This window comes from Lontra canadensis, unplaced genomic scaffold, assembly GCF_010015895.1.
Source record: "Lontra canadensis isolate GAN:19392208 unplaced genomic scaffold, GSC_riverotter_1.0 scaffold83, whole genome shotgun sequence".
Lineage (NCBI taxonomy): Eukaryota > Metazoa > Chordata > Mammalia > Carnivora > Mustelidae > Lontra > Lontra canadensis.
The window spans coordinates 2297823-2369911 of NW_022631077.1; the positions used below are offsets into that span (position 1 = coordinate 2297823).

At 39.1% G+C, this 72089-nt stretch overlaps 1 protein-coding gene and 1 long non-coding RNA gene across 2 annotated transcripts; one reads left to right on the forward strand and one right to left on the reverse strand.

The window, feature by feature from the left end:
• Positions 1 to 5364: 5364 nt before the first annotated feature.
• On the reverse strand, positions 5365 to 11061 carry LOC116882354. The gene is made up of 3 exons (XR_004385634.1): positions 10990 to 11061; positions 5570 to 5658; positions 5365 to 5482 (listed from the first exon to the last, which is right to left on the reverse strand). It is a non-coding gene; the product is annotated as an uncharacterized LOC116882354 (long non-coding RNA).
• Positions 11062 to 40005: 28944 nt separating this feature from the next.
• On the forward strand, positions 40006 to 52220 carry LOC116882340 (60S ribosomal protein L11-like). Its single transcript, XM_032882654.1, is given in 2 exon segments — positions 40006 to 40050; positions 51756 to 52220. Coding segments are annotated over 2 exon segments (465 nt in total). The 3' UTR covers positions 52176 to 52220.
• The last annotated feature ends 19869 nt before the right edge of the window (positions 52221 to 72089 follow it).

Genomic DNA, 72089 nt, shown 5'->3' on the forward strand with positions numbered 1-72089 from the left:
TCCACTTCCTGGGAGGAAGGCTGAGGATGTGATTGCTGCAGGAGGGCATCGAACTCACATGGAGCATCTTTGTGAGATACCCCTGGCCAGGACACAGTAAGAGGAGATGGCAAGGAGAACAGAATTCTAGACTTCAGTTTCCTTTCATTTAATTGGAGAGAATTTATTTTATTTCTTGGACTTGAATTTCTCTCTGGAAATTTAATAATTGGAGGTACCTATGGGTATTGTATGTAGTAAACCCCCCAAATTTAGAGTGTTTTGTGAAGCCCTTTATTTCTTAAGCTCCAGAATTTCATAGGAAGTGGCCTAAGCTTCCCCATCATTGGATATGCATGGATGGTGTGTGAAATTTCAAGGTTCAGTAATTTTGTTTGTTCTCTCCTCTTCGCACTCACTCTTTTATGAGGGTAGAGAAGTGATTAAGGAGATCAGTGATGTCCTGGCCTACATGTTCCACCCTTATTCATTTATTTGTTTGTTTGTTTGTTTGTTTGTTTGAGATACCAAGGCCACATATAGTATCCATCCCTCATCTTCCAATGGCGAGTCGATCCTTAATCCTTTACCTGTTATACCTGAAAATGTTGGGCAGGTCCCAGGTAGCTTGGATGCATTTAATTTGGAGTGGGAGAGAGGAAAAAGGCCTCTAGAGCTCTTTAATCTGGTTCCCATGAGAAACTCTTGCTTTGGGGATTATTAGGAAAAGAATTTCAGCTTAAATTGATGGTGAAAATAAGAGCCCTAAACCCGGAGTCATGTAGCCTAGTGTTCATTCTGGATTCTCATGAATTTTCTACAACTCATTTCATTTTCTTAGACCTACCATACCCTTCATGTTGCTTTTGTAGACTCAAACTTGTATCAGACCGTTCTGGTTTCCTTTAACGTTGCAACCAAGAATTATTTACTGAGAGCCTGTTAAAGGCCAAGCACTGCATTGGACACTAAGGAAATTGTTGTCACAATTGCTGATTGAATACAATGTCCATCCCCACTTGGGTAGAACATTCTAGTGATAGTGTCAGACATTAGCAAATCGTTAACAAAAACTATAATTATAATTTCAAGAATGCCTTCTTTCTTTGCTGTTTTAATTTATTTTGAATATGTGTGTACTTTATCTTTCAAGGAAATGCAGTTGTTTTTTTTAAAGATTTATTTATTTATTTGAGAGAGACAGAGACAACGAAAGCATAAGCAGGGGGAGTGTTAGAGGAAGAAGCAGGCTCCCTGCTGAGCTGGGAGCCAAGTGAAGGGCTTGATCCCAGGACCCGGAGATCATGACTTGAGCCAAAGGCAGACACTAAGCCATCTGAGCAACCCAGGTGCCCTGGAAATGTAGTTTTAAAAGTCAGCATCCATAAGTTGAGTAACACAAACCTGTAACTGTAAATAACTGTAAACCTAAGTTGCTCATGACCTACTCTTTAGTACAGTTAGTTTAAGCTCTTGGAAAGAAAAAAAAATGGATTAAGCTACTAAGAGAAGGCCTGTGAAGTTTAAAAATTTGTATTATAATCCATGTGTTTAGGCATCAATGGATGAACCCAGCACGTTTATTTGCTAGAAGAGAAACTTCAAGAATGCATTCAAATTTCCATGTCAGTGCATGTCACTGTTGAGAAGCAACGTAGACTGAATATAGTTGATCTGGTGTTTGTTGGCTTTACCATGTGAAACAGAATTGTTCGGTCAGCATTCCTACAATGATGCCAGTCAATTTTGTCTTTAAAAAAAAAATCAACCTTTGGCATCTGTATTATTGCAATGTTCTTGTCCTATTTAGCAAATGTACAGAAAATAGATGTGACTGATTTTTTCCAAGCTTGCAATTCAAAGTTGTTATTTTTGTCCAAAAACTTAGGAATTTGGGGAAAAAACTGTTTCTTCTTTAGTACCCATGAGAGTTTATTTTCCTTACTCTTCTACAGTTCCAAAATCTTGGGAAATTTTGTTTTCTTAAGGGTTTCCTTTCATTTTTAGCTTCTTGGTAGCTGGATTTTAAAGAAAATTCCTTATGGATAATGCATGAAATTTTTTTTATTAAAAGTCATGTTAAATAAGTAAAACTTATTCTCACTTAAACTTTACAATAAGAGAAAAGCAACCAACAAAAGTGTAAGGTAACTGTGAGTATGATAGTAATCAAAGAAAATTATTTTAGGTGCTTTTTTGATATCCCTGGGGCTCCTGCTTAGGAAGAATACCAAGGGGGCCAGATAAATCCCAGCATATTGCTGTATCTTATGGTGAATGTGATCAACCAAGAACTCATGGGTTTGTGTCCAGTAACTCGATAGATTGAGAAAAAAAGATATATATCGTTTCGTCAACAGAGAGTATACTTAAATTTCATATATCCAAAATGGACTCAACAGTGTGTTTATGTCATTGTGCTATTGTGTCAAAAGAAGTGTAACCCTAATAACTGTAGAATGCCTAAATGACCCAGTCTTTGCAGAAAGATTTTTAAAGGCACACAATTTAAGAGTCATAGTTGATTTTAAAATAATCACATTTTAGACTTTTGTCTTACAAAGATGCTAAAACAGCTCTAGTTCATAATCGTCAAAAATATCTATCAAAATCCCTCATGCTCAACACTCAGGCCTCTTGGTTGCCCTAAATTCATAAGAGCTTCTTTCCTGACCCAGTTTTTCCTCTTTCTTCCTGACCTAGCTTCTCCCTTGACCCAGCTCCTCCCCTTTCTACATTCCTGACCCAGTTTCTCCCCTTCTCTCCTGACCCAGATTCTCTCCTAACCCAGCTTCTCCCCTTTCTTCTCTTCTGACCCAGCTTCTCTCCTGAGCCAGCTTCTCTGCTTTCTTTTCTCCTTGACCTACCTTCTCCCCTGACCCACCTTCTCCCCTTTCTTCTTTCCTGACCCAGTTTCTCCCCTTTTCTCCTGACCCAGCTTTTCTCCTGACCCAGCTTCCCTTTCTTCTCTCCTTGACCCAGCTTCTCCCCTTTCTTCCCTCGCATTACCATTAGTGTATGTATCATCTTAACCTCTTCCAAAGAGAAGAATGTTCTTCTTCTCTAGCAAAAAATCAAACACAGAAATAACCCAGTTGGAGAATCATCTTCATGGGCAGGATTTCAGGAGGAAGGCTGTGAGCATCACTCTGAGTCACACTGACTGTTACAGAGTGTCACCTAAGAGTCCTTCCTGGCCCTGCCATTCTATTCTCCCATCCAATGAGTAGCTGTTGAGCCACTGACCACATTTCAGGGATTAATGCACACCTTGGGCTGAAACGATGAGCAAAAGAGAGAGCATTTCTTTCCTGTGTTATTGTTTCTATTGCTGCTGTAGAAAATAACCATATACTCAGTGACTCAAAACAACACACATTTATTATCTTCAGTTCTATTGGTTAGAGGTTCAAAATGGACCTCACTGTACTGAAATGAAGGTGTATGCAAGGGTACATTCTTTTTTGGCAGCTCCAGGGGAATCCGTTTCCTTGCCTTTCCAGGTTCTAGAGGCTGCCCACATTCCTTGGCTCATGGCTCCCTTGCTGCATCTTCAAAGCCAACAATGGTGCACGTCTCTGGTCATCACTCCATAGTCACAACTCTCTCTGACTTTCTTCTGCCTCCCCTTCTACTTTTAAGGCCTCTTGTGATTGCACTGGACCCACCTTGATAATCCAGAATCATCTCTCTACCTTCAAATTAACTGATGTTCCACCTTAATTCTATCTGCAACCCCAAAACTAATCACGTACTCATGGTTTTGAGGGTTAAGATATGGAGGTTACTATATTGGAGGTTATTATACATGGAAGTTATTATATTGCCCACCAGTGAAATAGGCTGTTCAGGTTTGCAGAGAATCTAAACCAGTAATTAGGCAATCAACACACAGTGGGCTTAGTACTGATGGGGAAAGTCTAGGAATGCCTAGAAGGGTCACCCAGCAGGGATTTCCAGGTTGGAGAAGCTTTTCCAGAGAAAGTACTAATGAAGCTGAGGTTGGGGAGAGAAGTGGGCATAATCAATGGATGTTGTGGTTCTAGGGGTAGGAAGAACATTCCACGGAGAAGGAATACCAACCACATACCCACAGAATGCAGAGAGGGAAGACAGAGCATCCCCCAAGTTGGAGATTAAAAGAAGTTCCTTATGTCTGGGGCAAGGACTCAGGATGGGGTAGGAGCCTGGGCCTGTGAGTTCCGAAAAGCAAGAAAGGACCAGATCATAAAGAGATGTGTTGGCCTTGCTAGGTGGGAAGTGGGGTGAGGCCCCACCCTTCTCGGAATGCATACCCACTTCAGGGTTTCAACCAAAGGTTGGTTGGCATTGCATTGACATTTGAAAAACACCATTCTGGCAGCTGTGTTTAAAATAAGTTAGAGGAAGGTCAGGCAGGACATCTTATTAGTGACCTAACTGGGTAAAAGTAAAAGATCATCCATTAATTAGGATAACAGACTAACCATTTCATGTCAAGTTAACTCCAAAGAAAAACAGTGTTAAGCAAGAGACCTGAAAGTGTCAGATGCACTCAGATCTAAGTGATGCTGATTATTGAAAGAAAGCGTCTGTGAAGAAATGGGGAGGATGACTATTTGGAAAATGAAAACTATGAGAAAAATATTTTTTAAAAAGTACCTATTAGCCACAGGGTGCTTAGGCGGCACAGTCAGTTAAGCGACCAACTTTTGGTTTCAGCTTAGGTCATGGTCTCAGGGTCATTAGATTGAGCCCCACGTCTGGCTCCATACTCAGCATGGAGTTTGCTGAAGATTCTTTCCCTCTGCCCCTCTCCCACTCCATGTGCAAGCTCTTTCTTTCTCTCTAGAATAATTAAATCCTTCTTTTTTTAAAGTACCTATTGGCCATATTAGAAACTTATCTCAAATTGCACCTGATTGTTGCAAACATATGCAAATTGTCTTTTAGTCAGCAATTGGTGTTAATGAACTAAGGGCATCAATGGTTCATCCTGTGGTCCTATTGTCCTGTGGGAGGTGGAGGATGGGGGATTGCTCTGTGATATGACACTATACCGCACAGCATAGATAAATTGTACATTGGAATTAATCTACAAATTTATCACTTAACTTTTAAATGCTTTTGGTGACTTATATTTTTATCTCTGTTGTAATTTCTCGCAGACACTTGGCACTTCTTTCTCATCAGTAAGATCTGACCAGTAAGTCTTTTCAAATTAAATAGACAGCAAAGTGTCACATATTCCCCCTGGATTCTAGTTCTCATTTCTTTGACAATTTGTTCTGTATTTACGATAAAATAAAGGAAAATGTTCTAATTTAAACCTTTCAAGATTTATGAGAAGCATACTGTCTGCTTGGAGAAGTTGAAATCCAGAGAGTTGGAAAATCAGATGGATTGAAGAGAGTTTTTTATACCTCTTATTTGTACTTTCCAAACTACCTGAAGTTGCCAGCTTGGGTAGAACATCTCGTAACAGGCTTCCTGGTGAGAGTTTTGACACTTCCACTTCTGGTTCCTATTGGAAATACCACAAAATAAGCCTTCTGTGCAGCATTTCAGTAGTTCTCATGCCAATTCAGGAATTACAGAAAGAGAAACTTACCCTCAAACTTCAGAACTTTAAAAGGCTGTAGTTTGAAATTAGTGGTCAAGCTCTAATGGCGCTCCAAAATCCCGGATTTGAAGATAAGTCTAGCAAGAAAGAAAGCTTTTAGTTGAAAGTAACAGCAAACTGGATAAACACAGGCTTACACAGGAGACATCTGCTATTTACTTAAAATCAAAATCAGGAGGGTAAATCTTCCAGAGCTGGGCCAGCCACTCCGCAACATTGAAGTTAATCACTATTTCCTATCAGCTTCAACATCTCAAGATTTTTCTGGGACTGACCATGAATTTGTTGTTCAATTCAGAACACTTTTGAGTATGAAAAGGGCATTATCAAAAATTATACTGGGCCAGCAGGATTCACCTGAGATTGTCTCAGGCAAATGAGTACGTATAGTTACACAATTTTTTTTTCTCATGCTGTTGCCTCATTGTCTCAAAATGGCTGTCACAGTTCCAAATACTATTCCTATCACCACAGACAAGGGCAAGAAGCAAGGTGAAGAGAACATGATAGCAAGCTGACTTTCCAGGACTGCCCCTTTATCAGAAAGAAACTGTTTTCTCAGAAGCCCTCATAAGATATCTATCTACATCTCATTGCCACCATTAGCTGCAAGAAAAGCTGAGAACTTGTGTTAGCCAAATAGAATCAGTCATGATAAGTTTGGAATACTAAGAGCTTAACACCTGGGGCAGGGCCCAACAAACAAAAATGGGGCTGTTAACAGGGAATAAGGGAGATGATATGGTCCATGACTAACTGGGAAGGCCTCAGCCAATGTCAACTTCCACCCTTTTAAAACAGGGAAATTGTTACGACGTTGGTATTTGAACATAACTTTATGTCAGAGTTTCTAGATTACACAAATATTCAGGTTCTCCTGTACAGCTTTGTATACGTCAAGTTTATATTTTCTACCCTCCCTTGCATTTAGATATGTCCATATGGCTGAATTCTGATATAATCTGTGCCATTTTGGGGGAAGCCTCAAAAAACCCTCTAAGGGCAATTCTCCCTCTCTCTTTCCATTCACTAACAGGAGGGAGACAACTCTGGGAAGGATCATAGAGGAAGGTGAAGCCTTGGGGCAGAAGAGCTTGGGTTTCGTAATGATGATACATGATGAGCAGGGCTCTTTCCACTGAAGGGGCAGTGACATGCTAAATCACAAAAATACTGAGGTGGACTGTTAACATTGGTTGGTCTGTCCCAGAGAATACTGTCCATTTTTGCAATATTTCTTATCAGCTGGATTAATTCACTTGCCTGACTCAGGTGGGAAAAACCACTCCACTCTAACATCCTTAGGTGGTAGCACAGAGCTTGGCACAGAGTAGGTCCTCATTACACGGGTATAAATGATTAAAAGGAAAACCCTACCAGAGAACCAAATGGGCTCTTCCATCTGGTATCTCCAAATGCAAACCGAAAATAGAGGAAACAGTCTTCACATCCTATTCTGTGTCTGCAGATAAAGGAAGTTCTTGATAATAAAACACAAAATCATTTTTCACTTTTGTTTTTCAAAATCAGTGTCTCCCTCACTAACTGTCCCTCATGACCAGGCTGGTCCTCATAGGCAAATCAACGTGGCTTTTCTTCACTGGCCATCACCGGCCACTCGAAGGGGCTGCTAGTATCCATCCTGTCTTCACTGTCAAGTTAAAACACATGTGAGACTGGAAGCTGCCATGGGTGAGAGGCATCTAATCTATGTCTGTCATCAGTCATGTTGTGACCTCTCTAAGCGAAGAGCTACATACTCTCTCAAGTCCTTTCCTGTGGGTTCCTTCTTGTGGCCCCAAAGGAAGCAGGGTCACAGATCTGGCTGGGAGCACAGGGCAGGGAGGGGGGTGAGGTAGGGGTGTGGTGTGACCCTGACTCCGCTGACAACCACTGTGAGGACTTCAGTGGCCAGGGGCTTATTTGGGAGCCACTACCAGGGACTGCTTCTCATTGTAGGAATTTTATTGAGCTCTTTCTTGTGATCTTTTGTTAAGCCAGTTATTAAACAACAATGAACAGTAGTAATAGTAATAATAATAATAAGTAAAATTATGAAATTGGCTTTGGAATAAATTATGTACTATAAAGTACCTTTTTATGTGCCTCACTTGGCCTGTGTCACTGAAAGCAAATTCAGGGTGACAAGCAGTAACAAGCGTGCATGTGTCAAAGTTAACAGCATCGGGCTGGGGTCAGAACGTCAACTTTAACCTTCACCAGCCAGGAGGCTTTGGACCCAAGTTTGTCCTCTTATTTTCCATATCTTAAAACATCACGGACAATAAACAAGGTTTTAGGGTTTTGTTGGGAAGAGAACATAAGATAAGAGCTTGGCTGGTAATACCTGTCATACACTGCAGACACAGCGCTGTGGGAACCCGGGCAGTCAGATGTCATTCCTCTCCATGAGGATGCTCTTCCTGAGCCACTGAGCACCTGGGTGCAGAGCCGGAGGAGTGTGTGTGGGCGGGGGGCATTTAGGCCTCCACATTCCGTGCTAACTTTATGCTCCTAGCAGAGAGACTTATGTTTCCCTACTGCATCCTGGCTGTATGTTAGATTCTCTGGGGTCAAGTGCCACTCACGAAGGTGCTATTTCATTGTACTGAGTAGCACTTACAAGGCCGGCCTATCTTTAACATAGTGCCGTGATGCTGAACCCTTGGCAAAGGGCACAGAGACAGGAGGCAACTGTGGTGCTTTCTCCTTTTCTTAAAAGATCTTAAAAATGAATGGCAATATCAAAAGATGGAGTTCTAACCACCAGGCACAAGTCCAAGTTACCCCTGGTGCATGATATTTCCAGTGCTGTAAGAGCCAAAGCTGAGACTCCGAGGCAGAAACCAAGTAGTTACGGGCTATGGAACCTGGGGCCCCGCATCTCCTGGTGCTCAGGGCTCATCCTGAGCGCGAGGGCAGGTGCACCATAAACTACACCAGCAGTGCCTTGTGAAGCCTCTTTTCCATAGTACCCTGCAAGCAGTTGGGGATGCCCTGGATGCCCTTAAATCTGGACATGGATCTGTCTCTTAGCATTGCTGATCACCGCGCAGCAGCTGCGTGAACATTACCTCTACCCAAGTGGCAAGAATCTTTTGAAAAATCTGCACCAGCGCCAATGCTTGAAAAAGAAAGCACCCAAGGCTTCTCATTCGCAGTGGCTCTAGCAAAATGGGTGTCCTAAAGACAGCATGCACCTCTATCCAGGATCTGAAAAGCCATCACAGAGGATTTCCTAGAAGTACTGAGTGTTGGTTGACTTTGTGTTCCATGGCATACAGCCCCCCATCCCTTCCCCTGCCTTCAACTCTAGCTAGCCATTTTCCTAAATCTGCAGCCCAGGGACTTGGGTTGTCCCATTGCAAAATTCAGGCAGAAAATGCCAGAGGCTGAGTTGACATAAGCTTGGCCCACTAAGAAAATTAATAATGAATTTATGTGATCAAGTAATTAAATAAATAGAAGTTACATTGAAAGCCTGTTAGATTTTCCAGTCCAGTTATTGCATTCAAAGTTAAAATTATCAGATTCAAGGTGAGACATCTTACTATTTTTAACTGGTGATATTTAGCTTCCTCTCCAATCAAAAACCTCAATTATAAGCTGTTTTAACATATAACATGTGTGGGGCCTCTCTGTTCCACCAGAAGCAAATGTATGAGGCATTTTTCTTTCTTCTTCTTCTTCTTCTTCTTCTTCTTCTTCTTCTTCTTCTTCTTCTTCTTCTAGTGAATAGGGAGCCACACTGTGCTTTGCATGTTATTTTATTTTGTTCTTTAGGATTTAGTAGATATGGGGATGTATTATTATCTCATTTAATTCTCATAATAGCCTACTGTTTACTAGCCCCATCTTTCAAAGGAGGAACTTGAGGCCCAAAGAAGTTAAGTAACTTGCCCAAGGTCACACAGTAAGCTCAGAGCTGTGATTTTCCTGCAGGAATCTGGCTCCAGGGTGTGTAAGTTCCAACCACAGCTGCCCTTTGCAGTAAACCCTGCAGGAACCCTCACCACTGCCTCAGAAAGGATATGTTTCTTCCTTGCCCTTCTCGTTTCCTTCAGCATCTGAGGGCCAGAGACTGCTTTTGATAAATGTTGGCTGAGTAAATAAAGGTAGCAGTATTATTATTTTAAGTTTACAAGAAAAAATGGCAGCTCTGAGAAGCTAAGTAAGGCAGAGCAGAACCACTCAGGATTCAAAGTCGAGTCTGTCTGCTCTTAAAAACCATGGCATTGGCCATTCTCACAGTGCACTTAATCGCTCTGTACCTTCACTATGGAATTCTTATAAAGTGCATTATAATTTATGTACTTGTGAGCCATTCTCCTCAATTCCTCCGAGAACTTTTTCTAGGGGGAGGGTGGGGAGATGCGGTTGGCCAGCAGAGTCATTTTGCTCTTGGCATTCTGGTACCCCAGATTTGCAACAGAGAGCACTGGCAGAGGTCTGTTAAAGATGTTGTAATATAAATGAGAGCACAATGAGTGACTTAAACAACAATGCTTTTGGGCGCCAGGTTGGCTCAGTTGTTAAGCAATTGCCTTTGGCTCAAATCTTGATCCTGGAGTTCTGGGATCCAGTCTCCTATTTGGGGTCCAGCTCCGTGGGGACTCTGCTTCTCCCTCTGACCTTCCCCCTCCTCATGCTTTCTCTAGTGCGTGTGCACTCTCTCTCTCAAATAAATAAGTAAAATCTTAAAAAAAAAAAAAAAAAAAAGTTAAAAAAAACCACAATGCCTTTCAAACATTTTCTTTGCTTTTTTACAAAGGGCTACAGTCAGCGATGAGGTCATTTTTATTCTATCACTTGAACTTTTGCTTGAGAAAAACATTAACAAGCATCTCCTTCCAGAAATCTTGCAATTTGTTTAGTCATGGGGACCCTGCGGCCATCTGCTATTCAGCTGCCCGAGTTGTTTATTCATACTTTTGCCCATTCATCTGTTTCATGTTTCCTTTTGTCCATTTCTCACTTAAGATAAACAGAAACCTGTCAGCGTGTGACGAAAGCCAAGCCCCAGACTGTGTGTAATGAGAATACGCTATTTGTCAGGGGAGGGAGGAGCAGAAGGGGAAGGAAGAAAACCCACTTGCTGGTTCTTAAAAGTCAGAAGATCATTTTAAATTTCTCATTATGTCTTCCTCTTGTAGCTGACCTTCGCCATGCCCTTTGGATTACAAAAAAAGGAGGAGTGTGACATGGAGTCGTTCCAGCCATGCAGAACTTGCAACACAATTACTCCTTTTCTTATCATTTAAGGAATTTCTGGTTATTTCACCTGGGCAGAAAGTCTGCTTTTCCATCTCAGACAACATGTTTGTAGAAATGCACAGGTTTTGCAAGAAAAGAGATACCATTCTCTTAGAAACTCAGAAATGCAAGGGAAGATATTATTAATTCCTCACCTTCCATTTCTCATCACTTTGAATCGATCCCTTCCAATTATGTGTCATAAGTGACAGAATGCCCGAACCAAACCGGCTTACCCAAAATGAAATTAATTATCCCTCATACCTGCAAAGTCCCAAGGTGGGACTGATCTCACAAAAGACTTGAGCAGGACTTACATGAAATTGCTAGGGCCTGATTTCTTCTGTCATTCATCCCTGTGCCCTGTGTTGTGCAGGGAGTGGGTGTGGGTCTCCTTGTCCTGTACTTCATACAGTGGCCAAGTGGAGATGTGAGTTTCAGTGACACGTTCCCAGGGACATACTGCAAAGGAAAAGTATTTACCCTTTTCGGTTCCAGAAACTTCAGCAGATATCTCCTCATCATTCACTGACTTTGATGGTGACATACCCATTCTCCAACCCACCACTGAGGCCAGGGGAATCCAAGGCACTGACTGGCCAGGATGCAATCCTTGACAACTCTGAACCTTGGGTCGGAGGATGGAGAGGTGAGTTTACCCTACTGGATCTCTGTAGGAGATTCCCAGAGATAATCTGTAGCTACTGACCCCAGAAGGGCAAACAGACAACAAACAAAAGATCCAGATGGTTAACTTAGTAATGGTACCTGCATACTATGGGAAATTACTCAGTCATAGATTTTTTAATATGATAACATGAAAATCAAATAAGATGCATCTGATGACCTAATTATGTAAGAATCAATACATTTCAATATTAATGTAAACAATTACTAATATTAAACATATTAATATCTTAATATAAAATAACTGGAGGAGATGTGATAGGGAGTTAGTTACCTTGTGGTATCCACTCTCTCCTTTGCTCTTCTTCCTTGGGAAAAACAAAACAAAAAACAAAAACGGAAACAAGCAGAGAGAACACTGTATTTATTTTCACACATGCTTGAGAACTTGGAAAGAGAGAAACATCAGTTAAGAGGACTGTAACAAACCAGCTAAAGGAGAAGCCATTTACTCATCTCTACCAGATATGACCACTAAGGAATACAGCCTAGTTTCTAGAACTCATCTTTTAAGAGAAACTAAGAATGAGATTTTTATGTGGATTCTCCTACTTTTTATACTAATGGCTACTGACTCGGTCAGGCTGTAAAGAAAGCCATTCCTCTGTTAGGACTTCTAGCTCCTTTGACCATAAGAGTAACAGGCTGAATATGCAAAAAGATAAAAGGAAATACCTACCTCTATACCAATATCTACTTTACAATGAGAGGATTGATCAATGTAGTTAGACCTACTCTACACAAACTACAAAGAAAAGAGATGCTATTAATATCATCTTAAAGTCATTATCCTCTATTGAACCTTACTTCACACAACCTCTAGGAAGATAGTCTAAGATACTTACAACTTTCTCTAAAATCAGTCAAATTCCCTCCCAGTGAGTTCCTTCTTGGGCCTCAAACAGGATCAAATCAGTACCTAAACCACTGGGATGATTTTCAAATGTCTTTATGGGGGCCACATAGGGGATATTGATTTCTTAAGTTAAAATGTAGCCCCCTCAGCTCAATTCCCGGGACCTATGTTAATCCCCTAGTTCAACAAGTGTGGTTGGAGTTGAAATTGCTATATTTTCCAGAGCTCCAGATGTATGAGAAGAACAACTCAGAGATTCTAGCAGAATGGAAAGCCCACCTATCTGTTTTGGGCAGTCTATCAAGTGGGCCATCTTAGTCTTAAGGAACTTTCTTCATGCAATTGTTTAAAATTATGAAGTCATTAGTTACCTGATAAAGTTCCATACTTTCACTGAAGTTCCAGGTCTAGACTGAAATGTGCTATAGCTTTTGGGACTAGTGGGTATGGCTGGTGCCTTGAAACAGTTTGTACAGCTAATAAGGAGTGTCTCATATTACACAGGTGGCTGGGCTCAGGTGGACAGAGATTCATTTTGTGTTACATGCCTGCACAGCTCTGGATCCTCAAGCATGAGATGAAGTGTGGGTACCTCCCCTCAGGAGGTCCATAATATGGCAGCACCTCAGAAAGTAATATTCCTTCTTCTCAGCAAACATCCCAACTATCAGCTGGCCCAGCGTCCCTCCTATGAAACCACCTTCTCCCAGAAGCTAGGAGATCCACTGAGAAGAAAGACCCAGACCACTGGAGCTTCAGTAGGCTCCCTGATATTTTGGGAATTCTGACAGAGTTCTAGAAAGAGTTCCCATTTTAACATTTACGTGAGGAGGACAGATGGCTAGAGAATATCATTCTTCAGAGTTGGGCACCTAGGAAGACTCTACTTCTTTGCTGTCAGTGAGCTAGCTTGTGGGAGAAATAAGCTCAGATCTGTTGGCCCTCAGAAAACAAAAGGCTTGTGACTGAATGTATTCACCTTGTTTATTTGGTCATTTTTTTCACGGTCCATTTATCTAACAAATATCCGTGGAGCAGCCATGTGTGCCTCTGGAAATCCTCTCCACTGCTTTAAAGGAGGTTCTTCTGTTTTGCTTCTCTTGCCCTTTTCTGTCCCTTCTTGTACTTCCTCTTTACCTTGCCTTATTTGTCACTTCAGTGTTGGGGTGGCCTCTGTTGTAGCTACATAACTCCCTTTTAATGATATTTATAATTTAATTTTATATTTATATAAAATTATATATATAATTTAATTTTATAATTAATTAAAAATTTAATGATATTTATAATTTCTATTTTATTTAGTGTCCATGTCTCATTTCTTTTATTGCAATGAATATTCTTGGAGGTCAGTGCCTATGTGCTTCATTCTTTTTTTTCTATTTTTCTTTTTCTTTTTTTTCTTAATTATTTTTATTAAAATATAATGTGTTATTTGCCCCAGGGGTGCAGGTCTGTGAAATCGTCAGGCTTACACATTTCACAGCACTCATCATATCATGTACCCTCCCCAATGTCCATAACCCAGCCACCCTATTCCTAACCACCCCCCCAGCAACTCTGTTTGTTTTATGAGATTAAGAGTCTCTTATGGTTTGTCTCCTTCCCGATCCCATCTTGTTTCATTTTTTTCCTTCCCTACCCCCTAGGCCCCCCCACCCTGACTCTCAAATTCCTCATATCAGGGAGATCATATGATAATTGTCTTTCTCTGATTGATTTATTTTGCTCAGCATAATACCCTCTATGCAGCCATCAAAAGAAATGAAATCTGGGCATCTGGGTGGCTCAGTGGGTTAAGCCGCTGCCTTCGGCTCAGGTCATGATCTCAGGGTCCTGGGATCAAGTCCCACATAGGGCTCTCTGCTCAGCAGGGAGACTGCTTCCCTCTCTCTCTCTCTCTCTCTCTCTGCCTGCCTCTCTGCCTACTTGTGATCTATCTCTGTCAAATAAATAAATAAAATTAAAAAAAAAAGAAATGAAATCTTGCCATTTGCAATGACATGGATGGAACTAGAGGGTATCTGCTTCATTCTTATATTTCCAAAGCCCATGGCAGAGTGCTATTGTTGTGAAAGCAGGACAGGATTAAATCCAAAGCCGGCTGTCTGTTTTGTATAACAAATGGTCACCTTTAATCCTTTCTCCTGCTACTGTCCTCAATCTAAAATTATTGAGAAAATAAGGTTTCAGTTATGTGGTAGACAAAAACCAGAGTTGGATTATATTTATATTCATATTCATATTTTATTAGATTACTATAGCCATGTACAGCAAACAAAATTCCATAATGCCAAGCCACCTGGTCAAGCTGCTAGGGAGACCAGGGCACTCAAATGGGAATAATGATAATTATGACACTCACAATGACTGTGGATATTGTCAACTCTTATCCCTTAGGAAGTGGTCACTACTAGCTACATAATATACTGAATTACATGTATTATCTAACTTGATCCTCACAACAACTTTTTACCATAAATACCATAAGGTCAACTGAAAAAAAGAAAAAAGGAAACTCAGGAAAAATCAACAACTTACTCTTACCCATGGTTATATAATTAATGAAGGCACACAGCCACATCAAATCCTATCAACAATACTCTTGCCCTTCTCCCCCTGTGATAGAACCACTCAATGAGTGTTGAATCAATTTAAACACAGAATTCCTCTAGGAATGTCTCTACATGATACATTCCGGGTTCTGTCAGGAACATCCAGGGGCACAGCACTTAGGACCCAGCTACTGCTGACTTCATGGAACCTGGAGCTCTAGTATAGGATGGTAACTGGGGCTGGGACTCCCGCTGGGAAATCTAGGGAGCTCATCTAGTTCAATGATGTCATGTTGCCATCAAACCATGTTATACTTTAAGTCTTTATTCGGGATACCAGAGTCTGGCATTCACCATGAGATCTCACTATAGAAACTATTTGTTGAATATTTAAGTTCCTAAAATAGTCTCAGGGTTATTCTTGGCATTTGAGTGTATGGTGGTGAACAAAACGAACACATTCTGTTGTTCACTACTTTCATCCCAACACTAGACTACAGCCTAGAAGATTCTAACTGCTCATTAAACACTTGTTGTATGAGGAATGAATGCATGAATAAATGGATTTCTGCTTTAGCTCCATGACTTAACATCTTCCCCTTCTTACCCGTGTAGCTCATGTCCTCAGATCCCAAATTTTGGTAAATAAATTTTTCTTCCAGGGCCAACATTCCTGCAGCTCTTCTCATCCCCACCCCCTTCTTTGACCAGCCCAATGGTTGGCTTAATTTTTATTTTTCAGTTCCTGCTAGAGGGTGCCAACCAGTGTTAAGTGATTGTACCAGTCAGCTTAGGCTAAGTTATGCTGTGGTAACAGCTGACCCCAGTATCTCAGTGTTTAGGAAAACAAAGATAAGTTTATTTTTCATTCACATGAATGGCTGCTCATCAGGTATAGCTTTACTCCAGAAGCAGCATATCTGAGATACATTAATATCAGTTCTATAGCAAAGGGAGACGACAGAGTCACCAAATATCTTTTAGAGCTTCTGCCTGAAAGAGATGTTCATCACTTTCATACCCATTCATCAGCCAAAACAATTCGTGTGACCAAACCTCAATTCAAGGTTTAGATCAGTACAGTCTTTCCACAGAAAGGGGTACCATGAGTCATGTGACCAAGCCTAATGTCAGGGAGACAAGGACTTGTAACTCTTCCACATGAGGGTCAGTGAATCAAGCCATGTCAAACTGGCCCTTGCCACCTGGAAACCTACCTGGATATTCTACCCCTAAGTTACTGGAAACCTGACTAGATTAGAAATTAAAGTGGTCTTTGAAAGCCTCTTTGATTGAAGAAGGGATGTAGTAGTGTCTGAGATACTGTGGAAACTACTGATCACACAGGATATTCCAAGAGCATTGTCTTATCATCTAAAGCTTGAAACTGATGACCTTCAGACTTCTTTCAACGCCAGGTTCTGTGTAAAAGAAAAAAGGCCCGAAAGTCTTTGGAGAACACTCAACAGTAGAGGTCACTTTTACTTTGTGGCCATGATTTTAACATCCTTTAAAGGATAAATATAAAATATGAGAAGAGGATAAATCGAGGACATTCAGGACTATTCTGAAGCCAGAAGAAGCACAGCATCCATGTTAAACAGTTTGTTACTGTCTTCATATCGGAAAACTCCCTGGTAATGGTTGCTCTTTGTGACTATGTCATTCTCAGCAGCAAAACAACACACAAGACCAGCAGCCTCCATCTCCTTATTTATTAATTAGGATTGCCCTCTGCTCTGCTGCTGGTTTAAAACCTTGACGTTTTCAACATTGTCCCTCTCTTTTAAGGTTTACCTCACTGCTACTAAAACATGGCTATCTGGTCATTTTAAAATCTAAAATATGGCTTTAATATGGAGTTTTGGTGGCTTTCTGTTTCTGTGGTGTAGAAAATTGGAATTTAAGCCATTCCAAACCAATGGATAAAAGGTATATAAAGACAAAAGAGGATGAATAGAGAGGTTCATAGAGATAGCTAAAAGTTGAAGCAAGTCAGTGAAGAGGGTTAGGTTACTGTGTTTGTCCTGGCATCATTTTTATGAAGAATTCCAGAAATCTCTATCTTTCATTAAAATGAGATCTAACTCCAGCTTGTGTCCCTCTTGCCAGCTTCATGGATCACTGAGAGCCAAGTTTGGCATCCTCAGACAAAGGTGTGATACCATATCGGGAGGTTGTAGGCATGGCTGGCAGAGAAGGGTCCCATGTCTGCCAACCTATCAGGCTTTGAACAGAGCTCATCGCACTGTGACTGAAGCAGCCTGGCTTCAGCGTGCCAGCAGGAGCAACAACTGTGCGCCATCGGGTGTGAAGAGATTACTTATTAGGTCAACCTTGTGCCATGGTTCAATCAGAAAAAAACTGGGAGTGTGGAACTTGCTTGAGTTGGACAGTACAGTTTCAGAAACAGGTACAACTTTTTGTAAGAAATGTTTCAAATGACCTCCTCATGCCCTATCCAATTTGACTACAAATCAAATTCCTGCTTTAGATTTGCTCATGTTCAAACTTCCCAGAAAATATTCAGTCAAATGTCTATTGACATCACGTGAAAGATGATCATAAACTGACTTTGAAACTCTAACATAGCACACCTGAAATCCACAAATGAATTTCATTCCTTTCAAAGTAGCTGCCATCATTCTACTTACTTAAAATGCTGCCCTCTGTAATACTAGACAAAGGGTCTCATTTACTGGGTCACAACCAGAAAATGGGGAATAGTTAAAAACTCTTTAAGCTTTGTATGGCTAATAAGGCATAGAGGCTTTCTCCATTTTCTTATACCAGCCATGTCCCATTTTGATGCATAAGATAAACTCACTGAAGAATGATCTTAGCCCGGGGCACCTGGGTGGCTCAGTTGGCTAAGTGTCTGCCTTGGGCTCAGGTCATGATCCCAGAGTCCTGGGATCCAGTCCAGGCTTTCTTCTCCGCAGGCAGCCTGCTTCTCCCTCTCCCTCTGCCACCCCCCTTGATTGTGCTTTCCCTCTCTCAAATAAATAAAATCTAAAAAAAAAAAAAAAAAAAAAAAAAAAGAATGATCTCAGCCCCATAACTAATTCTCATGTTAGAAAAGAATTGCACAAGTTTGTGGCCACATCTTATTTTTCTACCCTAAGTTTTCTTACCCAGTTGATCTATTTCATTCATTCTTTTGCTCATTCATTAGGTAAATCTTTATTGAGGCTGTATGTTGTGCGAGGAAAGGTGCTACATGGCTCCTTACTTACAGAACTTACCTCCAGGTGAGGGCAAACAAGAAAATTGATCATAGAACAGGAAGAAGGAGTCAACTGTTAGTCAGTCTGATAGATGGAGGCAATAAATGTAGCTGGATGGGAAGTTTTCTAGGAGTAGAAATGTCTTGTCCAAAAGGCACAAATAAAACAATAGCTGACAGGTCAGTATCGGGCAGAGGAGAGAAGACGGAGCATTGAGCAGAGGCAGTAACATGGGCAAAGGTCAGACATGGCAAGGTTTGGCCTGGTAGGGAATTTAAAAGCCTCTGGAGTGTAAGTAAGGTACATGGGGAGACAGCAAAGGACAGTGTTGGCCTCAAAATGAAGTGTTTGCAAAAACCAAATCTACTCTCCAAAGCCTACTTCTTCCCCTCTTACCTATCCATTTGATTCTTGGCTAATGCCATTTCTTGCTTAGAATCCTACTCCTGCCTTCCAACTTCTCTCTCTCCTACTGCACCTCTTTTTTCCCTAACACCCATTCTCCTCCGTATCTAGAGGATTCTTGTTAAAATCTACTCGATGATGAAGTTCCCTGCAAAAAGTCCTGCACTGACTCTCAGCCTTTAAGACAATATGCAAATAGTTAAGTGTGGCTGAGGAACATCTTGATTTACCTCTCTAAATCAGTTTCCCAAAGCCTCGTCTGTATGATACCAGTTCCTAGGGAGTTAATAAGGAACATTCAAGGAGAAAAATAAATTTTAAGGTAAAACAAATTTGGAGAACACTAGGGAAAAGCTACAGATTTCCTTAGCACAGTCCTTGACATAAAAATATGTTCTCAAATCTCTAAGAAAGGAATACGTCGAGGCACCTGGGTGGCTCAGTGGGTTAAAGCCTCTGCCTTCAGCTCAGGTCATGATCCCAGGGTCCTGGAATTGAGCCCCGCATTGGGCTCTCTGCTCAGCAGGGAGCCTGCTTCCACCTCTCTCTCTGCCTGCCTCTCTGCCTACTTGTGATCTCTATCAAATAAATAAATAAAATCCTAAAAAAAAAAAAAAAGAAAAGAATATGTCATTTGGTGCTTCTCTACTTTGGGAACCTTGACTTGTGTAATCCTGACTTGTGTAGAGAGTTCCTGTGCAAGTGTACACACACACACACACACACACACACACGCATGCACACACAAACCTTGAGATTATCTCTTGGTGCTGCCCATATCCTGGTAGGCAGAATAATGTCTCCCAGTGATGCTCAACGTTATTATCCCCAAAACAAAAAGAACTTTGCAGATGTGATTCAGTTAAGGACCTCGAGGATGGGAGACTATTATGGATTATGCGGGGGTGGGAAGTGGCAATTTGATGACAAGAGCACTTGAAGTAGAAAGCTGTCTCAGCCTGGAGGAAGAAGAGGAAGGCAAGTTGGGAACTCTGAGAGATTCCAAGCATGGGAAGGATTTGATGTTCCATTGCTGGTTCTGAGATGTAGGGAATCATGCAGAAGAACCGGAGAGAGCTTTTTAGGAGCTAAAGGTGACCCCTGGCTGACAGCCAGCTAGGAAATGGAGCCCTCGGTCTTACACAGAAGAAGCAGGATGCTGCTAACAACCTGACTAAGCTTGGAAGTGGCCTCCTCCCCAGAGCCCCCAGAAAGAAGCTCGACCCAGCCAATTTTTAATATCATCCCTGTGAGACTCTTAACTAGCGCACACAGCTGAGGCACACTGACCTGACTGACAGAGCTGGGAGATAGGAAATTGGCCTGGTTGGAAAATGTTGTTTGAGGTAATCTGTTATGGCAGCAATAAAAAACGACTCTGCGTTCATCTCTCATCACTGCCTGCTTATGCTCTGCACACCATTCATATTGCCCTGCCTATGATCCCTAGAAACAGATGTTCTCTCAAGTGTCTTGCGTTGGATCACTATGCCTGGAATGCTCTTTCTTTTACTTCTCTTCTTTCCAAGACACAGCCACTAATCCTCACTTCTTACCCTGCCTGCTCACCAAGGCATGACTGCTAACTCCATTAAGTCTTGGTCAAAGTAAGCTTCATCTGCTCCGGCATCCCTGGCCTTTCCCATGTGATCCTATCATTCCACGTCCACATGTCTGTTTCTTCTAGAAGGCCTTGAGAACAAGTTGTTAAATTAATTTAAAAAGGAGGCCATAATACCGACGTGGCTCTAATGCCCAGGCAGCCTAGGTAAGCAAGCCCAAGTCTAAGTCTGTAAATACCTCAAGGCCACAAAATGAAAACCTTAAGGACAATCACAATTCTGGATTGTTGCTGCCTGAATTGAATTGGTTTTTGTTCAAATAAATTCTTACAACTGATAATATGAATATGCTTCAGTTTATCTTTTAACAAAGGGCAATATTTTATCTATCTTTTCATTTCTAGCATCAGTCCAGCATAGACGAGGTGATCAGCAAATGTGTAGAACTGATGACTCTCCATAAAGATAACTAGTTAACAGCTTACATTATGAGGTTGAGCCTCAAAAATAAATGTGGTCTGGAAACAGAGATCTGGAGCCCCTCAATACAGAGGTCTCCTTTGAAGAGCATTGGTGGCCCAGCTCACCCAAACACAGAGGAGGAGGGTAATATTTTTGAATTTTTGAAAAATATTTTCCAAAGTATTTTTTAGTCCCTGCAAATTTTGTTGCCCTAAGATTCTTTTCTCATTAAATGAAGTTCAACCATTTCTTCAAGGAGAGGGGCAACAGAACCTAGAGGAAAGTGCCCTTACTTGGCTCTGAGTTGATTATTAGACTTTATCTGGTTCACAGAGAGGTAAGAGAACTGAAATCAGGGCTCTATAGAGAGGGAAAGGGATTTTCTAAACTCCAGAAGCTTTCCATATCAAGAGCAGAGCTTTCAGTCTGAGCATTTAGTTTTAACATAAGCCACTGAGAGGCTGGTATAGAGACATTTTGGTAACTTGTTTCATATCTAAAAAAGAAGGGAGTTCAGCCCAGGTGCGGTGACCGCCAAACCCATACTTTCTTCCATTATCTCACATTGTCTTGAAAGAATGTATTGCTTCTGGGAGTAATGATTTCCCTTTCATTGGCCACATGCAAATGGAGCCTTAGTGGCCTCTTGGCAGAGTGATGGAGGGAAGATTTGACCAGGAACAAGCAGCTCTCCAGGTGAAGCTTCAAGTGAAGTCCAACCCTTAGATTCTACAGTGCTAGGAGAATGTTGGTTTCCTTATTTTAAAATGAGCTCCAGGCATGCCTGGGTAGCTGAATCTGGTAAGCGTCCCATTCTTGATTTTGGCTCAGACCATGGTCTCAGGGTTGTGAGATTAAGTCCCACAATAGGCTCTGTTCTAGACGTGGAGTCTGGTTAAGATTCTTCCCCTCTGCCCCTCCCCTGTCACTTGTGCATGCATGTGCTCTCTCTCAAAATAAATAAAGAAAATAAAAATAAAAAAACAAAAATGAATTCCAATGTTGAAACTGCCTCACATTTAAGTTAAACTGAATTCTGATACACTCTGGATAATTCAATCATCCATTCAACAAACAGGAGAAAGAGACTAGACACAGGAATTGTTTGAAACGAGCAGCAATTTAATCCAAAAGCAATAAATACTTTATGTGATTACTCTTTCCTCAATAAAGAGAATGAAATCTGGGCATACAAATACCATTTACATTGGAATTCTATATAACTACTTAAATAAATTATATATTTATAATTTTTTATATATGTATATTCAATATATTTACATGATGCAATATTCACAATCACCATGAAAAAAGCACATTGAAAAGTAGTATGTGAGGCATAGTTCTGTTTTTAATTTAAAGTCATCTCTCATCCTATAGAATATCAGTAGAAACCTGGGAAGGATACACGCCTACCAGAAAGACTTAGCTAAAGTGGGTGATTTCAGAAAAGTGGAAGTAGAGTAGGAAATGAAGGAATTGTTTTCATTTATACTTATATTCACATATGTAAAACCAAATTGTTGTGTTTTTAGCCATGAGCTCTTGATGTTCTAATTTTTTTTTCTAATAAAAATGCATGTCCACAGCTAGTACAGTTAGTTGGTTTCCAAGTGAAGCAAAAGTGATGCTAAAAGACCCTCACGTTCTAGGGCTGCAGACTCCTTAGGGAGATTCTGGGATCTCTCCCCCACTACCAGGGCCATTTCCAGGACCACAGGTCTCTAATCCCTCCCCACTTTTTTTTTTTTTTTAGATTTTATTTATTTATTTGAGAGAAAGAGGGAGTGTGAGAGAGAATATGAGCAGGAAAAGCAGGAAGAGGGGGAGGACGAGAGGCAGAAGGAGAGGGAGAAGCCGTCTCCCCACTGAGCAGCAAGTTCCACTCAGGGCTGGATCCCAGAACCCTAGGATCATGACTTGAGCTGAAAGCAGACGCTTAACCGAGTCACCCAGGCACCCAGGTCTCCAATCCCTTTTGTGAAAGATGCTCCAAGTTTCACAGGGAGGGGATCCTTGTTCTTAATGGGTCTGTCTTGGGTCTCAGCTCCACAGCTCTGCAAGAGCTCTGCAGGCATAGAACAGGCAATTTCTGTGAAAACAAAAACACAAAGGATGGCAGGCAGGCCCAGGTGCCATCCAGCAGCGGTCCCTGGGACCCCAGGACAGCCAGGGGAATGCAGACTCATGGGAGGGCTATTTTCTGTCTGCCTTGGGTGTGCTCGAGGCACTAGCCAGGAGAGCCTATTTGAATTAAAGAGGACAAGGGCTGAAGGCAACATGCTTAGAGAAAAGGGGAGAGAAGAAGCCAGCTGCTGGTGGAGAGTATAATTCAGTACAGCAGGTGTTGTTTTTTCCCTCTCAGGCAAGACAATCTGGAGGGTGTTCAAACTCAGTAAGGAAACACCATGAAAAAAGCAAACAAAACCAGAAATCACTGAAGGAAGAGTCTACAATGAAGTCAGTCTTTGTAGAGCGCCTGGAGGAACCTACTTGCAGGAAGTTACACTCTGGACTCAGGAGGGAAACAGGGTGCCTGGGTGCTGGAGGGAACATAGGTCAGCAGCAAGGTCGGGGGAAGAAGCCTGGAGAACACGTCATTCTGATCTTCTTGAGCGATGCAGAATTTGACAACTCTGTAGTAATTATCATTACTAACACAAAAAGCTAATTCAAATGACCTCCAGGAAGACAAAGAGACATTTTTCAAAGGACATGCAACATGTAACCATACTGCTCCTGGAAGCTATTAGGTCCTTAAAGATGTTGGTACTTTCTCATAATGAACATGTTCTTGTGTTCAATCCCGGAAAAATACTTGTCAGCATCCAAAAGGCCAGGGGAAAACCCTTAATGGTGCTTTTCTTTAGGCTGGCTGACATTGCTTTCAGCCTGCATTTCTTCTGTGATTTATCTCTGAGACCATGAGGGTTGATCACGGTGACACAGGGAAGTATTCACTGCGGTTATCTGTTGGGGATCATCTGCCAGTAGACAGAATGTGGTGAACTGAGATTTGTCAGAGCATCTGAGCTGACGTTGGCCCGCTATAGACCGCTGAGGGGCCCGGGGTTATTACATGGTTTGTCCTGGGAACTCTGAGCAGGCGTGGAGTTTGTGAATTATTTTCAAAGGTTATGAAGGAAGCTACCAATTTATTCCAGGGCTGTCAGAAAAGCTATCTCATTTCTTTGCCCAAACAATTCTGTTTTCTCTTACAAGTCTTTAAAAAAAAAAAAATTGTAGGGGAAAAGAAGCCTTCCTTCAAACATGTTTTGAAAGTTAAATTCCTTTTTTGTTCCTGTTGTTTTTGAGAGAAAAACAGTGATGGCTCCCCTGACCAAAGTCTATAATTAATTATTCCATAGTGTTTTTGAAATACAGCATACTAAAAATGTTTCTATGGTAAGGAAATCTGGAGTTGTAGGGAGGGAATAGGGAAAATGGGAGAGAAATGCTAAAAAGGGGAGAAGGTTTGTGCCTGTGAAGGCATGCAGGACTAATAACAAGCACGAAGAGGAATAGCAAACCTTGCCTTCGGCGTCCTCCTACCTCCTTCTTTAACACCTGCATCCTGGCACCTGCCTTTCTGGACCTCAGTTCCCTGTGCTATAAGCCTGTGAGCTTCTAACTGGGTGTGCTGGCCCCAGACTGCAAGAGCATCATAGGTCCACCTCCACCTGCTCTGTTACTATTCCCAGATGTACTCTGCCCTTCTAAAGAACATCCTTGAGGCCATATCAGCTCCATTTTGTGAGTCCCTTTTTCACAACACCCTTTCACCCACCTTACAGACAAGAGGCCTACATTTCACCTGTGCCTGTGATTTGCACAAAGAACCTACCCTTAGATCACACCCCAGGGTGGCAGGTCCTCATGATAGAGTCTGGGCTGAGAAAGTAAATGACTCTGTTGCTAGTCTGGTGGCCTCCAAATCTCTCCCTTCAATGAAACAGAAGGAGACTTCGTAATTTTAGATGATCAATCATCAAAAAAAATGTAGTTGATGGTAGAGCACAGAAATTTTTGGCTTATAATCAAAGACTGTGACACTACTCTTAAAACAACTTCTGTGACCTTTTACTTACTGATTTGAACAAGTTTACTTGGCACTTACATCTCCAAAAACAAGAAAATGAAAATAGACTTGATGTGGAACTCTCAGTTGGGATCAGTAATAAGTAATGTTCATGAATATACACAAGAAAAAAATGAGGAAAAATGCTTCCATTTATATAACTAAAATGCATTCCCAATAGCATTCTAATTTTATACTATTTATCAAAACAGGCTTTATTTTTGAGCAACTCCATTTTGAAAGAAAATAATAATCAATCTGTAGGAATTTCAATATTTAGATTGTTATAGTGAGACTTCCATTCAGTCATTTATTCAACAAAGATTTACTGAACATGTGTGATCGCCGCACTCTGTTCTCGATGCTGGTGATACAGCTTGAATTAACCAAACAATATCCCCAATGAAATGAGGGAGAGGCAGACAATAAATAAACAAACAAGAAAATATCTATACACTATGCCAAGAATTAAAACAGGCTAACATGGTAAACATAAACAGGGTGTCTCTTTTAGACAGGTCAGGGAAGTTTTCTTTGAAGAAGATGTTAAGGTCAGATCTGAACTATGAGGAGATGGCCAACTAAAGATAAGGGGAAAGAATGTTCCAGGCAGACAGAACAGCTAATGCTGCTGTGGGCAGATAGCAAGGTAAGTAAATTCGAGATAAGGACACAGAAGATGGCCAAGGTAGGAAGAATGGCAGGTTAACTGGAGGCCAGAGGCAACTCATGGTGAGCATCATATGTCAGGGCAAGGGTTTGGATATTATTCTAACTGAGGTTGGTAACCTTGGAAGCAATTTAAGGATGTAAGTGAATTCATCTAATTTAGAATTATTTTTTAAAAGATCGCTCTGGCTTCTGGCTTCCAGAACCAATTGTGAGAAGACAAGCATTACAATATATAGTTATTAGGGAAGCGGCCAGAGTCTCTGTCCACAGTGGCAAGCAAAAGGTGAGAGTCCATGTACAGATGTGGTATATTTGAGAAATGGGTGGAAGGAAGAGACAGAGATTCTAACTGCTTTATTTTTAAGGAAAGAAATTTGCTAACACAAATTAGCACCTAATTTTCCTTTTCACATGAACTCTTAATATAAAACAGAAGGCTTCACATTGAGTTTTAACTTAAGAAAGGATATTTGGAATTCTCTGTTCAACAGAGAATATAAATACCATCATGGACCCTGACCACGAGGAAGAGAAACTGACTTACCTCATACATATTTTGTCTTTTCCTTGGTTTTGATTATGATGGATTCAACATACTGATTTCATACCGACAGAGTAAAATGCTGGTAGAGTTTTAAAATTCTACAGTAGGAAATATTCACAAATTCAATGATTTAAAGCCATGTGGAGATATTTTAATGAACTCTTCCAGTGGCTTCTTCTGGATTGCCTCCTTCTGAATTGCCTCTGTGTGCCTTTATGGAATACATTTCAAGCCTAAAATCTACTTTCAAGCAAGAGCTGTTCTCGATCTAATATTTTTTAAATGAACTTTTCTGAAAGAATCCCTGTTCCTGGAATATATAGGAGCCCCAATCTCCGTAAAGCAGCAGCTCTGAGAAATTGTCTCCAGTGATCAGCGAGTAATTATTAACACATAAATTAGCAGAGGAAGTGACCACAGTCCGGAAACACTGGTGGAGAGCAAGCCCAAGGCCTCAATACTCGGAGGTCTATGCAAACAGAGAATTTGGCAGGGGCAAGTGGGGAGTGAGGGGGGATAAACATTCATTTCTCTTGCAAATAAAGTTTCATTTTCATGAAATATTCAAAGAGCAGGTCCTCCGGCAGCTGTTAGCTCTAGTGTACTGAACTGGTATCAGCCCAGTGCAAACTCTCCATCGCTGCCTTCAAATTCATTAACTCCACGATGATATGCCTCGATATTCAGCCACGGGTAACACGCACACACTCCTGTTTCACAGAGGTGGAGTCTTTCATTACATGTGGTGCTCTAGTATGCTCTCCCAAATTGCAAGAACTCTTTGACTCACAAAGTGGTGTTCAAGGGCACATGGATGTGGACTAGACAGAGGGAAGGAGCTTTAATGGAGCTCTGGGAAGTAGGGATTCTTTACAAATTTCATTTATTTGTATCTTCTAGGGAAAAGGTGAGAAGATTTTGTTACCCCATCTTATGGGTTAAAAATACTCAGGTTTATGGGCACCTGGATGACTCAGCCGTTAAGCATCTGCCTTCAGCTCAGGTCATGATCTCAGCATCCTGGGATCAAGCCCTGCCTTGGGCTCCCTGCTCAGCAGGAAGCCTGCTTCTCCCTGTTCCTACTCCCCCTGCTTGTGTTCCCTCTCTCGCTCTCTCTCTGTCAAATAAATAAATAAAATCTTAAAAAACAATACTCAGGTTTAAAAAGATTCTCATTTATAACACATTCCTTCTCATCTTAGACTCTCTTTACAAGTGACTCACATATAAATAAAGACTTTGGAGTGGTCCAGCCGGATCGTTCTCCAACCCCCAGTTTACCAAAAAGAAAAATCTTCCTTCTTTTAGCCCTGAGATTTTTATTCCCATTTATTCAGTTAGTTAGTTCAGAATCCAGGTCATGAAAATTTCCCAATTTCCTCCACAACAGAGCCATGTTTCCTTTTATAAACGTGTATTTGTATATTTGTGTATATACTCCTCCAAAGAGCAAACAAACAAACAAACTTCCTTGTTTTCTTCAACTCCTCTGAGGCGGGGCACACCATGCCTTCTCTGGGGTTGCCTAGCCACTTGCCTTCCCTCCCCTTCTCTCAAACTCTTTCCTCTGATTGAAAAGCAAAGATCTGTGTAGAAGATCTTCCAGCTTTGAAGAAAGACTTTAAAGAGCAGTGCTCATATTTATCAGGAATTATCATTTAAGAATGAATAGTTACAGTAATATGAAATGTTAACCTCAAAATTATCTGCCCCCAGTGTTTTCTAGATTCACATTTTTATAAACAGTTGATTAGTTGTATAGCTCCATAAAAAATAATTCATTATACTTGCCCAGTTCTCTATTTAAGAATTCTGCTTGTATTTTATACCAAAATTCATCTACTTAACTTGATTATCTAGAGAGAATTACCTTTTAGAAGTGTAGCAAAGCAAAGTAAAACCCATTTGCAAAACATAAAAGCAGAACCAGATGAAATTTACCAAAGGATATTACTGGGGATGCGTGAGAAGTTTAAAGCAATTAGAAACCTTCCAATAATTAGACTAGATTGTAGAATTATTTTTAACGAACTAGGTATGAAAAAAAGTTGTTTTTATGAAGTGAAATGCAATACTTAGTTAGAAAAAATTAGCAGGCAGGGCACCTAGGTGGCTCAGTTGGGTAAGCAACTGCCTTGGGCTCAGGTCATGGTCTAGGAGTCCTGGGATCGAGTCCCATATCAGGCTTCACCTGCTCTGTGGGGAGCCTGCTTCTCCCTCATCCTCTGCCTGCCACTGCCCCTGCTTGTGCTCTTTCTCTCTCTCTCTGTCAAATAAATAAATAAAATCTTTTAAAAAGGGAAAAAAATTAGCAGGCTGATTCATTAAAATAATCACTGTATATACATATATACCTTTCTATCTAAGAAAGTATCATATGCAGAGGGAGGAGTCAAGATGGTGGAGAAGTAGCAGGCTGAGACGACATCAGGTAGCAGGAGATCAGCTAGATAGCTTATCAAACCATTTTGAACACCTACAAATCCAACACGAGATCAAAGAGAAGAAGAGCAACAATTCTAGAAACAGAAAATCAACCACTTTCTGAAAGGTAGGACCGGCAGAGAAGTGAATCCAAAGTCACGGGAAGATAGACCATGGGGGGAAAGGCCAGCTCCCAGCAAGCAGCGAAACAATGGAGCACAAAATCAGGACTTTTAAAAGTCTGCTACACTGAGGGACATCACTCCAGAAGTTAAATGGGGTGAAGCCCACGTGGAGACAGCGTGGTCTCAAGTCCCGCAGGGTCATGGAAGCATCAGGGGTGTCTGAGTGTTGAAGAGCTCGCAGATACTAGAGCGGGGAAGCCAGCTACAGAGACAGAGCCAAGGAGTGAGCTCTCAGCTCAGGGTTACCTTGAACCATAATCTGTGGCATAGGCCGATGCTCTGTGAGTGGGGTCCCCACAAGATCCAGGGAGACCCCGACCTGGAAGAGCTCAGGGATCTGTGAGGTTCAGAGACTCCAGGTGGAGCTGTGTGCCAGAGACAGAGAAGCTTGGTCACAGGCTGGGTGAGCTCGGAGTGCAGCCGGAGGCCAGGGAGACAGGAGTGATTGAGCGCTTTTCTCTGAGGGCGCACTGAAGAGTGGGGCCCTGAGCTCTCCGCTCGTCCGGGCCGGAGACCGGGAGGCTGCCATTTTTATTCCCATCCTCCGGAACTCTACGGAAAGCATTCAGGGAACAAAAGCTCCTGAAAGTGAACCGGAGCGGATTATTTAGCCTGGCCCCGGGTAAGGGCAGTGCAATTTCGCCTGGGGCAAAGACACTTGAGAATCACTACAACAGGCCCCTCTCCCAGAAGATCAATAAGAAATCCAGCCAAGCCCAAGTTCACTTACCAAAGAGAACAGCTGAATTCCAGAGGAGGAGAAAGCAAAGCATGGAATTCATGGCTTTCTTCCCATGAATCTTTAGTCTTGCAAAGCTAAATAATTTAAAAAAACTTTTTTTTTCTTTTGCTAATTTTTTTAACTTTTACCCTTTCCTCTTTTAACGTTTTTTAACTAGATTATCTTCATACCTTTCATTAAAAAATCTTTTTTAAAACTTCATTATTATAGTCATATTTTATCCTTCATTGTATCTAACTTTTTTTTTGTATACACATAGGTTTTGTGTTTTTTTCTAAAAATATTTGGCGTACAACTTCTTCTAATAGATCAAAAGGCACCCTAAATCTAGCACCAGGCTTGATCTAGTCTCCAGCCCAAGGAAATTCTCTCCACTTTCTTTTTCTTTATTCTCCCAACCAACTCCTTTGTTAGAAATTTAAAAAAATTTTTTTCATCTTTATAGTTATATTCCATCCCTTCATTGTGTTTACCCTTATATATATTTTTCATTCTTTAAAATTTTGGGAGGTAGTTTCTTCTAAGAGACCACAATACTCCCAAAATTAAGTGGGTGACCCTGTTCTAGTCACCAGTTTAATATATATATATATTTTTTCTTTTTTATATTTTTTCTTTATTTGTTTTCTTTAAAATTTTTTTTTTCTGAACTTCTTTTTACCCCCTTTCTCCCCCCCACAATTTGGGGTCTCTTCTGATTTGGTTAAAACACATTTTCTGGGGGTCTTTGCCACCCTTTCAGTATTTCATTTGCTCCTTCAGATATTATTATCTGGAAAAAATGACAAGGCAGAAAAACTCACCACAAAAAAAAAAAAAAAAAAAGAACAAGTGTCAGTACTGAAGGAGAGGGACCTAATCAATACAGACATTGGTAATAAGTCAGATCTAGAGTTCAGAATGATGATTCTCAAGGTTCTAGCCGGGCTCAAAAAAGGCATGGAAGATATTAGAGAAACCCTGTCCAGAGAAATAAAAGCCCTTTCTGGGGAAATAAAAGAACTAAAATCTAACCAAGTTGAAATCAAAAAAGCTATTAATGAGGAGCAATCAAAAATGGAGGCTCTTACTGCTAGGATAAATGAGGCAGAAGAAAAAATTAGTGATATAGAAGACCAAATGACAGAGAATAAAGAAGCTGAGCAAAAGAGAGACAAACAAATAATGGACCATGAGGGGAGAATTTGAGAGATAAATGATACCATAAGTCCAGAAGAAGAAGAAAGAGAGAGGGGAGCAGAAGGTATATTGGAGAGAATTATTGTAGAGAATTTTCCTAATATGGCAAAGGAAACAAGCATCAAAATCCAGGAGGTGCAGAGAACCCCCTCAAAATCAATAAGAATAGGTCCACATCCTGTCATCTAATAGTAAAATTTACAAGTCTTAGTGACAAAGAGAAAATCCTGAAAGCAGCCTGGAACAAGAAGTCCGTAACATACAATAGTAAAAATATTAGATTGGCAGCAGACCTATCCACAGAGACCTGGCAGACCAGAAAGAACTGGGATGATATATTCAGATTACTAAATGAGAAAAACATGCAGCCAAGAATACTATATCCTGCTAGGTTATTATGGAAAATAGAAGGAGATATAAAAAACCATCCAGGACAAACAAAAACTGAAAGAATTTGTAAACACCAAACCAGCTCTACAGGAAATATTGAAAGGGGTCCTCTAAGCAAAGAGGGACCCTTAAAGTAGTAGGTCAGAAAGGAACAGAGACAATATACAGTAACAATCACCTTACAGGCAATACAATGGCACAAAATTCATATCTCTCAATAGTTACCCTGAATGTTAATGGGCTAAATGCCCCCTTCAAAAGACACAGGGATTCAGAATGGATTAAAAAAAAAAAAATGAATCAATATGCTGCCTACAAGAAACTCATTTTAGACCCAAAGACACCTCCATATTTAAAGTGAGGGGGTGGAAAACAATTTACCATGCTAATGGACATCAGAAGAAAGCTGGGGTGGCAATCCTTATATCATACCAATTAGATTTTAAGACAAAAACTATAATAAGAGATGAGGAAGGACATTATATCATACTCAAAGGGTCTGTCCAACAAGAAGACCTAACAATTTTAAATATCTATGCCCCTAACATGGGAGCAGCCAACTATATAAACCAATTAATAACAATATTAAAGAAACACGTCGACAATAATACAATAATAGTAGGGGACTTTAACACTCCCCTCACTGAAATGGACAGATCATCCAAGCAAAAGATCAACAAGGAAATAAAGGCCTTAAATGACACACTGGACCAGATGGACATCACAGATATATTCAGAACATTCCATCGAAAAGCAACAGAATATACATTCTTCTCTAGTGCACATGGAACATTCTCCAGAATAGATCACATCCTGGGTCATAAATCAGGTCTCAACTGGTATCACAAGACTGGGATCATTCCCTGCATATTTTCAGACGACAATACTCTGAAGCTAGAACTCAATCACAAGAGGAAATTTGGAAAGAACCCAAATACATGGAGACTAAACAGCATCCTTCTAAAGAATGAATGGGTCAACCAGGAAATTAAAGAAGAATTGAAAAAATTCATGGAAACAAATGATAATGAAAACACAACAGTTCAAAATCTGTGGCACACAGCAAAGGCAGTCCTGAGAGGAAAATATATAGCGATACAAGCCTTTCTCAAGAAACAAGAAAGGTCTCAAATACACAACCACACCCTACACCTAAAGGAGCTAGAGAAAGAACAAAAAAGAAAGCCTAAACCCAGAAGGAGAAGAGAAATCATAAAGATCAGAGCAGAAATCAATGAAATAGAAACCAAAAAAAAAAACAATAGAACAAATCAATTAAACTAGGAGCTGGTTCTTTGAAAGCATTAATAAGATTGATAAACCTCTGGCCAGACTTATCAAAAAGAAAAGAGAAAGGATCCAAATAAGTAAAATCATTAATGAAAGAGGAGAGATCACAACCAACACCAAAGAAATACAGACAATCATAAGAACATATTATGAGCAACTCTACGCCAACAAATTTGACAATCTGGAAGAAATGGTTGCATTCCTAGAGACATATAAACTGCCAAAACTGAACCAGAAAGAAATAGAAATCCTGAACAGACTCATAACCAGTAAGGAGATTGAAACAGTCATCAAAAATCTCCAAACATGGTGATTCACAGACCTGTACCCCTGGGGCTAATAATACATTCTATGTTTATATTAAAAAAAAAGAAAAAAAAAAAGAAAAAGAAGACCCCCCCCAAAAAAAAAAAAAAAATCTCCAAACAAACAAAAGCCCAGGGTCAGACGGCTTCCCAGGGGAATTCTACCAAACATTTAAAGAAGAATTAATTCCTATTCTCCTGAAACTGTTCCAAAAAATAGAAATGGAAGGAAAACTTCCAAACTCATTTTATGAGGCCAGCATCACCTTGATCCCAAAACTAGACAAGGATCCCATCAAAAAAAAAGAATTACAGACCAATATCCTTGATGAAGACAGATGCAAAAATTCTCACCAAAATATTAGCCAATAGGATCCAACAGTACATTAAAAGGATTATTGACCATGATCAAGTGGGATTTATTCCAGGGCTGCAAGGTTGCTTCAACATCTGCAAATCAAATGTGATACAATACATTAATAAAAGAAAGAACAAGAACCATATGATGCTCTCAATAGATGCTGAAAAAGCATTTGACAAAGTACAGCATGCCTTCTTAATCAAAACTCTTCAAAGTGTAGGGATAGAGGGCACATACCTCAGTATTATCAAAGCCATCTATGAAAAACCCACCACAAATATCATTCTCAATGGAGAAAAACTGAAAGCTTTTCCTCCAAGGTCAAGAACATGGCAGGGATGTCCATTATCACCAATGCTATTCAACATAGTACTAGAAGTCCTAGCCTCAGCAATCAGACAACAAAAAGAAATTAAAGGCCTCCAAATCAGCAAAGAAAGTCCAACTATCACTCTTTGCAGGTGATATGATATTATATGTGGAAAACCCAAAAGACTCCACTCCAAATCTGCTAGAACTTGTACAGGAATTCAGTAAAGTGTCAGGATATAAAGTCAATGCACAGAAATCAGTTGCATTTCTCTACACCAACAACAAGACAGAAGAAAGAGAAATTAAGGAATCAACCCCATTTACAATTGCACCCAAAACCATGAGATACCTAGGAATAAACCTAACCAAAAAGGCAAAGAATCTATACTCAAGAAACTATAAAGTACTCATGAAAGAAATTGAGGAAGACACAAAGAAATGGAAAAATGTTCCATGCTCATGGATTGGAAGAACAAATATTGTAAAAATATCTATGCTACCTAAAGCCATCTACACATTTAATGCAATCCCTATCAAAATCCCATCCTTTTTTTTTCAAAGAAATGGAACAAATAATTCTAAAATTTATATAACCAGAAAAGACCTCAAATAGCCAAAGGAATATTGAAAAAGAAAGCCAAAGTTGGGGGCATCATAATTCCGGACTTCAAGCTCTATTACAAAGCTGTCATCATCAAGACAGCATGGTACTGGCACAAAAACAGACACATAGATCAATGGAACAGAATAGAGAGCCCAGAAATAGATCCTCAACTCCATGGTCAACTAATCTTCGACAAAGCAGGAAAGAATGTCCAATGGAAAAAAGACAGCCTCTTCAATAAATGGTGTTGTGAAAATTGGACAGCCACATGCAGAAAAATGAAACTGGATCATTTCCTTACACCACACATGAAAATAGATTCAAAATGGATGAAGGACCTCAATATAAGAAAGGAATCCATCAACATCCTTGAGGAGAGCACAGGCAGCAACCTCTTCAACCTCAGCCTCAGTAACTTCTTCCTAGGAACATCACCAAAGACAAGGGAAGCAAGGGCAAAAATGAACTATTGGGACTTCAATAAGATCAAAAGCTTTTGCAAAGCAAAGGAAACAATCCACAAAACTAAAAGACAACTGACAGAATGGGAGAAGATATTTGCAAACGACATATCAGATAAAGGGCTGGTATCCAAAATCTATAAAGAACTTAGCAAACTCAACACCCAAAGAACAAATAATCCAATTGAGAAATGGGCAGAGGACATAAACAGACATTTCTGCAAAGAAGACATCCAGATGGCCCACAGACACAGGAAAAAGTGCTCCACATCACTGGGCATCAGGGAAATACAAATCAAACCCACAATGAGATAGCACCTCACACCAGTTAGAATGGCTAAAATGAACAAGTCAGGAAATGACAGATGCTGGCGAGGATGCAGAGAAAGGGGAACCCTCCTACACCAGGTTGCAAGCTGATGCAACCACTCTGGAAAACAGCATGGAGGTTCCTCAAAAAGTTGAAAATAGAGGTACCTTATGACCCAGCAATTGCACTGCTGGGTATTTACCCTATAGATACAAACGTAGTGATCTGAAGGGGCACGTGCACCCGAATGTTTATAGCAGCAATGTCCACAATAGCCAAACTATGGAAACAACCTAGATGTCCATCAACAGATGAATGGATAAAGAAGAGGTGGTATATATATACACTGGAATACTATGCAGCCATCAAAAGAAATGAAATCTTGACATTTGTGACGTGGATGGAACTAGAGGGTATTATGCTTAGCAAAATAAGTCAGTTGGAGAAAGACAAGTATCATTTGATCTCCCTGATATGAGGAAGTGGAGATGCAGTGGGGGGGGGGGGACTAGGGGGGTAGGAAAAGAATAAATGAAACAAGATGGGATTGGGAGGAAGGCAAACCAAAAGAGACTCTTAACGTTACAAAACAAATTGAGGGTGGCGGAGGGGAGGGGTGTAGGGAGAGGGTGGTGGGGTTATGTACATTAGGGAGGGTATGTGCTATGGTGAGTGCTGTGAAGTGTGTAAATCTGGCGATTCACAGACCTATACCCCTGTGGCTAATAATACATTATATGTTTATAAAAAAAAAAAAAAAAAAAAGATTAAAAATTGAAAAAAAAAAAAGTGTCATGTGCAGGCATGCCTGGGTGGCTCAGTTGGTTGAGCGACTGCCTTCAGGTCAGGTCATGATCCTGGAGTCCCAGGATGGAGTTCAGCATCCCTGATCGAGGGGGAATCTGCTTCTCCTCTGACATTATCCATCCCCATGCTCTCTCTCGCTCTCTCTCAATCCCTCTCCCTTGCTCATTCTCTCTCTCTCAAACAAATAAGTAAAATCTTTAAAAAAAAAAAAAAAAAAAGGAAGTACACATGGAACACAAATTCAGACCTGTGAGATATTAAGAAAACTCTAACTAAGACATTGTTTGCCACTGTGGTAATATGAAATATGTGACTTCTGAGATAAAAACCTATAAAATGTATGGAATTGAATTGATTCCATAAATTACAGTATTTGGAATCAAAGCAATGGTCAGATGACAGAGCACATTATATTTAAGAAAGTGCTGGTAGAGAGACAAGAGTGAGCATGGAACAACAGAGGAAGGAGAAGAGATTAAGTGTTAACACCCAGGTAGAACAGAGTTTCTCAAATTTTGGCATGTAGCAGAATTAATAAATGCTTATTAAAACGCGATTGCTGGGTCCCACCCCTAATAAGATTTTACTTTGGAAGTTTTTATTGTTGGACTCAAGAATTTGTACTTTTTTTTTTTTAAGATTTTATTTATTTATTTATTTATTTGACAGACAAAGATCACAAGTAGGCAGAGAGGCAGGCAGAGAAAGAGGAGGAAGCAGGCTCCCCACGGAGCAGAGAGCCTGATGCGGGGCTTGATCCCAGGACCCCAAGATCATGACCTGAGCTGAAGGCAGAGGCTTTAACCCACTGAGCCACCCAGGTACTCCAAGAATTTGTACTTTTAATAAGCTCCTGGATGATGCTGTTGTTGCTGGTCTAGATACCACACTTTAAGGACTTCTGGTACAGAAGGCTTAGGAATATTTCTGCAAAGTTGATATCGGGCTACCATGAAGTGTGGGGAAATAGTGAGTAAGGGACAGATGAGACTGGATAGGGAGAGACAGGCTCACAGAAATCCCAGATGTGACCAAATGTTACAGGCAAGATATTAACCAGAGTGAAGGGAACATAACAAATCCACCTCTTTTGTTCTAAATATAGGCAAGATATTTTCATAATATTTACAAAGCCACCTCACTTGTCTGAAGTGCTCTAGACAAGGTATTTACCAAGTTCCCTGGTCAGTTTTCTATAAAAGAGCAACTAAAAAGCCTTCAGTGGCAACCCATTCATGACTCCTCTCACTCTAGAGAGCTCTTTTTCTTTCCTTTCTGTTCTCACCTTCATTTAATAAAACTTGTCCATGAGATTCATCCTTCGACTCCATGAGAGAAGAATCTTGTAACCCTGCAACAAAAGATGTCTCTACTTCTGTGACTATCCAACTGCTTTTTTAGGTTTCTTTCAAATGAAAATACGTCATTCCCCAAAATACTAGAACCATCTTGACCTCATTTCTTCTTAAAAAAGTGATATGATTCGCATTGTTATTTATTCTCTCTGTCAAACAAATGTCTCTCAAGAACCTTGTCGCTGGAAATACAGTCTCAACTTATCAAGTACTCGAAGTGCCTTAAGGATGACGTTCAGAGACAGAGGAATACTTATTTCCCAACAATGCCTTTTGTTCTGATTTTCATGTAAGTGGGTTTATTTGTATAACAAAGCTCTCCTTGAGTGTCATTGGTCTGATTGGACCCTACATCCACTCTAAAGCTAATTCCAGTTCTGGATCATGCCATTGTAATCCTGTTCATTGATCTGCTTAGGCTAGCTTTCTCATGAGCCACTCACTGTGGTGGGAGGAGTGGAATTACTGCTCTCTTCCTACCATGTAAATGCTACATAGTAAGAGACACTTAAAAGGATCTTGGGGGACCATCTGCATATGAGAAAGGATCTCTATGCAAGTGGTTATGAAAGCTCCCAAGAGAATCTGGTGTAGGGGTGGAGGAGACTGGGAAAGGGAATGGAAAGAAGGATGCAGTGAAGGCAAAGAGTCTGATTTCAGGCAGAGTTCCGTTGATAACAGTGTCAGCAGGATCCTGCAGGGGGGCTCTGTGGTGTAAATAACACCTTATGGTCATCAAGACCTGAGGCAAGAGAGCTAGATTTTCCTGCTTTTCTGGCATCCTTCCTCAAGAGGCTTAGGCCACCCCAGGGGATGGAGGTGGGGCTGTGGACTCCACTAGCCTGAAGGCAGTTCCTCAAACACAATTCAGGGATTCAAGGAGATGTGGGTGGGGCACTAGCCAGTGTCCACAACAAGATGACAATCACAGTCTGCCATCAACTAGAAAAAAAATTTCTTTTTACATTTCTCAACGTGTACAAAGACAGAAAAATGGGATGGAGGTGGGGGAAGGTGGTGAAGTGATTGTTCCCGAAGTTGAAAAATGCTGGAGTAAATAAAATCAAATAGAAGGCTTTTCTACAGGTATTTTATGAGTCTTTACTACACATATGGGCAGTTTTGTGCGTCAAACCACAAAACCATTTTTATAGGAATATCTCTTGGGAAACATTCTGTGAGATACAGTTTGGAAAAGGCTACTGTGAGCAAGAGGCTGTTATGGACTTTTAAAGTGACATATTCAGACCAGGATTTAAGGTATGAATTGAGAAGAGATGGACCAGTACTGTTTGCTTATTCATGAAATAAGCAAACAGTATGGGAAACATAGGAGGAAAATAGTTTGAATATCTTTTTCCAGGTTTTATTGAGCTATAATTTACATACATCACTGGATAAGTTTCAGGTGTGCAACCTAATGATTGGACGTGCATACACTGTGAAATGATCATCATGATAAGTTTGGTTAACATCCATCACCTCCTAAGGATACAAAAAAAAGAAGGAGAAAAAGAAGAAAGGAAAAAAGAAAGAGGAAAGAAAAATAATAGTATTTCCACTTGTGATGAGAACTCTTAGAATCTAATTATTAAAATCTTCCCCTAAACTATACAGCAAATGTTAGCTGTAGTCATGTACATTACATCCCTAATATTTATCTTATGATTGGCAGTTTGTACCTTTTCACCACCTTCCTCCAGTTCCCCCTCCCGGATCCCCCACCTCTGATAACCACAAGTCTGATTTGTTTTTCTTTGTCTTTAAAACAAAGTTTTTTAATTGAGACATAATTGACATACAGCATTGTATACATTTGAGGTGTAAACATATTGGTTTGATCCATTTATATATTGTAGTAAGATTACAACAGGAGCATTAGCTAACATCTTTATCATACCATGCATTTTTCTCTTTGTTCTGTTGAGAATGGTTAGGATTTAGTCTCTTGGCAAATTTGAAGTCTATAATAAAGTTTGTTGATGATAATCACTATGTTGTGAATTAGCTCCAGAACTTATTTATCTGCTGGTTGTAAATGTGTACCCTTGAACAACATCTCTTCAACACCCCCTTCCTAACATCCTTCCTAACCACCATTCTACTCTCTGTTTTTACAAGTTAAGTTTTTTAGGTTCAACCTGTAGGTGATACCACATAGCATTTGCCTTTTGCTGACTTATCTCACTTAACATAATGTCTTCAAGGTCCATCCACGTTATTGAAAACAGCAGGATTTCCTTCTTTCTCATGGCCAAAAAATATCCTGTTATATACCACATCTTTTTTCATTCATCTGTTGAGAATCTAACAATCTGTTAGATTGTTTCCAGTGGCTTAACTATTCTGAATAATGCTTCAGTGAACATGAGTATGAAGGTTTTTCTTCAAGATAATGATTTTAATTCCTTTGGATCTATACCCAGGAGTAAGATTGCTGGATCCTATCAAACATGAGTATCTTGTGGTTAGAATTGTCATGACTAAAAATCCCATGAGACCCTAAGAAAATGAGAGATTCTGGGCTCTGTGGCTCAAGTGTCTCCATAACTAAAGAGGACATGAATTATGATAGAGAATGTATGAGAAGGACTGCTTTGGCAGGTAAGGTTGAAGTTTGAAAACTATGTGGAGATATGTGGTAGACAACTGAAGGTAGAGGTTTAGCACCAGGATTCACTCTCTGAGATATGTATTAGTCTGCTGGCATTGTCTAAGTAAGTATCACAAATTTGGTGGCTTATGCAACAGAAACTTATTTCCTCTTAGGTCTGGAGGCTAGAAATTCTAGATCAAGATGTTGGCTGAGTTGGTTTCTTGTGAGGCCTCTCTCCTTGGCTTGCAGATGCCTGCCTTCTCTCTGTGTCCTCACATGGCCCTTCCTGTATGTCTCTCCCTTTTCTTAGGTGGACATCTGTCAGAGAGGATTAACACCTGCCCCCCTTCTAACATCATTTAACCTTAATTACCTCCCTAAAAGCCCTACTTCCAAATGTAGGCATATTGGGGGTGAAGGCTTCAACATAGGAATTTTGAGGGAACACCGTTCAGTCCTTAACAGAGTGCCCTACAAGAGCCTTAAGAACTGCAAAGTTGCCCAGAGGGAGTCCTCACTGAATATGGCACCTTGGAAAGCTCTAGCCTTTGAAAGAGGAGAAATATGAAGAAAGGGCAGTCCTCTTAACTATCAGAACTAACAGATTGGAGTGAACACACAAACTTCTCTGTGCCTCTGTTGCGTCACCTGTAAAAAGGAACTGATTATTGTCTTTGCTTATGGAGCTATGGGAAAACAGTATGTTGTATCAGTCAGGGTCCAGTCAGGAGACAGAAACCACACAATGTTTGGAAATAAAACAAAGCTGAATATAAAGGATGATTAACAGAGCATTGGAATCATGGGGAGTCTGGTGTGGAGTGTCAAGGAAAATGCTAATATGCAGGTAAGAGAATAACCACAACTCTGAGGGCTGAGACAGTCCACTCAAGGAATACATCTCCCAGACCACAGAAGGCTCTCAGGTGTCTCAATGTTGGGACTTACTGGAACTTTTCCCTGGGGGTGCTGCAGAGTGACTCCAAAGGGAGAAGTCAAACCTGAGAATTTGCTAGGTGCCAAGGAAGCTCTAGGCCACTGGGTGCTACTGTAGGAATTCTATAGGGCTCTAGCATGTTCTTTGGGTGACTCAGTCCAGGAAGTCTCCAGGCCAGCTGCCTGGGAATAAAGTCATACACTGGCATATTGTAAGTGCTCAGTAAATGTTAGCCCTTGACTACTACACTATTACTACTACTGAAATTCCTGCTATCCCCACTCTTGCACAATGGTTAAGATATAGAGCTTTAGAGATTGGCAAGCTTGTGTTCACATCCCTTATGTGCCCCTCATCAGCTGCAGAACATTGTGCAAGAGACTTAATCATTCCAAGCCTCAGTTTTATCATCTTTGAAATAGTATTCATCACCTGTATTTCATGTGAGCAATAAATAGGGACATAAAGGTGAATTGCCTTAAACGGTATCTGGCACATAGTAATGGATTTTATAAATGGATTTTTTAAATTTTTATTTGTTTTAATAAATACTAGATCACTTTCTTCCTACTGAATGTTTCTTGGCAATAATTATAAAATTGAAGGAAAGAATGTAGTGACACAGTAAATACATAAGTTGAAAAAATGAAAGCTAAATGAATTTTAATGTGATTAATCCATCTCATGTGTTTCTTGGGTCTGAATTTACAAGATTAATTTTAATCTGATGACCCACTTATTCAGTGTTCACCATGGGTAAGAGTTCTAATTCAATTCTGAACTTTTCAAATAATCTGTCAAGTGCTTTAGAAGTCAAAAGCAAATTTATTGATCATTTAGCCCTCTAAATTCTCACATCAAGTTCTAGGATATAAGTTTTTGCAGCTCCATGCAGGAAAGTTGAAATGACCAGTTTATTAACTGGTTGATGCACAAACTTGTATATTGGCATCTTCTGCATCATCCAGTGAAGAGCCTAACAGAAAACATAACTTCTCCTTTTTAGCCTTAGTGACTATATTTTTCAATTACCACATATTTTCAGGCACATCATGAAATTAGGGGATTCATAGACCTGGTAAATTCATCTTGGCTACTGTAACAAGGGGATTCAATTCCAGTTCACATAATGGTCTATTTCTTGGTTGATCCATTATGGATATCTACTACAACTGATAACCCCTTAATCTCAGCTCTGCTCAGCAGAGTGTAGACAAGCCCAAAAACAGAGACTTGTCATTGTCAAAACCAATGAGTTTAGGTGAAACCTATAACAAGTCACGGAGGCCGTCTCCTTCTAGAGGAAGTCAAGGACTCTGATAACAACATGGAATCTGTCTAGCTCAATTACCATTCTCTAGTTTTGTGACAGAATGAATCTATTTCAGAATCACAATATATGACTACCCTGAGACAGCAGTTCCTTGAGTTCTTTATTCTCTGTGCTTTAATTTGATTTTCTACAGTTAGTGCTCATAAATTATTGATTTCAGTAGCAGTGAGATTTCATCTGACCTATTCAAATATCTGTGAATTTTTTTTAAAAAAAGGGAAAATAAGTCCCTAATATTCTGGTTTGGTTTTGGGGTTTTTTTTGTTTGTTTGTTTGTTTTGTTTTGTTTTGTATTTTGGGTTTTTTGTTGTTTTTTTTTTGTTTGTTTGTTTTTTTGTAATTACCTATGGTATAATTTCTCAAATTTGTGACTGGTTAACTGAAAACAAATCATGATCTCCAGTTTACAAAATATTCATCCAAATGTGGTTTGGAGTAATAGTAGAACCTCCATGGCAAAACAGTCACTAAAACAATGGGTACAAACAGAAATAAGGTAAAGAGTTATAATGCTTTTGTTAATTGTAAAGTTAAAATAGGACACCACCACTTTTCACCATGGCCTAATGGTTGCATTAGAAAATTGGTGGAACAAGAAAAAATGGTTTTATTTCCCTGTAGGAACAATGTTGATATTAGGTATTGTGTCATTAACCAGGAATCTGACTGAAACAAATTATATATGATGAATTCTCATTTCTAAAAGAATATATATACCTTTTATTTCTATGTCATTTATTTCTATGCCAATGTGTGTATGTATGTGTGTGTGTGTGTGTTTGTGTATATGCCTCTAAGGATCTATTTCATACATTTAGATGTATGAAATACATTCATAAATTAATATTCAATTATTCTATTCATGCATTAATCAATTCATACATTAATATGATTCTCCAGGATCAGGGCACCTGGGTGGCTTAGTCGGTTGGATGTCTGCCTTCAGCTTAGGTCATGTTCCCAAGGTCATGGGATGGAGCCCTGAATGGGGCTCACTGCTCAGCAGGAGCCTGCTTTTCTCTCTCCCTCTACTGCTCCCCCTGCCTGTGCTCTTTCTCTCTGTCAAATAAATAAATAAAATTTTATATGATTTTCCAGGGTCTACAAAAGTATGTGTAAATATTGCTTCATTTCCCTTATATGCTGCATCTCAATATCATACAAATGTATGGAAATGGTTTTTTGAACATGTAACTTCACTATATTAAGAGATAAACTAAAAACAAACAAATGGACAAGACCAGAGAGAAAAACTAATACGTTTTCCTGGCATGTTAAAGAGAGCTGTAGACTCTGACCATCCTTCCATGGAGAGGTGGGGTAGTTTTGTTTCTCCTGGAATCTAGGCAGCCTGGGACTGCTTTCTTGTACTCAGACGCAGTGATCTTCTGCCAGCTCAGGACTTACCCTTCAAAAGGACTGGCAGCTTCCACCTCAATTTCCTGGAACCTGAATTACCTTGTAAAAAGGTAATGTGATATGTGAGTATGTAGGAGAAACTACGTGGGACATCTTCTGAATACTTAGAAAAGAAGAGAGGCTCAGCCTAGCCCAGCCTTCCAGCTAAGGTGGTAAGCACGACAGTGAAGACATCTTGGAGTCTCTAATAACACATACTGTCCAGTACAGTAGCCACCAGTCACATGTGGGTATTAAATACACAAAATGTCGATAGTTCAAATTGAGATGTGCTCTAAAAATGAAATATATACAGGATTTCAAACAATATATGAAAAACTCCAATAAATTTTTAAATATTGATTATATGTTTAAATGATATTTTAGCTATATTTGGTTAAATAAAAATACTATTAAAATTAATCATACTTATTTAAGCTTTTTAAATGTGGCTAATGTATGCATCTCTCTCTCTCTCTCTCTTTCTCTCTCTCTCTCTCTATATATATATATATATATATGACTAGAGAGTATAGTTCTAGACCATTCCAACTGATAAGTTGTAAACTACCAAGTGATCCCAGTCAATGTTACATGAAGCAGTAGAACCACTCAGCTGAGCTATTCTTGAATTCTTAACCCACAGCATCTGTGAGAAGTAATAAAGTAGTCCTTGTATTAAGCTACTAAGTTTGGGAGTAGTTTGTTTCATAGCAATCAATGACTGTAGAAGTTACACATCAAAATATTAAATAACTCATAGTAATAATGCTCAATCTTTTAGAATCCAGAAGGAAGAAACATGTTTCCTCCAAGTATCATTTTCAAATTATGATCAATACATTTTAACCTCCCACTTTACTTTTTCTCTGAATTAAAATATTTATAGCAAGTATGGAGCCTCCAATTTATTGAAGGTTTTAAAATTTTCTCCGTGAAAAAATAGGTCACAACTCTTTTGTTACCTACTGAAAAGCACACAGAAGTAAAGAAATAAAATGCAGAAAATTAAAGCCAATATTTTCATTAAGTATCCTCAAATGAACAGAACAAAAAACCTCACTGTTTCATTTTTAGTTTCATCATTTGTATTAACATTTGTAATAAGCAACTGAAATGTCAAAAATAATCATTGTCCAGGATTCTTGAAGTCAGACTGGCCCAGATTTAAATATCAGTTTACTACCTTCTAGCTAGACGATGCGAAAGCAAGTCATGGAGATTTTATGAACCTCAGTTTTCTCAACTCTACCATAGGAATGGTAACTATAATCTGCTGGTATTGTCATGAGGATTACATGACCTTATGTATATAAAGCACTGTCCTCAGGGCCCGGCACAGAGTGACATTCTGAAACTGAGAGCTCTAATAATGATACACAAAACAATTATATATAAAATACAAAGTATTGTGTATTCATTATGGTATAATTATGAAAACTTAAGTTATTATGAAAATGTCATAAACTTGACTACTTCTTGCTCATCTCTTAAACAGGTAAAGCATCATGTTTGATTCTCAGAGTGCCCAGTAGATGTGTGGTAAGGGAAATCATCAGACCTCTCAGACCATATCCCATTGGTCCCATAAAGATTGAGTTACTTAACCATGGAGATTCCACTCTCTCTTTCTCAATCTCAAAACCCAGATGTTAGGCATTTTGCCAACATCATCTAAGACCTTCTGGAGTGGGAACAGAATGAATGTAGAGAAAGAGGAAGCAGTTTTAGTGAAAGCACCACAGGGAACAAACCAATAAAAAATCAGGAAACTCAGCACAAACTTGATTTATGTCACTGCCTTTCCCTGCTTCTCTGCCTCATTCTCCCAAACCCCCAACACATGCATCCCTACTCACATTAGCTTGCTTTTCTTTTCAAAATCAAGCCTTTCATAAAATCCCCTTGCTATTTCAATCTTCATCCCACCTCTTTGAAAGAGCTTCAGAAGGCATTCTTGAGGGCTCATGGATCTGAGATTGTGAAGCTGTTACTTTGTCATTTCCCTGATGTCCGCTTTCTTTTCTCAATAATCAAGAAACATTGATTCTACCTCTGTTTCAGTCTCTGCTTCTAGAGGAAGGAAGAAAAGAAGGAAGGAAGGAAAGAAGAAAGGAAGGAAACCTAAAAACAAAAACATTGTGGTCTCCCCTTCGTCAACAGCTGGGGAAGTCATAGTGGTTTTGTCAGATTTGTTTCTGTCAGGAGGCAGGGCCATGCAGAAATGATGGTGGGAACACAGAAGCATGTTGAAAATGGGGGCTTTGGGACTTGAAAGGACAGACAGGTCTGGCAATCAAAAGTAGATTTTGATTAGACAGAGCTGAATTTCTTCTAAGAAATTACTTCCTGATTGTATTTTCATGGCGATCCAAAAGGAAACCAAATGGTGTGCTGAAAACTGCCCTTTGAAAAGGAAGAACAGATTGTTCAAATCAACTCTTTCCCTCAAGCATATTGTGGAAGGCTGCATGGAGGCCAAGGGTGATCGCCACAGCCTCATCCTTCTCCCCTTCCCAGGAGCACATTCATTCAGCAGACGCAGTGGGTGCAGCCCTTAGGCTACCTGTCCCAGTGCTGCATGATGACCGCAGAGGTCCGTGGGATCTGTCCTAAAAGAGCATCTAACCCAGCCGGAAGTGCACACACCCAAAGGAAAGCAAAGCCATATCTCAAGTGACTTCAGATTAACCATGATACCAGCCATGCTACAAATTCACATACACATAATGAGAAGCAAAAGAATCACATGAATCAGTTCTCACAGTAGACAATGTGGCCAGGAAGGATTTTGTGGAAAGGGAAACTTCTCTAAGCCAAGGGGGGAAAAAAAGAAGAGAAAAGAAAGAAATTACTGAAAAGTAAATCTTGTGTGCAGCTGTTCAATTCCACAGATCTCAAATCTGTGTTTTTAGAAGTGTTCTTTATGGGATGGAAGACCAAAGCCGAGGGCACAGTTCATTCATTTCTCATTGTTTTTGGTTACCTTTTAACATCTCACCTGTTTCGCTATAAAAGAACAAGAGTCAATTATGATCATTATTTATGCAGTTGTTTGTTTGTTTATTATTTTAAAAATAAGCTTCTTGTGGTCTGAGATGCACAGTGCTGAAGAGCTTTTACAACAGTGTGTCAAGAGCAGCAGCTTCCACTTTATGCAAAACGAATAAATCGATTAGTTATCAGCCAGTTTAACTGAGCTATGAGTAAACAATAGGTTGCTAACACAGAGTTAGTGAATAAATGAGTAACTTGAATGCATTTATGTGACAGCAGCTATTGCACTACGTTACAGACAGGAAGCAATTTTTCTCCTGAAGGCCTGGTAATTCCTGCCTCAGTGAGAAATGCTCTGTTTACATGTTCTGTGAGAAAAAATAGCCCCAGTTGGCTACCTCCTAAGTGTCTGCAAAGTTGTCTTCTGGGATTCCCTCTACCAACCCAGTGCAAGGTGGTAGAGCTGAAATGCCATAGCAACTTGTAGAGGAAGATGGGCCCTTGTAGCACATGAATTTCAAAGATTCCCTATTTTGTATTTGACCCAAGATCCCAAAGGACAAAAATCCATTTGTTCAACTGATCAAATGAACATATTTAAACCAAATGTCATCTGAGTGGTTGGGAGGGGTTGGCCGGAAATTAACTTCCAAGAAGGAAGAGTTGTATGGACAACCTTGCTGGTGATCAAGGTCAAGGAGACCTAACCTAAGGATTGGGTTTTTCTAGTCTAAATGGCAGGCTTATCCAGAGTGTATTAAGCATTTTGAAGTAAACTGATGCCAGCTAATATTTAGATTACATGGTTCCTCGCTTTGTACTGATCTGGGACCACTGAGCATGCTTTGGGTTAAATGTTGGTATCTCCTAGAGTTCATCTATAGCTGAAGAAGGTGCAGGCCAGAGAACCCAACTGGCCAATCTCCCTGCTATCAGCTTACTACTGCATGAGATTGGCTGATGGGAATCTGTTTGGAGAAATGAGTCCACTGTGTGTGCCAACAAAAATCATGCAGTAATACTGAGAAGCAGACATGGCACAGTGGGTTCCCCACCTTGTGTAGCTTACTGGTAAGCAGACAACATCTTCTCAGAATTGAACAGGCCTATACTTATGAGCTAAATTAAAACAAAATATTAAAACATTAAGCAGCTAATCGTTTAAAAGTGATTACTGACCTGGCACGACTGAGACGAATATGGCATAGTGGTTGAAAGCAAGATCTTTAGTTCTTGACTGAATGAAAATATGCCTCCATTTCTTTACTTCTAAAATGGGCTACAAAAGGTGATGATGAGCTGGTTGGGTAGTGAGGATGAAGTTTTCATTTCTACAAAGCATCTAGAATAAGTACCTGGCCTGCAATAAGCATTAATGTAAATATTTGCTCTTATCATCACTTGCTTTATCTTTTCTAGGGACTTTTAAAAAAGAATGTAACCCATAAATAAATAAAAGATTTTAAAGAAAATTTCATATGAGTTATAGGATTCAGAGATAGCATTAATTTAAATTCCTGAAGAAAAGAGTAAGGAAGGAATGCCGGGGTGGCTCAGTCGGTTAAGTGTCTGCCTTTGGCTCAGGTCATGATCTCAGGGTCCTGGGACAGTCCTACCATCAGGATCCTTGCTCAGCAGGGAGCCTCCTTCTTCCACTGCCTGCCACTCCCCCTGCTTGTGTGGTTTCTCACTACCTCTCTCATAAATAAATGATAAAATAAAATCTTTAAAAAAAGAGAAAAGAGGGGCACCTGGGTAGCTCAGTGGGTTAAAACCTCTGCCTTCAGCTCGGATCATGATCCCAGGGTCCTGGGATCGAGCCCTACATCAGGCTCTCTGCTTAGGAGGGAGCCTGCTTTCCCTCTCTCTCTCTGCCTACTTGTGATCTCTCTCTGTGTGTCAAATAAATAAATAAAATCTTAAAAAGAGAGATAGAGAGAGAAAAGAATAAGGAAAAGGAAAACTGAAAAGAGCTGAGTTGCTGAAGTTTTCTATTCTCCTTAGAATTCTAAAATCAATTTCTTTCTTTCTTTCTTTCTTTCTTTCTTTCTTTCTTTCATTTATTTATTTTTCTTTCTTTCTTTCCTTCTTTTTCTTTCTTTCTTTCCTTTTTAATTAAGCAGGTTGTAAGTTCTACACCCAGTGTGGGTCTCAAACTCACAACCCTGAGATCAAGAGTAGCATGCTCTACCTATGGATTGAGCCAGCCACGCACCCCCTAAAATCAATTTCAAAAATAATTTGCCAAATGCTGTAGCAGATCACGGATCATCTAATTAATAATGTGTTTGCCAAAATACGGGTTTCTCAGGTTGGTTCTTTAGTTATAGATTCATTTCAAATCTGTCAGTTTCAAATACATCCAAGATCTCAGGCATTAGTACCTTTTTATACCAATCAGATTTATCTGCAGAGTAGGAAATAGCTTATATCTTGAGCCTGTTGTCTAATGTGGGTTTTTAAAATTTTTTTTTGTAATCCATAATTTCCAATGGTGAAGCTTTGCTCTTCTTCCATTTGAAAAGCATAGAAAGTTCTAGTGCTGACAATGAAATAAAAAAAAAAAAAACCTGCAGGGAAAGTTCCTAATTAGATTAGTTTTCCACATTGAGATTCCAATGGAGAAAATCACATTTAGAGTTGAGTAGCTTATTAATAGAAATAATGTGTATGAGAGAGAGAAAATAAGCAGCAGACTGAATTATCACCTGGTAATGAGGTGAAATGAAGAAAACTCTAGTCTGGATAGAAATTGTTGCTGATGTGAATCTGATGAGTGTGTTTGCTGAGGGGGAAGGGGAAAAAGCAGCTGGGGCTTAGCAGAGCCACACAGGGTTTGCAGAACTTTCCAACAGCAACAGCAAAAGAAAGCAAACACTCATAACATAGGGGTCAACTAAACTTTGCCAAGGTAGCATACAGGGAAGGGAGAATTCAAATGCTCTGGGCCAATCTCCCATCACACCTATTATGTGTGTTATTGTACAGTGGATAATCAGGGGTGTAGTATAGTCAACTCAAAAAACAGTAGGTGAAGGAAAATTAGGCCTTATTTGAAACCATGATCTGTTTTTCATTCCTACCAGAATTTTTTTTATATAGCATAGAAATCTGGGTCCTGCTCTGGAGTGTAAATAAATAACGATGGCGGTCACAGGACTAAATATAATCTTTGTTCAGTGATGGCAGAATAGAGAAGCTTTTCATCTTAAGTATTTTTTTCTTTGTGAGCTTGATATGAATTTAGATTTAGGACAATAATACATTGAATAGCAGCTTTTGAGGGTTTCTATAAACTGCAACATTCAGCTCTCCATAATACATTGTAAATATTGATGGGGGAAAACGCTTTCTACCATAACCACAGAAAACACATTACATTTCCCTGAAACCACAAAAAAAAAAAAAAAAAATTCTGGCTACTGAGAGTTGTTACCAAGTGACTATGGAGTTCTCATGATCAAATCATCACCACTGTACCCTCCTGTGGGTTCCATCTGCTTTTTGCTGTAGTCTGGGGAGATCTTGTGAGCTGGGATGAAAATTTTCCCTTCACATGCAACCCTGTTTAACCCTCATTTCCTGATTTCACTGCTGTAGCCGGCATTGTCCAGAAAGAGCTCTGTCATACCACTCATCTGTTACTTGGAGAACATCTCCCCACTACATAGATTTGAATAAGGGGACCACCAGGGGAAGTCCCAGCACCCCACCCTTTGAGTTAGCAAGTGCTCCTGGTAGAGTATTTGACATACTATTTAAAACAGGGGAGCTCTGAGCATATACCTCAACACAGCTCCAGATACACTAGAAAAAGCTGAGAAGACAGCAGAAAATAAGTATGAGGTCATCTTCAAATCTTTAAAAGAGAAAGTATCTCTTTTCCTTTCCTTAAGATTGCTATGCACAGTGTGTAAACCTGGCGATTCACAGACCTGTACCCCTGGGGAAAAATATATTATATGTTTATAAAATAATAAAATTAAAAAAAATGTAATGTTCCATGAAACAACAACAAAAAAAATAATAAAAAATAAAAAAAACAGAAAAAAAAGATTGCTATGCACAAAAATGCTCTTATCTATACTGCAGTGTTACTTGTTTTTAACCACACACACACACACACACACACACACACACACACACACTTCCCATATCTAAATATACATCTTGCCCAAACATACAACAAATTGAGCTAAAATTTCTTTTTAACAAATTACAGTCTCTGGCTTTCTATGACTAAGTCCGGAGAGATCATATTTCTTCTCAAGAGGCAGCTTTGTGCCCTGTGCATGCCGGTATACGGATGGTATATGTGGTGTGTACAGAAGGAAGTCCTTGATGCCATGAATACTAATCTCTGCACTCTGCATCAGTGTTGCTCCTCTGGCCTTGGTAGAGCTCCATGCCATATGGCGTGTGGCTCCCCTGGGCTATGTGCACGGGGTTACGGTTATGACAAGGGAACATGTTAGCAGGCATTGCAGGGTGATGACAAGGTTATGGAGACACGGGGTGTAGAATGTGGTAGTGACAGATGGTTGTCTACAGGACCCTGAAGGAAACGAAGGATGTCCAGATCCTCCCGGTGTCCCTGAAGTCTTCCCCTGAGGGTCTTTGTGAACAGCTTATTTTTCTTGCTCCTTCACTACCCACTTTTAATCTTACATCATATTTTGCCAATTCTCTTTTCTGGTGCTGCACTTTTCAACAGAGTAGCCACTAGCTACACAGGGTTATTTCAATTTAAGCTTAATTTAAGTGAAATCAAATAAAATTTAAGGTCAGCTCAATAACGCTAACCGTATTTCAAATGTTTAATGGCCGCACGTGGTAGTGGCTACTGTTGGGACAACAGAAATTAGTGTTCTTCCAGAATATGAGTCTCCATCCCCCCAGCTTGGATTGCAGTGCCACTAGGATGATCAGAGAGTCTGGCGTTTTTTGCATTTTTTAGTTGTTGTTGTTTTGTTTTTAAGATTTATTTATTTATTTATTTATGGGGGGGCAGCAGAGGGAGAAGGAGAGAGAAATTTAGGCAGACTTGGAGCTGAGCACAGAGCCTGACATGGGGTTCAATCTCAAGACCCTGAGTTCATGACCTGAGCCCAAACCAAGAGTCAGACACTTAATTGGCTTTGCTACCCAGGTGCCCCAGATTTGGTGTTCTATAATGGTTGTCCTGCTTTTCACTCTATAACCTCTGCCTTTCTTTATTTCTACCAATGCCCTCCAATGACCCATCCACTCCACAAACATTTCCTCAAGTTTTTGTTACTATTCAAGGCATTTCCTTTCAACACCCTACAGTGTCACTCAAGACCAAGTTCTTGGGCAATGGTTCAAAAATCTATAGCTATTGCTTCAACGACTGTGATAGTGAGCAAGATAACTTAAGAATTCAAGAGATGCTTCAAGGCAAGAAAGAATGATCATAGTCATTCAGGATTTTATAAAGAACCTACTTACTGCATTTAGATTCCATGACATCAAATTATCTAAGGTCAATATTCCTTTGATTTCCTTTGAGAGGTAATTAAAGCTTGTAGAGTACTGCCAGGAGGGAAGGAGCCGATATATACACTAATGATAGCCAGTGTTTATTGAACACATAATAGATGTCAGACATTGGGTAACCACTGAGTTGTTAATTAGGTTATCTTGATTAAATCCACACAATCTTTTGATGTAGATATTATCTCCACTTTACAATTTAAGAAACTAATGTTCAGAGACATTATGTAGCATGCTCAAAATAACAGGGCTAAGTAACAGGGACAAGATTTGAATACACATCTTTCTCACTCTGGAGACCAAGTCCTTAAGTCCTATTCAATTTTTCTGCTTCAAGATGGCACACTGAGGTCTATCTAGCTACTTTATATAGTATCTCCTGGTCACAGGCCAGACCCCCGTGTTCTCCGAAGCTAGATACACGGTTAGATCCTTTGGTATCAGGAGAAATGAAAAGATTGCTGTCCACTGCACAGTCCGTGCGGCCAAGGCAGAAGAAATACTGGAGAAAGGTCTAAAGGTTCGAGAGTATGAGTTAAGAAAAAATAACTTCTCTGATACTGGAAACTTTGGCTTTGGGATCCAGAAGCACATCGATCTTGGTATCAAGTATGACCCAAGCATTGGAATCTACAGCCTGGACTTCTATGTGGTGCTGCATAGGCCAGGTTTCAGCATCGCAGACAAGAAGCACAGGACAGGCTGCATTGGGGCCAAACACAGAATCAGCAAAGAGGAGGCCATGCGCTGGTTCTAGTAGAAGTATGATGGGATCAGCCTTCCTGGCAAATAAATTCCCATTTCTATCCAAAAGGCCAATAAAAACTTTTCAGTGAAATGTAAAAAAAAAAAAAAAAAAAAAAAATATGAGCAGCAGTCCTGTAAAGTAGTTTGGGCTTCGTATCAGTGCCTAACACAGAGTGTCTACTGAATAAAAATTGTAGCAATGTAATTTTTCCAACTTGCAAATGAGCAAACTGAAGCTCAGAGGGTTAAATTTTCCGAGAAATATAATATTAACTGGTGGTGTTGAAGTCGACTGGAAATTTTCCGATCTCAGTGGAGCTAACACCTGTTGTCACTCTTATCAAAAGTAAATAAAAGAATACATAAAACAAGAGTTGTTATTGTAGGATTTGTCTCTTTAAGTCAACAGAGATTTCTAGTTCTGGAGAAGAATGGTAAGCTTGCCAATAGCTGCTGACTTCCTCTCTTGAAACCACTCTGGAGAGGCCACAAAAGTGAGGCAGTTAACTAATCTCTGAACATAAAAACCATGAGGCATGGGGCACCTGGGTGGCTCAGTGGGTTAAAGCCCCTGCCTTCAGCTCAGGTCATGATCTCAGGGTCCTGGGATCAAACCCCGCATCGAGCTCTCTGCTCAGCAGGAAACCTGCTTCCTCCTCCTTCTCTGCCTACTTGTGATCTCTGTCTGCCAAATAAATAAATAAATAAATGTTTTTTAAAAAGGTAAAAAACCATGAGGCATGCCTGGAGAGAGAGAATTTTATTCTGTTTGGAAGAGAAATATTAACTTGGGTAGAGAGTCAGTTGCCAAAGATAGGATACTGGCTGAAAAGGGGCCACCCTTGTTGTGCTCTCTTCTCGTTCACACCCTTATTATGCATGTAGGGTGGCATGGTCTGCCCTGTCTTTCCTGTGGAAAAGGAGAGCTACGCATCGTCTGTAGCCAGGGGGAGACAGGGGTCCCATGGGAGGGCGCTGGGGTCCCTCAAGGGTGAAACTCCAATAGCAGGAGATATAGTGGAGATTGTCACCATGGGCATATTCCCCTCTCTGTCCCCCTAACCATTTCCCATGGATGAAGAAATGATCAGAGGATGGTATGTTTGCAGAAGAGCAGTATAAGTACCAGATGTTGCAGTCTCTCTGGGAGGGGAGGCTCATCAGATGGGGAGGAGAAGAGGAAATGGGGATTTGTTCAGTTTAGATCACAAGACCAGAGATTCCTCTGTCCTGACACCCTACTCCAAATCCAAACTTTCTACAGGAGAGAACAAGCTGAGGTTTCAGATCGTTCCCCTTCTCCCAGGTCCATATCACTGACTCTGGGTAGCAGAGAATTCCAAGGGAATGAGAACTCAAGAGTAAAAGTGACAAGTTGAGAAGGACTGGCATTTTAAAGAACAAGAAAATAAACCACCTAGTAAGAGTCGAAGAATTATTTGACCAGACGGTGCAGGAATTTCAAGTAAGCATAAGTAAATATCTTTAGGGGTATGAGGAAGGACATAGGGACAAGAGGTAAGTGCCCAAAGTAACAGAATGTTCAAGTGGGTTACTGAGTGTTAAAGGTAACTATTGAATTAACACATTGGATGGGTTAAACAGGATGTACATTGCAAGATACACTTGCAGAAGTATTAGGACCGGCATCAGGAAAGGATTAAGTGATGGGAAGAATGAGGGAAACATCAAGAAATAAAAGCATACACGAAATTGTTCATTGGTATTTAATAGGAGCCCCAGAAGAAAAGGATTAACAAGTGTGTATGGGGAGACAGGGAGAGATATATAAGAAAATATTTCCTTCCAACTACCCAGATTCAAACAAAAAATAGATAAGAAAATCTAAACAGGATAGATACAAAAATCTCAACCACTTCGTGCACTCAAATGTTTATAGCAGCAATGTCTACAATAGCCAAACTATGGAAAGAACCTAGATGTCCATCAACAGATGAATGGATAAAGAAGAGGTGGTATATATACACAATGGAATACTATGCAGCCATTAAAAGAAATGAAATCTTGCCATTTGCAACGACATAGATGGAACTAGAGGGTATTATGCTTAATGAAATAAGTCCATCGGAGAAAGACAACTATCATGTGATCTCCCTGATATGAGGAAGTGGAGATGCAACGTGGGGGGTTTAGGGGGTAGGAAAAGAATAAATGAAACAAGATGGGATCGGGAGGGAGACAAACCATAAGAGACTCTTAATCTCACAAAACAAACTGAGGGCTGCTGGGGGTCGGGGGGTCAGGAGAGGGTGGTGGGGTTATGGACATTGGGGAGGGTATGTGCTATGGTGAGTGCTGTGAAGTGTGTAAACCTGGCAATTCACAGACCTGTACCCCTGGGGCTAATAATACATTATAAGTTGATAAAAATTTTTTAAAAATAAAAAAAAAACTCAACCACTAAACATGTCAGAGTAATATTTAAAAAATCAATGATCCAGAAAATTCAAAAGTCTTCGGGAAAGAAATAGGAGATCATCACTTCAAAGAAACAGATTTCACAATAGTAACTCTGGGTAGAAGAAAGCAATGGAGTCATAGTTTCAAAATACAAGACAAAGAGCTAATGTCTTTTCTAAATGTGAAGATAAAATAAAGGCACACTGTGCCCCACATGGTTGACTCTCCAAAGAACCTCGCACTCTTGAAGGAGTCCAGAGAGAAGAGGAAGCAGCGTATGATAACATGTACAAGTGCCTCGGGACACCTGGGTGGCTCAGTGGGTTAAAGCCTCTGCCTTCGGCTCAGGTCATGATCCCAGGGTCCTGGGATGGAGCCCCGTGTAGGGCTCTCTGCTCAGTGGGAAGCCTGCTTCCTCCTCTCTCTCTCTGCCTGCCTCTCTGCCTACTTGTGATCTCTGTCTATCAAATAAATAAAATCTTAAAAAAAAGAAAAAAGAGTGGCTCAGAATTTATAATTTAATCATTGTCTCAATAACAATGCAAACACGTGTGTATAAAACTCTAAAAATATTTTAATGCGTTAACTGTGGTGGAGAGGCTAAAGGAAAATTACTAACTTTACTAAATTTACTAAAATTTACTAAATTACTAAAATTACTAAATTTTAATTTAGTACTAAAATTACTAACTTCTCTTGCTCGAGAAGAAGACATAGTTGTTGATAAGCTCTAGAACATGTTAAAAAAAACCTCACAAAATAAACAGAAGTATTATCTTTGAGAAATTGCCATGATAATAGCAGTAAAATGTTGAACTTTAAAGAAAAAAGGAAAATTCATAAATTCAATTGAAGTTCCGAAATTACAAGACAAATAAAAAGATGTGTGGTAAATAGGGGTGCCTGGCTGGCTCAGTCAGCAGAGCATGTGACTCTTGATCTCGGAGCCATGAGTTCGAGGCCCACTTGGGTGTAGAGATTATATAAACAAATAAATAACAAGATGTGTAGCAAATAAAAATAGGAAATAAAATAGTAGAACAGTTTTTAAATGATAGCAATTACCCAAAATGCTTAAGTTAACAGAGAAGGACTCAGACTGAATAAAAGTGGGAACCATTACTATATTATTTAAAAGAAACATATTTAAACAAAAGGTGAGAGAAAGTTCGAAAATAAAAATGGAAGAAAAGATTTACCCATGAAATACGAACCAAATTATAGCCACGGAAAGAACTTTAACATAAAAGACAGAATAAATCTTGATTTTAAAAAATCAGAAAAGACAAAGATTATTAAGTGTTAGGAAAAGAAACAATAATCCAGAAGATATTATGACCGTGAGCCTATATACACCTAGAAATAAGTTTCAACAACTTGACAGAATTGCAGGGGGGAAGAAACAGTTGAATTTACAACTGATGGGAATGTCAATAAATTCCTCCTGAAAAGTAATTGGCCAATAGTCAAGATAATTGAAAAAGACACAGAAGCTGATGTGCTTGGGCTAATAGATGAACAGAACTTTTCATGGTTTGTAAACATAGACCATATATTCTTCTTGGGCAAATAGAAAACAATCACAAAAGTAGGTTATGCACTAAGCTACAGAGAAAACTTGATAAATGAAAAAGAGTCAATATTACATAGACTATATGTTTTGATAATCAGGCAATCAATTTAAAAATAAATAAAAAATAAATAATTAAAATAACCATTGGTCACTGAACGACAATGAAAATACTACATGTTGGTTTGTGAGAAATAGTTCAAAAGTTACTTACAAGGAAATTTATAGCTTAATTGGAAAACAAGAAATGATGGCAGGGAAAGAAAAACAAGGCAAAAAAGGTCAAGTGAATAAAAGTAAATATGAAATAAGAGAATAAAAATAAGGATGAAATTGAAACAGAGAACAAAAATACAATAGAAATAATTAACAAAACAAACTGCATTTTTCAAAAAGGCTAACAATTTAGACAAACGACTATCCATACATTATTTTTTTTAAGATTTTATTTATTTATTTGACAGAGAGAGATCACAAGTAGATGGAGAGGCAAGGCAGAGAGAAAGAGAGAGAGGGAAGCAGGCTCCCCGCTGAGCAGAGAGCCTGACGCGGGACTCGATCCCAGAACCCTGAGATCATGACCTGAGCTGAAGGCAGTGGCTTAACCCTCTGAGCCACCCACACACCCCTATCCATACATTATTAAGAAAAAAAAGCTATGTATAAGAAAAATAATCATGAAAAGTGTTTAACTAGATCTGTTATAGAGATGTTAAAATTCTCAAGAAATAAATGGACCAATAACCATTAAAAAAAAAATGAAATGCTAGTCAGAAAGCGATGCACCATGCTCCCACCTCCCTTTTCTCCCCTCAGAATCACTGCCAGTAGTAAGTGATTTTATAGCTGAGTTATACCAAATTCTCCAGGAACAGATGATCTTTTTTTTTTAAGATTTTATTTATTTATTCATTATTTGACAGAAAGAAATCACAAGTAGGCAGAGAGGCAGGCAGAGAGAGAGGGGGAAGTAGGCTCCCTGCTGAGCAGAGAGCCTGATTCAGGGCTCGATCCAAGGACCCTGAGATCATGACCTGAGCGGAAGGCAAATGTTTAACTGACTGAGCCACCCAGGTGCCCCCAGATGATCTAATTCTAGTTCCATAATATGGACAAAAGAGAAAGCTGTCACCTTTATTTTATGATGCTACTACAAGAATATTTCAAAAGAACAAAATGATATTGTAGAATATTTCACATAAATGCAAACATGTAACTAATCTATTAAGTTATACAATCTAACCGTTCATGGAAAACACATGTCATGCTAAATTATATCATCTCAGGAATTCAAGAAAGTTTTAACATCAAAAACAGCATCTAAAAGAGTCAAACCAAACCTCATTTTTACTAAGGAAATTTTAGAAGCATTCCTATTAATTTCAACATAATACTGATGGCCAAAGAAAAATGATATGTAAGATTAATAGTAGAATAAGGATTGGAAGAGAATAATAAATAGTTGAATGATTAAAGATCATTATGGGTGCTGTATACAAGATCATTAGGATTCCTATATAATTGATAATAGTCAACTAGAAAATATAAAAAAAAATAGGGTATCATTCACAATTGTCACAAAAACTACGAAGAATGGGAAACACCCTTACAAGAATGCACACAACTTTTATGGCAAAAAAAAAAGAAAGGAAACTCTATTAAAGAATATGAAAGAAAATCTAAACAAATAGAATATGTATTTGCCTTATAGATGGGATGCCAGAAGTTATAAAGATGTCAATCTTCATAAATCATGCAGTTAGCAAAAAGTAATCAAAATAAATAACCCAGCAGAAATTTGGAGGGAACTTTCTTCTCTATTAAATTCTAGAAGTCATATGAAATAATAAATTTTCCTCAAATAATAAAGATGTCTTTTTATTAAAAACAAAAGTATGAAGGCTATTCTAGCACAAAGAATATATAGAAAAATGGAAGAGGATTGTGATCCCAGAAACAGACTTGGAAGCGTGGCCTGTGGTAGATACCTTATGGAAAATCACTAGGGAGGGGCGCCTGGGTGGCTCAGTTGGTTAAGCATCTGCTTTCAGCTCAGGTCATGATTCCAGAGTCCTGGAGTTGAGCCCTACATTGGGCTCCCTGCTCAGTGGGAAGCTGGCTTCTCCCTCTCCCTCTGCTGTTCCACCTGCTTGTGCTCTCTCTTCCCAAAATAAATCAAATCTTAAAAAAAAAAAAAGAAAATCATTAAAGATTATAAAGATTAAGTAGATGATGCTGGTAACATTGACTAACACATAGTATCAAAATAAACCCAGATTCCTACCTCAAACAATCATCCCCAAACAAACTTCAAGCCCATAAAATATCTAAATATGATAGGTAAAACCTCTAAAACTAAACAGTAAAAGAGGAGGGAAGAGATATATAAATTATTTTAGAATATATAAAGGATTTTATAGCTTCTAATTTGAGAAATATTTTACACTCAGGTTTTTAAATATGTATATATGAATTGGTACAAGCACTTGGCACTTTCTTAAGACTTTTGAGAAACACATTGCGTTTCTTCCCTCAGAGCATCCACCACGTCAGACCACCAGCCGTACTCCCTGAACGCTGCCCACAGCTATCACATGGCCAGCTCTCTCTCAAGGAAATCATGGTGGAAACACGTCAAGAGAGAGTTCTGTCTCCAATTTTCAGTGAGTGGGGCATCTTATCATGAACATATCAGCAAGTGTCGGCCAGGATGAGGGGAAAGACACTTTTGTGAACTGTAGGTGGAAATAGAAGTTGGTATACCTCAGCAGAAAAGCAATCTAAAAATACTTCAAGAAATAAGTAGAATAGAACCTAGCAAAACACCTCTTCTATCCCTAGGTCTATCCTAGCAAAATACCTGTTCAAATTCATTGTATTAATCATAGCAGTGAGGAAGCAACGTAAGTGTTCATCACTAGAGGAAAAGTTAATTAGTATGAAAGGCGTGTACTCTGGGTAGTCAGAAATAATGAGTTCTTTATTTATAGCAACATGGCTAGATTAGAAGGATTTGAAATGGAAAAGAAAAGGCAGCAAAGCAAATGGAGACCCATGGCACAGTATAACTGATGTCATTGAAAACAAAAAAAAAGGGCACACAAGTATCCTGGCGGTGTCACAGGACACAGTCCCATGTATTTAAGTAAACACACAGGATGAACTAGAAAGTAGCATGCTCAGTACATGAAGCTAGAGACGAGAAGGAGAAAGACAACATATAATCCAACAAGAGAAGTGCTTGCACAAACAATGACAAAAATCTGTCACATGCTTAACTCAATTCTGTGTCCCTGAGGTCCCAAAATAAATAAATAAAGTCAAGTCAGGGAGAGGGGCAGGGATTCTAAACCCACAAAGATGCCCATCTTTTTTTTTTTTTTTTTTTTTTTTTTTAGATTTTATGTATTTGACAGAGAGAGACACAGCAAGAGAGGAAACATAAGCAGAAGTAGTAGGAGAGAGAGAGAAGCAGGCTTCCTTCAGGAAACCTATGCAGGGCTTGATCCCAGGACCCTGGGATCATGACCTGAGCCGAAGGAAGATGCCTAACAACTGAGCCACCCAGGTGCCTCAAGACGCCCATCTTTAAGATGGCACCAAAGCAACCCAGGCTGCAGCTCAGAGCAGTGAGTCTGGACCTGGAGTGGAGTGTCAGATTTAAAAACACATAACACTTTTTACAGCCTTTGGTCACAGAACCTCTAGTAGAGCTTCATGGTGTTTTAAAGCAGATATACAAAGAACTAACTGGAAGCTGACTACATTTCAGAAGAACAAAAAGTACATATACTGAAAGAAAAATGATTTACGTGATGCCCTTCTGAACCTTCAGGATAAAGGGAACTCAATTTGAGAAGGGAATTGACAGTGTGTTTTAATGAATCATCATGCTAAATGCTTTTGTCCTTTTTTTCATTTTGACAGTCTAAGAAAAATGTGTCAAAAATATTACCTACATGAATCACTAACTAAGGTGTTTTTAATTTATTATATCTACTTCTGAAGGGGCAAGTCTGGTCTTACAACTTCTAATTAAGCTGTAGATTTACTAAGCATGATCCTCAACCATTAGGGTTTTTGGGTTTTTTTTGTTGTTGTTGTTGTTGTGTTGTTTTTTTTTTTTTTTTTTTTTTTTTTAATTTAAACACCACATGCCTCTGGTCTTTTTTTAGAATCTTGCTAGCTGGTTTTACATTTATTTTTTACTGGATAATTAACTGTCTTCTTACATTTCAAATAAATCTGAAAACCTTGTACTTATATTGTCTTCACTTACTTGCTTCCCAGCTGAGAGAAGAAGCTCAGAAAGGATTTAACTATTTCCCTCCAAAACACAGAAACTGGGATAAAACAAATTCCCAGCACTTGAAAGTATTTGGCAGGCTTAGTCCAGTTGAACTTGTTTCACAATGCAAAAGTGAACACAATGCCAGTGGCACAATAAATTCTTATGCTGGTTTGATAAACTCATGACATTTGTATACCCAAACAATGTGTTTTTATCTTCCATCTTCACCATTGCTTGCACCATCTAGAAGATGGACTTAAGTTATGGTTCATCTTGTCTATTAATGCCATAATCCTACGTTAGGTAACATTCTGACAGAGACAAGAAAGAGTCATTAGGTTTTATCTATGAGCCAAGTAAAAAGAAAAACTTTACATCATTATTTTTGATTCAGACAACAATAATTCCAGGAAGGTATTAGTATTATTCTACAAGGAGGTGAATAAACAGTGTCAGAAAGGCGAAGCCACTTACCAAGGCCACACAGCTAGAAAGGGTTTGTGACTCCAAATTAAGAGCATTATCCATCACTACTTATAAAGGTTCTCCTTCTACATCTTGGGTAGGTCCATGAGAGGAGCCCAAGGCCCCCCAGTCTGATCATAGAATAACCATCATGTTCTGAACCTGGGTCTCTCTTTGGATACATCTGTTGGCTCTTAGAGCAGAAGATAGTAAGATTCTATTCTCTCATTTCATGTTCTCACTTTCTCCTAAGTAGCCCTGCCTCTTCAAGACCTCAGGACACTATGCCCAATCTCTGGGTTGGAGCAACCCCTCTGTCTTTGTTTTACCCAGTTTGGGCCCTTACATTGAGGTTACAGTCCTGCCAGGGGGACTGCTGAATGCTGAGATGAGACCCTCCTCTCTTGTGTGCGGTTATTGCATGAGGACCTCTGGAGACAAGCCCATCCTACACATGTTGCCTTGTCTCTCCTCACAGCTTTCATTCCCTTCGACTTCCTGGCCCTTATTCCGGGCTTTGTTCCTTCCTTTCATGTGTCATGTTGAACCTGGTTTTAAGCTCAGCTTCTCCTACGGCCTACTTGGCTCCTACTGATATCCTCACTTGTGACCAGCCATGCCTGGTACTCATTATTTGGGTGTTTACACAAAAGTTTTCATGCAGCTAGGATGTCCCATTGTTCTCTCTGCCTTTTGTGTGGTTTGGTTTTGCTGTTTATAGAAGATCTGTTGGTAAGAGAACCATACAAGTGAATATGTCCTCTCCATCTTTAATAAAATTATAGTTCCAAATCATGCCCACCTCTTCTAATCAAGAACACTCACCCTACATGCTCCCACCATTATTTTTCTGAGAGAGATAGTTGTGTAGTAGCTCTGAGCAGCATTTGGGATACATGAAGGCAGGGGAGAGGTCAGAGCCCAGCTCTCCCCTTATTTCCCCTAAAACTCCTGGTGCCCAGTACTGAGAGAATATGGCTGATGGTCTGCTGTGGTATATGCTCTGGGGGAAGAAATGCAACATATTTTTTTTTTCTAAATCTTACCCTAAGAAACTGTTGTATCATTGTACTGATTTATAAATATAAGTTTTGAAAACTTTATGTAAAATAATTTTTAAATTAGAAGTTATGAAATATTTCAGAACCCACAGTCTTGTCACTCCAAGTGTGGACTTGAGCCTGGAGGCATAATCAACACTAGGGAGTGTATCAGAAAGACAGAGTCTCGTGCTCCTTGTGTGACCTTTGGAATCGTAATCTGTGGTTTTTCCACAACTTCCCCAAGCAATCAGTTTGTATTTTCAACTTTGAGAAGTGCTACTCTATTCCTTCCTAAGAGAGGTTTCAATTTAAACATTAACTGAAAATGTAGGTATGTAGGAATCTGGAACATGCTGACAGAGAAAGGATTCCATATTCATAAACATATTCATAATTCAGACCAAATGGGTTTGTATGTGACTCTCCTCTGTCTCACCCACTCTGCTACTGAAAGTATTCTCTGGCTGGCTTCCTTGCATTCTAGGGGAATTTCTAGTCTGATCTGTTGACTTTGAAATGCAGACTTGGAAGAATGGCCTTAAAATGTAGAAACAAAGACCAAGGGAGGAAAAAAGAAAGCAGAATAGCTTCCCAGATAGAGGATTTGAGAAGTGCTGGGGTGCAGAATAAAGGGGGACAGGTCGAGGTCACAGGTGATGAGACATCTCTGTTGGACCAACAACAGCAATGAACGTCGACTGCACTAGAATGTGTGGTGGGTCCTAGAAGTAGAAGCCGGGTGGGAGAGGAGAATGACAGTGCATTTGCAGAGAAAGTCAGGCCTCAGCTGACAGGAGGAAGGTTTGAGGACTGCACTGGAAACATGAATGAACAAGCTCTGAGGACTTCCTGTGTAACAGGGAGGATGAAGAGAAGGACCAGAACCCACACCAAGATCATGAGCTGTGCCATAGACCATATATAGAATGAACTCTGAGGGTGAAGATAATTCCTGTGGGTCCCAGCACAGTCAAAGCAATTGTTGTGATTCTGTAATTTTAATGCTAATCCTACTTTAAGCTAGGAAAAATCTAATTATAATTACAAAGAAATAATTCTTAAGATTGTTTGGTATTGGACCAAAATTTAATAATTCTTATAATACCTATAATATACATGTATATAAATATATATATGTGCATAGATACACATTATACATATCAATATGTAACATATAATACCCATACATAAGTCGACAATATATACGTACATATGTGTGTATATATGTGTATATAGGTATATATGTATATGCACATACATATGTATACCTATATACACATATATGTATGTGTATGTATATCATATTCTATTTGTACCACTATTTTTCTTCAAGAATTCCCAGAACTTGTAAAATTGCAGAGCCTGGCAGAGTCTGTCCACCCTATAATATGTATCCTATAATATGTCTAAATCTTAGCATGAGCCCTCTTAAGTTTTAGAGTGAGTACCCTAAGTAATTTAAAATATTTCCAATCCAACACTCAGAAAAGGGTTTTCCAAGTAAATAGCACAAAGTGTTATTAGCTCCCAGTAACAGTTAAACAGAAATAGTAAGATAAAAAATTGAAACATAACTAGAAGGCCATATAGAGAATGATCTCCAAAAAGTTTACGCTTAAGTGTTCTTTAATTTGTTTTAAATTGAGGACCTCAGGTTAAAATCTAAATGACTTCCTGTAGGAGATACAGTGCTTGAGAAGTTTCCAGATAATGGAAATCACTCTGCCTTGTGACCAGTGTTGGTCCAGTCTCTTCATTATTGAAGGAAGCACACTTTCCTCTTGCTGATTTTACACTGTAAGTGCAGACATACAAGCAGTCAGCCAGGCCTGTGGTTGCCAGGAAGGATTGCAGGTGTTTTCTTCTGAATACCATTGAAGCTTAAGAGTTTCTATTTTACATGTTCACAGGATTGTTTTAAGATATGCAAGAACACTTTCATCATGTTCCCTCTTTCATTTTAAACTTCAAATGGATGAATTTCCAAGTTATAAGGAAATTGGCCCATCACCGTTAAAAGCTTGATTTCCCACCTTCTTAAAGTAACTGGCACTGAACACACACACACACACACACAGAGGCACAGTTGTCATTTTGCTATTATTCTGTGACTCCCACTTTGTAGTGGGTTTCTTATGTAACCTTAGTGGATTACATAATGTGAAGAATGTTGTTACTGCCACAGAGAGACAAAATGGACAGTGTGTCTTTTTGTTACCCCCTGTGATTCTGATGAGAGAGCTCAGGAGAGTCCACTCAGTTTTCTGTGCAGCATCGAGAAAAAGGATCTTCATGGTTGTAGCTCAAATCTTGTACTTTAAAATTTAATTCTCGTGGTGTTTAACTTCACAGAATTTGTCTCCATCATTGTTTCTATGAATACTTGAGATGTCAAAAAGCTATAATTAAAACTTAAAGTAAATGAAATACTTAAAAACCACCAAATATTAAGTAGATTGCATTGAGAATCAATATTATTCTTCTTTGAGTTGGCACATACATATTTGAGAGGGCTTTTAGTCTTCCCACTTACCTTATGATGCAGTTTAAGCTCTAAATCTCAGCCACCTTCCAGCCCAGGTCTATGTGGGTGCATCTTCCCTGGCTTGAGTGATACCTGTGTTTTGTGGCAAATTGCTTATCCTGGCTTCACAATCGTGTCCATGCCCAGGCAGAGGCAGAATTGAGAAATATTTCTAATAATTAACACATCTCTTTTGTTTTTATTCCTTATTAAACATCTAAAGTTTCTCTGTTCTCATATTTGTCCCCAAAGATTTTTCACTTCTTCAATAGACCATGGTTGCTGACTAATTATCTTGGCCTGTGTTGTAAACTAGACATGACTGATGGCCATGAAAATTATATTTTCAACAGATACTAACTTTGGAGCAGGAATCCATTTTTTTTCTTTCCCTTCTTCTTCTTCTTCCTCTCCTCCTCCTCCTTTTCCTTCTCCTCTCCCTCCTCGTCTTCTCTTTCTTCCAATCCCCCATATAAAATTCATTTCACTTGGAACAACACACATGTTCATTAGACATCTTCACACTGGCCTTGCTTCTTGGCTTTCAGAAGTTGAGTCTTTCCCATCCTCTAATAGCTGGTGTTCAAAAGCCTTATATCAAATAGGAGAACTGAAATCACATTTAGTAGTTCGAGGAAAATACTAGGAAGTTATGTGATAATAGTGAACTAGAGATAAATGATTGGGGAACAGCTCTACCATGAGAACTAGAGTAGCTGGAAAAAATGTTGAAAAACAAACAACAAACAAACAAACCCCAAAAACCTTGTCTGAAAGCAGTGGGACTTGAGAGGCCAAGACCCAGATACAAAAGCACACAGAGGTTCCTGGATGTTACTTTTTTTCCTTGAGGAATCTGCTGACTAAAATATGGTAGATAAGAGGCAGATAAGAAGAGAAGGAAACAGCAGTTTGAGAGGACAAGAAGCTGAGTAGAGTTACTGACAGCCTTATAGATTTAGTGTACAGAAATTGGACCCTAGAGTTTAAGGCTTGCCAAGAAGAATGCATGCTTGTGAACACCTCAGTTGTTCACTTTAAACACTCTCAAAGGTTATATATTAGGAATAGAAATGAACAAGATGTAGACCATTTCCCCAAACACTGAAGCCCTTGTTGGATTCAGATAATATGCCTCCAACCTAATTTCCTCTGATCTAACAGCAAAAAAAATCCTCTCTAGAGGAAATTAACAACATCAAGTGTCTTAAATTTTCTCTGCAACTCACCAAACAGAATGGAAGATATTCAATCAAAAGTTGTCAAGCAAACAGATGAAAAGACTACATGACCAAACACCAGGGGAAATCAGAGACAACAAAACAGACCCAACAGAGATCCTAATGACAGAATTATAAGACAGGATCTTAAAAATAACTTTGATTAACCCATTCAAGAAAATAGATGTCAAGATGTAGTTCAACATATAGGATATATATGATTAAGTGGAAATTATAAAACTGAAAAATAACTGAAACTAGGAGTGTTTTTGTCAGCAAATTAGACACAGATATAGAGTGATTTTTGAGCAAGACCTTAGATAAGAAGTATCTAGACCAAATTATTGAGAGGGAAATGGATGAAAGATACCAAATGGGGTATCAAACACATAAGAGATGTAGTTGAAAGTATGGCATATATGTAATTGGACTTTCAGAAGGAAAGTAGAGAGAAAATAGTGCAGAAAAAGATATTTAAAGACAACATGGTTTATAATTTTCCCACAGATATCAGGCATCAGATAAAAGGCATCAGATCACAGACTCAAGAACTGCTATGTATGCCAAGAAGAATAAATACAATTAATTTATTCCATGGGTTATCATACTAAAAAGTTGAAAACAAAAGATAAGGAACAAAAAAAAATTTGAAGTACAACTCCGTAACAATAGCCATAATAAACCTAAAACCTTACTTCTCAACAAATATAATAGAAGGCAGAAGATAATGAAATTTTATGCTTTATAATGATATCTTTAATATATGAATGTTAAATAAAGACTCTTCAGACAAAAAAAAAAACAAAACAAAACAAATCACCAGTAGCCTTATACTAAAAGAAACACCAAGAGGAATATTTTTAGGCAAATAGAAAATGATCTCATAAGGAAGCCTGGAAACACAGAAAAGAATGAGTGAAGAACAGTGGGTGGTCATTATATGGATAAATCTAAATGATCATTTGGTATATAAGGCAATAATGTCTTCACACACGTGTGTGTGTGTGTATGTGTGTGTGTGTGTATAATGAGAAGAAATAGCATAAAATATAAGGGGGGGCAAATGGATTTAAAATATTCTAGTTTCTTACAGTACTTGAAATGGTAAAATTATTGAGTAATATCAGATATCATAAGCTAAGAATACTTGTTGAAATCTCTAAGGCATCCACTAAAGAAATAATAATAATAAAAAAAAACCAAAGGTTCATAAAGGGAACACAATAGGATAATAAAAACAATCTAATTAATTCAAAAGAAATTATAAAAGAACAGAGACAGAATCATAGAACATAAGTGCACCTGTAAACAGAAAACAAATATAAATGTAGATTTAAGCTCAAATACATCAGCAATTTTATTAAAAATGAAGATCAAAATTATAGACAAAGAGAAACAAAACTAAATTATATTCTTACAAGAAATACATTTTAAATAAAAGAATAGAAAGTTTTAAAGTCAGAGGATGTTAAATGATATAGCATTAAAATGCTAATTAAGAGAAAACTGATGTAGATCTAGAAATATCAGATAGGCAAGAAGAATTTCTAGAGATTAAAAAAGAATATTTTAAAACTATGAAAGTGTCAGTTGAGTAAGAAAATATAGTGATTCTAAATTCTAAATTCAAAATAAAAGAGGCTCATTTGAAAGAAGTACAGAAATGGAAATAAACAATCATTGTAGAATTTTTTAAATACTTCAAGAAATGAAATTAGGATATGAAAAATATACTCTAATGAGACCCTATTCTATTTTAAAAACATGAGAGCAACAATTACAGAATACCTATTTGTTTTCAAGTGTGCAAGATAGATTTGTTAAAATTGACATAAAACAAATGACAACAATTGTCAAAGAATGAAATCATATGGACTATTCTCTCTGGCCACAGCAGAATTAAACTAGATGGCAATTTTTAAAAAATAAGGATCCATCTCCCTAACTATCCCCCCCAGGAATAAACAATACCCTCCTATGTAACTCATAGGTCCAAATCCATTTAGAAATCATAATGGAATAAGGAATATACTCAAACAAATAACAATAAAAATAAAACATATCAAAGTTTATGAAATGTAAACAAACCCTCTTACAGGGAAATTATGTCATAAGTGCATAGATCAGATAAAAAGAGAGCATAAATATCAAATATTTAAGCATTTAAAGCCATTTTTTTAAAAGCAGCTAATTTAATATCATAGAAGGAAAAAAATAGCAAATAGTAGAAACTAATAAAATAATACAAACTACATATGCCTAGAAACCAAATGTTATTTCTTTAAAAAAAAAATAAAATTGACATAGTCCTGTCAAGACTAATCCTCCGTTCCACCAAGGGAGGGAAAAAAAAAAGAAAAAAGAGAAGGCAGACAGTCAAATATATCAATATCTGGACTGTCAATGGGACCATTGCTACAGGTCTAAAACACATTAAAACACATAAAAGAATATACCGTATAATTCCATATACATAAAATGTTAGGACAGGAAAGATTAGTTTATGGTAAAAAAAAAAAAAAAAAAGAGAGAGAGAGGGAAAATCAAAACAATGCTTGCCTGGAGGAGGGGATTGAAAAAGTGAATCACTGGGAAGGGCATAAAGAAACTTTCTGAGGTGATGCTGTTATTCTATATCTTGGTCAGGGTTTAGTTTGCAAAGTCAAAACTACCCAGATGGTACATCTAAGACATGTATAATTTAACATAGATTTTACCTCCAAAGAAAAAGAAGCAAAAAAAAAAAAATTGGACACAGATTAATCCTATGCATTCTGAAGCAGTTGGCAGAAATTATACTGACACTTGCAAACTTCGAAATTTATTAAAAAAAGATAAGTGAAAAAATAGGAAAAAACAGATGAGTAGATAAATAATGAAGTACAGTGAACAGACACTGCAGAATGTAAGTGGTATATATATGGGTGTTCACTGTAAAGTTCTTTACTTTCCTACGTGTTTGAGATTTTTATAACATAATACAGGAGGAAAAATAAAATGATCAAATTTATTCCAATAATTTAAAAATTTAGCACAACAAATATAAAAAAAGAAATTGGAAACCTGTGTAGCTTCCTATCCAAAAAAATGAATTTATATTTAAAAAATCTTCCTATAGGAGAAAATTCTAAGAATCCAGAAACAGACTGATGTTTAGAAAAATATTTTATTTCTTTCAACAGTGACACCACAGAGCAATTGAAAATGGAAAAAATAATTTTCTCAATAAAATGTTTTATGTAAATTGAATACACAGAACATAAGAAACTATCTTAACCCCTACCTCACTCCAAACAAAAAACTCAGTTCAACATTTACAGATCAAGTGGGAATGGTAAAACAAAGTTTCTGAAATACAACAGGGAAAAATGTTTTATAATCTTGTAGTAGACAAAGATTTCTTGTACACTACACTAAAGCATTCCTCCAAATTGTAAAACATAACAAATAGAAGTAAATTAAAGTTGGCCCTTCTCTTTATCAAAAGGTACCATTCAGAGAATACACCTCCATGTCGCAGAGAGGCTTATATCTACTGAAGAAAGTCATTCAATCCCTTGGCTTTTAGCTGTCAATTGATTGGTGCTGGTTTAAAACCAGTTCTATAATTATCTTAGTTTGGGACAAAGATGAAACACTAGTGCATCTTTTCCTCTGTTGAACACCATTAGTCATCAGGGAAATGTAAATTTAAAACCATTCCCACCAAAATGAGTAAAATTAGAGACAAACAAACCCAGTGTTAACAAGGGAGTGGACAGGCAGAGCTCTCATTCAGTGGGACCTGGGAAAGCTTTCTGACAGCTAAAGCTGAACACGCACACACCCTAGGACCCAACAGTTCTGTTTCTGGGTGTACACTAAGGTTACCCAGCTTATGGCTTGGACCAGATTTGCAGACCAAAGTGCAGGGAAAGGAAACCAGGCAAAGCCTGACAGTCTCCCTGAGTTGAGACAGAGCTGGGAGTGTAACACAAAATCTTGAAGTGGTAATAGAAAAAAATAAAGTTAAGGATATTAAGTAATTCTGAGAGACAAACAACAAAATGGGAAAATATATTTGAAACATATAACATACTCATAGAGCTGATTCCCTTCATATGTAAAGAGCCCTTAGTAATCAAAAAGAAAAATAGGCAACAACCATGAATGGATAATTCACAGACAAGAAAATTAAAATGGTCATTAATAATGAAAAGGCCAAGAAAAAAGGCACATGAAAATGACAATAAGATGTTGATTTTCACCTATCAGATTGTCAGGTATTGGAAAAGCTATGGGGAAACAGGAATCCCCACATACCTGAGTGGGACTTTTCATGGTCATAGGCTCTCTGGAAAGCAAGCTGACATTATCTATCCAATTCCCAAAAGCATGTACCTTTGATTTTGTAATTCCTCTTGTCAGAATGCATTCAAGTTATGTCCACACATGAAAATAGCAGCAGGGCAAAGTTACTCACCACAACATCGTTTGCAAACACGAAAGATTAGAAACAACTCAGGTGTCCATCTACAGATAAGTGATGAGATATTCACCCATGCAACCACAAGACATGATAATATACAGATTCTAAAAATATGAGGGACCTTATTACGTGCTAGTGGGGAAAGACCTCCAGGATGACGATGTTAGTGTTAGCTTAACAAAAAATTATAGAAAAGCATATATAGTGTGTCATCATTTGTGCAAAAACTGAGGAGATAAAGGAATATTGATGTTGAATTTATATGCAGGAAATATCTCAGCAAAGCCAAAGGGAAAATAAAATGGAGGAGAAAAGCAAGATGGATAAGAAACAGGGGTGGGAAGGCATCATATCACTGTGTTCCTTTATATCCTTTCTGAGATTTGAACTGTGTGTCTTCTGAATCTATACATCTACATAAAATGTAAATCATCCTAAAGGGCATTACATGGAGAATGATGAAATTGTTTGTGTTCTGAAAAATAAATCCTTGCTAGCTACCCGGGTACGCTCTTCTAATAGGACTGCCTGGAAACGAGAAGAAATAATTACATATTTTTATCTCCTTAGCATATTAGACATCAATGTGATCTAGTATGCGAGACAAGAAAGGTGCATAAAGTGCAAGGCACTCTAGCTGACAAATGCAGAGACACAGGGGAGAAACGTGGAGAAACGTGGAGCAGAGAAACGTGGAGCAGAGAACACTGATGAGGAAATGAATGAGGAAAGTGAAATATCTTAACAAATGTCACACACAATGTAAGTCAGAAAACTGGGATTCAAATCCAGGTAATCAGACACCAGGGTCCACCACATACACATACACCACACCTAGACCACACTTGAACACCTTGGAATCAGCAATCTATCCAATCTGAGGCAGGAGGCTCACTCACCTGTGAAGATGCACCACAGAGGGGGGCTCCTTCAAGGTCATGGCATCTCAGACCTCCTGGAGGAATGGCAGACAGCAGCATTCAACTGAATTTTCTGTCCAAGAAGCAGCACAGGGAGGAAAATCACACCACCACCAGAACACTTGTTTCAAGATACAGAACCAGGACTATGGTGGATAGAGAGGCGTTGTCCAGCTCTCATAGTGGAGCTGAATTTGCAATGGATTCCTGGCATTTGGTAACACCTCCTAGGACTCCAAGCTTGCTGCCTGGGCTCTTGTAGTGGGCCCCCGAAACATACTCCTTTCACCATCCTTCCGTTCGACTCAGCAGAGCCCTTCTGACAGACTTCCAAACTGGCTTTCATGCACGGAAATGGATCAGACGTTTGTTCACATCTAATAGTTGTCTGAGGAGTCAGTCCTTACAAAAATAATTTGGCATCTTTTCTCCTTATCTTAGGATTAACTCCACAGCAACTCAAGTGGGGAAAGCCAAAGCACTTTGGAGGACCAAATGCATAATTTCTGTCACACAGACTTCTTTGTTTGTGTAGGCACTGGCCGGAGAATAGGTTTGGAGGGAAAAAAATTTCCTTTTGGCTTATTCTTTACAATGAAATAAACATCTCTTTAGCCTTTAGAGAGGTTACTCTTCTTGGTCTTAACTTCTCAACCCAAATACTTAGTGGTGAAAACAAGCAGGGTGACAGTGCAGGCAGCTGAAGGAGCTTGTGGCCTTCAGGAGTGGCCGCCAGCCATGTCACCAGTGAGGTCAAGGCCACACTCTTGTCTCCACCTGACAAAATGACACTTCAGGGATTCTTGACCTCAATGGCTCCATGGACAGAGACCCTAGAGTCTCATCAGCAACACATCCAGTAGTTTTCCCAGAAAGTGTTTATTTTACATAACTGCTTTGGATTATAAAATGATTTATTCTTCTTAGTTCTATCTCTTCCATTTCCTCCCTCTCCACCAACAAAAACTCATCAGCCCTGCAGGACAGTCCTCATTTGTTGAAAGAATAAGCAGAGAAGTGGTGGATGAGTCCAACAGG